The sequence below is a fragment of the Nicotiana tabacum genome, chromosome 16 (assembly GCF_000715075.1).
Source record: "Nicotiana tabacum cultivar K326 chromosome 16, ASM71507v2, whole genome shotgun sequence".
Taxonomy (NCBI): Eukaryota; Viridiplantae; Streptophyta; class Magnoliopsida; order Solanales; family Solanaceae; genus Nicotiana; species Nicotiana tabacum.
In genome coordinates this window covers 71,362,289-71,434,377 of record NC_134095.1, presented here as the reverse complement: position 1 = coordinate 71,434,377, position 72,089 = coordinate 71,362,289, and the positions used below count along the sequence as shown (strand labels likewise).

The 72,089-nt window shown below is 39.0% G+C and overlaps 1 protein-coding gene across 1 annotated transcript; it reads left to right on the top strand.

Annotated features, from left to right (window-relative positions):
* Positions 1-40,650: 40,650 nt before the first annotated feature.
* LOC107796849 (NAD kinase 2, chloroplastic-like) lies at positions 40,651-59,608 on the top strand. The gene is made up of 8 exons (XM_075232936.1): positions 40,651-41,286; positions 42,322-44,277; positions 48,089-48,210; positions 48,331-48,472; positions 48,561-48,785; positions 48,977-49,051; positions 50,525-50,626; positions 58,858-59,608. Exons 1-8 carry the CDS (start codon positions 41,053-41,055, stop codon positions 59,059-59,061), a joined length of 3,060 nt encoding a protein of 1,019 aa, XP_075089037.1. The 5' UTR covers positions 40,651-41,052; the 3' UTR covers positions 59,062-59,608.
* The last annotated feature ends 12,481 nt before the right edge of the window (positions 59,609-72,089 follow it).

Sequence of the window (72,089 nt, the reverse complement as noted above, 5' to 3'; positions counted from 1 at the left end):
TACGACTATTTGATTCATAAGTTACTCTAACTTGTAAAGCAAACACTCACTCCAACTTACTAATTGTTTGGGACACTTTGATTAGAACTCAGTTTCCTAAAACACTTTCACTAGACTGACTCATGAAGAACACAATCATGGTACTCGACTAGAGAGTACAAAATGTAGTTCTTCAGTTGATGTGTAAAAGTATAATCTCAGAAGTGCAAAATAGATAGAATTTAAAACGCTTGAACTTCAAGATCTTCTAGGAGTTTTATCCATAGACAGCTTCTCGTTTGATAGGACTCCTACTATTCTAAGGACTCCACAAGTTTCACGACTCTTGTCTCTTACTGATTTATCTGTATCTTCTTGTGAAACAACCCTTATCACATGTAGCATCCATCTTCCACAAAACTTGGACTTTGGTAACTTTGAGATAAAGTTATTGTCTTGCACAGATGTTCAATCATCAGCCTAAGAGTCGGTCTTTTACCCTAAGGAGCTGGTTTTGAGAACAGTTAAGCAACTACGTTGAGGACCTGGTTCTTCGAACATTGAATCTAAACAAACTTTATAATCATCAAAATCTCAATACTCAACAATTATAGAATGAATTCCCATGAAGCCAATTCTCTAAAGCTTATAGTCTACCAAGAGAAAAGCGGTAACGAATTTCGGTTATCCGAACTCTTCAACTTGAAAAAACCCCCAGATAAAGTCGTGGAGCAAGTTAAATGAGATATGCTAAATTTTTATTTGCATTCTAATTGAAAGATTAAGATCTTGTCATAATCATCTCGTTCACAATGCAGGAATTCAGACATGCTTTCAAATATCACAATTTGAGCCCAACACTGATAAAAATATCTTACTTACCAGCTAGCATGAGGAATAGTACATCATTGTGAATACATGTCAAGTATGCATGCCAAATGAATGATTTCAAGGTGGTATCCCCAGGTGTTCTCACTCTCAACATACTCAAGTTGTCAGTCTCAAATGCTCACTTCATCACACACACTCAAGCACTCAGTACTGTACGGGTGTCTGGCATTAATGTTTCTCACCAAAGCTCGTGTATATATCATTGTGCCTGAGCTCATTGCTGGTATGTCAGATTCCGGAGAGGCACAAGCTCTAATCAAAAGCCAATATGGCTTGCTGCGACGTGCAGCCCGATCCAAATAATAATAATAAATAAGCCAATATGGCATGTTGCGGCATGCATCCCGATCCAAATAACACTCTCAACACGGCTCTAAGGTCCTCCTCAATCATCAACCTCCCAAGTCTCAAGGGCTCAAATCTCATATCACTCAACCCAATAATACCACATATGGAAAAACAATGATAACATGCAATGTAATGATGATGAACAAATACTGATATATGATATGCAAATGAAGAATCTTGACTGAGTGTATAATTACAGTTAAGTCAGATAACCCAAAATAACATAAATAGCCTCATAAAGTCTCAATCAAATAACCACATAGCCTAGATATGATATTTGACATGAATCATAGCTCAGTTAATCTAATAAATAGGAAAGATATGGATAAAACAAGACATGATAGCAACACAATCCAAAAGTTAGCCCGGATCATGATTATCCTGGTACACGCCTACACGTCTCTCACCTAGCATGTGCATCACCCCACCATATCACAAATAACATGGTTCCCAAGTATAATTACCCTCAATTCCAAGTTTAGAAATGTTGCTTACCTCAAAACGCGCAAGTCAATACTCCAAAAAGCCTTTCCCATGCAAATCGGCCTCTGAACGACTCGAATCTAGCCACAAACAACTTAATATCAGCAAATACCACTGTAGAAAACAACTTCAAACAATCAAACTTTGATATTTTATCAAAATCAAAAATTCAACCCTAGACCTGCACCCCATAACCTGGTCAAACTCACAAATTTCAAACACCCATTCAATTACTAGTCCAACCATACCAATTTCATCCAATTTCGATCTCAATTCGACCTCCAAATCCTCAATTCTTGTTTGTTCACTTTAGGTCACCAATTAAAAGCTAAAAACAAAGATAAAATCATTAAATAATAACAAATTTGAGTCAAAAACACTTACCCTATCCAAACCGTGAAAAATCCCCACCAAAATCGCCCAAAATCGAGCTTTCTACCTCAAAATGTGATATAATAACTCTAACCCTCGAAATGGAGTATTAAACAATCTGCCCAGGCATTACCCTTCGCGATCGCAGACATCTCCTCGCGATCGAGAAGAACAAACTTCAAGTTCATCCACAAGACTCTACGGGAACGCAAGAAAAGGGTGGCAAACGCGAATCACAACTCACCCTAACACTGTACGAACGCGGGCACAGCTTCGCGATCGCAAAGACTTATAGCCATCCACCCACAGCCGGCCTCCCTACTAAGCGAACGTGTCGGCCAACATGCGATCACGAAAGCCACAGTACCGCAAAGCATCGCGAATGTGATTACCACTTCGCGAACACGAAGAACAATCCTCTAGCCTTCAACAATACACTACGCAAACACGACTCTTTTTTCGCGATTGCAAAAAAGGAAACCAGAATTGGGAACCAGCAGTTCCAAAACATGGAGAAATGGACTGAAACCCATCTGAAACACACCCGAGGCCTCCGGGACCCTGTCCAATTACATCAACCAATCTCAAAACATAACACAAACCTCCTCAATGCCTCGAATCACACAAAATGACATCAAAACCACAAATCGTACCCCAATTCAAGCCTAATGAATTAATGATCTTCCAACTTTCAAAACATATGCCTAACCATTTCAAATCAACTCCGAATGACCTCAAATTTTGCGTGCAAGTCCCAAATGACACTCAAATCTATTACAACTCTCGGAACCAAAATTCGAACCCAATATCAATAAAGTCAACTCTCGGTCAAACTTTTCAAACCTTCAACTTTCCAACTTTCGCCAAAAAGCCTCAAACCCAAATCAACATCCAAACATATGACTAAGTCCAAAATCACCATACAAAGCTATTGGAGCTATTAAAACTCCATTTTGGAGTTGTCTATAAAAAAGTCAAACTCCAGTTAACTCTTCCATCTTAAGCTTTCAAGCTTGGGACTAAGTGTCCCAATTCATCCCGAAACTTCCCCAAAACCAATCCAACCACCCCTGGCAAGTCACATAATCAATATGAACATAGAAGAGGCAATAAGCAGGGGAACGAGGCTACAATACAAAAAAGCAAGCGGCCGATTCATTGCATTCTCACCCTCTTAAAAAAAATATTTGTTCTCGAACGGGTCTAGAATCATACACAGAGTCTCAAATAGGTGTAGATAACTGATCTGTGTATCTTGTTCGGTCTCCAAAGTAGCCTCCTTAACTGGCTGGCCTCTCTAATGAACCTTCACCGAAGCTATATTCTTTGACCTCAACTTTCGAACCTCCCGGTCTAAAATGGCTACCGGCTCCACATCATAAGCCAGATCCCCATCTAGTTGTACCATGTTGAAGTCCAAAACATGTGACAGATCAACATAATACTTTCGGAGCATAGAAACTTGAAGCACTGAGTGAACAACTAATAGACTAGGTGGCAATACAAGCCCGTAGGCCACCTCTCCAACTCTCTCAAGCACCTCGAAAGGACCAATATACCAAGGGCTCAACTTGCCCTTATTTCCAAACCTCATCACACTTTTCATGGGCGAAAATGTGAGAAAAACCTTTTCACCCACCATATATGCAACACCACGAACCTTCCTATCAGCATAACTCTTCTGCCTAGACTATGTTGCACGAAGCCGCTCCTGGATACACGGAACAAATTAGTGCCCAACAACCTAGCCTCTCCAGGATCAAACCAACCAACTGGACAACGACATATCCTCCCATATAAGGCCTCATAATGATCCATCTAGATACTCGACTGAAAGCTGTTGTTGTAGGCGAACTCTACTAATGGAAGAAACTACTCCCATGAACCCCCGAAATCTATAGCACATGCACGTAACATGTCCTCCAAGATCTGAATGGTGCACTCGGACTTCCTATCCATCTAGGGATGGAATGTTTTACTTAACTCTACCAATGTGCCCAACTCTCGTTGCACACCTCTCCGAAACTGCGATGTGAATTGTGTGTCTTAGTAAGAAATGATGGAAACGGGCATGCCATGCAAGTCGATAATCTCCCGAATGTAAATTTGAGCCAACCTCTCTAAAGAATAGGAAGTCACCACCAAAATGAAGTGTGCGAACTAAGTCAACCGGTCCACAATAACCCAAATTGCATCAAATTTCTTCAAGGTACGTGGTAAGTCTACCACAAAATCCATAGTGATGCGCTCCCACTTCCACTTCGGTATATCCAATCTCTGAGTCAACCCTCCCGATTTTTTATGCTCATACTTCACTTGTTGACAATTCAAACACTGACAGACATAAGCAATAATATCTTTCTTCATTCTCCACACCAATTGTATTATTTCAAGTCACGATTCATCTTCGTGACACTTGGGTGAATGGATAGCGTGAGTTGTGAGCCTCCTTGAAGATCAGACATTTTAACCCATCAATATTTGGAACACAAATCCTGTCGTGAAGCCGCATAACACTATCATCACCAATCACAACCTCCTTAGCACCATCCCGCTAAACCATGTCCCTCAATATCATCAAGTGAGGATCATCAAACTCACGAGACTTGATACGCTCCAACAATGATGACTGAGTCACAATGTATGCAAGAACCCGGCTGGGCTCCAAAACATCTAATCTCATAAACTGATTGGTCAAATCCTGAACATTGGGGCAAGTGTCCTCTATGTTACCCGTAAATAAGGGTGGCATGTGGGCCGGTTAGGCCTGGGACTGGCCCAGGCCCGCGAGACCAAACGGGTAGTGGGCCTAAACAAGCCTAATCGTTTAGGACCAGGACTGGGGGGTGGGCTTCCAGGTGGGCCGGTCTTTTTAATAAGCTCGTGAGACCGGGACCATTTGGGCTCGGGATCGGCTACTAAGTGGGTCGATTCAACCGGTCCTATACGGTTCTAACCGGGCTCAAAAGGGCCCAACGACTATTTTTTTTTAAAAAATTATTCCAAAATTTTTTTTAGCCATTAGAAAAGTTTAAAAAATGGCCATTGGCCTGTAAAAATAGCTATTTTTTATTTCTAAAATAGCCAATTACCCCCCCACCTTTGTTTTAACTACAAACTTTTTATAATTACACTTTTTCCCTACTTTCAACTATAAATACCCCCTTATTCTTTTAATTTTCTCACAAAATCATCAATCTCTCTCTCTACTTTTCTTCTATAATTGCTTACTTTATTGTTGCAATTTGTGAAAAATTGTGAAGTTGGTGAATTGAAATATTCAAATCTTCAAGTCTTCAACGATATATAATTTTCAACAAGTTATTCGTCAATTCGGTAAACTCGTTCCAACTCTTAAGTTTTAATATTATAGTTTTGTTTTGTTTTGTTTTATTTACTTTGTATTGTTTGATTAATTAAGATGGATTTTTTGTTAAAAAAATATTTAGTAAAAATAAGGAAAAATCCAAGAGTGGTGAATCTAGTGGCCAATCTATTCCTCTTCCAATTCCCCGGGCTCTTCTACCCAAACCCTATACCCTCCCTCCACCTGCTCCTATTCTTGACAGTGATAATACTTTATTACAATTTACTGAGAGTAAATAATTGCATAATGTTGGAGGTGGTGAACAATTAGACCATGAATATATGAATGGTCTTTTTGGTAATCCAACTATTAATGAAGATAATGTGCAGGAAATAGATTTGGATGAAACGCAACCGGATGACAATACACACACTAGTCATGTTGCTGAAGTTAACCCAACTAATCTAAATGATGCCCCGTCTAACCCTCTTATTACTACCCCTACTTTTTCTAGAAAACCTTCTAAACAGGCCGAAACATCTCTTGTTTGGCCATTTTCTATTCAAATAAGAGAAAAAAATAAAGCTAACTGTAAAACTTGTGGCAAAGAGTTAGCTTTTAACTATGTTGATCGGGGGGAGGGAAAGTTTGAGGAGACACATAATGCTACACCCTCAAGATAAAGTTAAATATCTTCATATGAAAGCTTCGGCCGAGGGAACAAGTGTACCTAGTCAACCTGACCCTAGTACCGAGTCAAATCAATTTCAACCGGGAATTAACACTGTTACCGGTGGTATTTTATATTATGATCAAAGAAAAGATAGGGAAGAACTGGCAAAAATGGTTACTGTTATGTGCTTACCCTACAGTTTTCCTTCTAACCCTCACTTTGTGCATTATATTAGAAGAGTTTTTAATCCTACTTATAAATGATGGCCTCGCACAACCGTAAAGAGCAACATTTATAAATATAAACATGAATATGAATAATATTTGCGCTATTTATTTACTCATATTAATTGTCGTATTGTTATTACTACTGATATTGGTAGAAGTGGTAATAACTGTGATTATCTTACTGTTACCAGTCATTGGATTGATGAGGATTAGATAATGCAAAAGTGCATTATCGCTTATAGAATAATTAATTCACGTCACACAGGGCAATTTATTTCTAACACGATTACGGATATTTGTAGATATTTTTGCATTAGTGATAAAATAATGTCAATTTCAATGGATAATGCTACTAGTAACACTAATGTTGTAGCCTTGCTTACCACTACACTAAATCCTGCATTTAGTAACATTTTTCATGTTAGATGTATTTGACATATTTACCATTTAATTATGGGTGATGGTATGAGAATTTTAAATGTTGAAATTGAAAAGGTTAAAATGGCTCTTCACTGGCTTTTTTATTCAAACCGAAGAAGTAAACTTAGAGAATATTTTAAAAGATGCGATGAATTTGGCCTAAGAGAAAGAAAGGTTCCTAAACCTTGTTCAACTAGATGGAATTACATGTATGAAAGTTTATTTGTTGCGTATGAATATAGAAACTCCATAAACTCAACGTTTAATGCTCATGTAAGTGATGATGATGAGCACTTTACAAATGCGGATTGGGCTAATGTAAAAATGCTTGTAAATTTTTTAGAAAATTTGTATATTGCTACAAATGAATTTTCTGGGCAATATTATCCTACTATTTCTAACTGTTTAGTTTATCTTGCAGAACTTGCAAATTTGTTTTCTTATTTTTCAGAGGGTGAGAAAATTTATGAACAAGTTATTGATTCTATGAGAAAGAAATTTAAAAAATATTTTTTCCCTATTTCCCCTATTTATGGTGTTGATGCCTTGTTAAATCCTACTATAAAATTAAGAGGTCCTCAATAATGGTATCAATCTATTTATAATGGTTTAGAACTTGAAGATGAGGATTTGTCTACACTTTCGGACGCACAAGCTTCAATTAAAATAAATGCTCAAACTATTTATAGTGCTTATCAAATTTCAATAGATAATGATAGACAAAATATTTCAACTCCTTCTTCTTCTAATTCTCAATCATCTAAAAGAACTGCAGGAGTAAGAGCACTTACTGCTTGGGCCGGGTTCAGGGGTTCTCAAGGTTCTAGTAGTAGTGATTGTTCACAACTAAATGAGCTTGAAGTTTATTTGTCATAGGGAATTGAGGAAGTGAATCCCGACGACTCCTTTAATATTTTGGATTGGTGGATAGACCAATAAAAACACTTTCCAATTCTTTCAAGGATGGCCCAAGATATTTTAACCATTCAAGCTTCAACACTGGTATCGGAGAGCGCTTTCAGTCAAGCAAGGCTCAACTCGGTGATTATAGAGCGTCTATGAGGGAGAGCTTGGAAAAAATCAGTACTTTTTAGAGATTGGATCCGGTCGGAACGAAAAAATTTTGGACTTGCTGAATCACAACCAGAGGTAGACGAAGCTTACGAAGAAATGCTAGCTGAACTTGTGGAGGATGCAACTTCGCCCGGAAGCGGTGACGAACAAGCTTCTTTTCCGCCACCACCAACGGAAGTTCCTCCGAACCTTGAAGGATTTATGAAATTTGTAAGAGATAGCATGTAAAACTAATATGTAACTTGTATTTTGACACATCTTTTCTTTTTTTCTCAATGGTGGTATTAACACCTTGTTGTGCTCATTCCATTGGGGAGAGGAAAACTAAGAAAGATATTGTCATATTTTGTTAATGTCATAATAATAAAAATTATAACACATTCCTTTCAATATCTCTTTACGATATTTTGTGTTTTAATTAAAACATTTAAGCCACAATTATATAATATAATTTACAAAAAATTGCCTTAGATAAAAAAAATTCAAAAAAAATTAGCTCGGAACATATCCCATATATATATATATATATATATATATATATATATATATATATATATATATATATATATATATATATATATAAGAAATTGCCTTAGATAAAAAAATTTAAAAAAAAAATAGGCTAGGCCCACATAGGCCTGGGACCATTTGTTAATGGTCCCGGTCCCGGGCCGGTTACTACCAAACACCCGCGAATTTCGAGCCCATTTAGGATCGGCCCACGAAGCTCGAACCCACTTAGGACCGGCCCACGAGTCCCGTTTAGGCCCGAGCCCGGCCCACATTACACCCTTACCAGCAACTATGCCAAATTGTCCATACTCTCAGCTTTCCTACTCAATGCATCGGCCACTATATTGGCCTTTCCCGGATGATATAATATAGTGATATCATAATCTTATAGCAACTATAACCATCTCCGCTGCCACAAATTAAGGTCCTTCTACTTGAACGGGTGCTGGAGACTCCGATGGTCAGTAAAGACCTCACCTGGAAGGTCGTATAGATAATGCTTCCATATCTTCAATGCATGAATAATGGCTGCCAACTCTAAGTCATGCACATGGTAATTCTTCTCATGAATCTTCAATTGTCGAGGCGTGTAGGCAATCACCCTACCGTCCTACATCAATATCACACCAAGCCCAGTACGCGACACATCACAATACACGGTGTAAAACCCTGAACCTGTAGGCAACACCAATACTGGAGTTGTAGTCAATGCATTCTTGAGCTTTTGAAAGCTTGCCTCACTCTATTGGACCATATTAAAGGAGCACCCTGGGTCAATCTAGTCAAAAGAGCAGCAATGGACGAGAAACCCTCCATAAAACAACAATAATAACCTCCCAAACCCAAAAAGCTCTGAATCTTTGTAGCTGAAGATAGTCTAGGTCAATTTTGAACTACCTCAATCGTCTTCGGATACACCTTGATCCCCTCACTAGACACCACGTGGCCTAAGAACGCCACCAAGTCAAGCCAAAACTCACACTTGGAGAATTTGTCATATACCTTCTTTTCCCTCAAAGTCTAGAGTATGATCCTTAAATATTGCTCATGATCCTCCTAGCTACGTGAGTACACCAATATATCATAAATGAATACAATGACGAAAGAATCCAGGTATGGATGGAACACACTATTTATCAAGTGCATAAAGGTGGTTGGGGCGTTGGTCAGCCCAAAAGACATCACCAGAAACTCATACTAACCATAGCGGGTCCTAAAAGCCGTCTATAGAATATCTGAATCCTGAATCATCAATTGATGATACCCAGATCTGAAATCAATCTTCGAGAACACTCTAGCACCCTGAAGTTGACACATCCTCATAGTAGCATCTTTCTTCTTCACAAATAGAATCAGTGTACCCCAAGGCGACACACTAGGCCTGATGAAGCCCTTATCAAGTAATTCCTGCAACTGTTCCTTCAACTCCTTCAACTCAATAGGTTCCATGTGATACGGTGAAATAGATATGGTCTGAGTGACCGGTACCAAGTCAATATCAAATCAATGTCCCTGTCGGGTGGCATGCCCAGCAGGTCTTCTGGAAATATATCTGGAAAATCTCTCACTATCGGAACTGACTCAATGGCAGAGTATCAACACAAATATCCCTCACGAAGGCTAAATATTCCAAACATCCCTTCTCCACCATCCGTTGAGCCTTCAAATATGAAATTAGTCTACTAGGAACATAATCTAATGAGCCTCTCCACTATAACCTCGGTACCTCCGGCATCACCAACATCACAGTCTTACTGTGACAATCCAAAAATAGTGTGACATGACGGCAATCAATCCATGCTCAATATCATATCAAAATCAACCATGCTGAGTAGTAAAAGATCAACTCTCGTCTCATAACCCTCAATAGTTACAACATACGATAGGTACACACGGTCCACAATAATAAAATCACCCAACAGTGTAGATACATGAACAAGCGTAACTAAAGAATTACGGGGCATATCCAAATAACGAGCCATCGTCCGCTCAAAGTATGATGACACATATGAATAAGTGTAACCATGATCAAATAATATTGAAGCATCCATGTTGGCAGGAGCGGATGCACGTTTGATAAAGCGGTGTCACGCGACGCTGCTTCGTCCAAAAAATTTACTAAATACATGTATTAATAGTGTGAGAAAACAGATAAGAAGGAAAAAATGACACTACTTGACATAAACTGTCTCTTGTCGCATTGGTTGTGTGCTTGATTTTTCTCTAATAGGTCAAAGATTCAAACCTCAACTAGTACATTATTTTTGCAAATATTTGAGAGAGCTTCTCTGGTTAAAAGTTGTGATTAAGTAGAATTAAACTCAGGACCTTTTCAAGACTCAACAAAACCAATAGTCTAAGGTTATTTATTGTCCAAAAGTAAGATAACTAAAGTTATTATTCATGTTCTTATAAATCTCAACACCGCTTACAAAAATTCCTACATACGCCCCTGTTTGTGGCACACTGAAACAATACATGTGATCACAACATCGGAAGCAAATGCCTCTGGCCTGGCGGAAAAGCACGGAATCGAGCCTCACCACTGATCGACCTTCTCCTCTAGGGAGACCTCAAACTACCTGAGTCCCACCCCGAGCTAGCTGAGCAGGTGGTGTAGTAACTGGTGTAGAAGTCATAGCATAATCTTTCTACTGCATGGTACCTCCAATAAAATGGGGGCAAAACACATCACATGCCCCAACTCCCCACATTCATAGCAATCTCGATCTAGGGATAACTGCGGGGTTTGAATCGGACCTCAAGAACTAGAATAACCATTGAAAAAATTAGGTACTGACAAACCATGAACTGATGGAGCATGATACGAACTTTGAGCTAAAAGTGCACTGAAAGATGATTGAACTGAATGAGTACTATATGAACCATGGCTAACTGATGAACCACGATGAACCAGACGAGCCATCTGAGCGGGCCTAAAAGGACGACCTCTATTGGGATATGACTAGCTTCCAAATGAAGAACCACTGAAACCCCCTGCACCACGGGGTCTCTTGTCCTCTCGCTCCTCGCCCTCAAGCCTGTGAACCTTCTCCAAGTGCCTAGAAATATTAACCACCTGGTCAAACCTAACATCCGTCTCGGTCTGTCAAGCCAAATTAAAGTGTAGGCCATTGTTGAGGCAATCAATGAGCCTCATGATCCTCTATCTCTCAGTAGGAACCAACCATACTGCATGACAAGCCAAATCTATGAATCTCATCTCATACTAAGTTACACTCATACCCTCTTGGTGTAGCTGCTCAAACTGCCTACACAACTCCTCTCTGCGAATTTGTGGGACAAACTTCTCTAAGAAGTGAACTGAGAACTCATGCCACGTAAGTGGTGTTGCGAGGACTGGCCTGTTTTACTCATAAGCCTACCACAATCTGTAGGTTGCCTCTATCAGCTAAATTGTAGTAATTGCAACCCCACTGGTGTCCCAAAGACCTGTTGTGCAAAGAATCAGCTAAAACCTATCAAGAAAATCTCGAGGCATCCTTTGATTCTGCTCTACTGAACTCTGGAGGCTTAAGCCTCCCAAACCACTCCAATCTCTTCTTCTTTTCATCACTTATAGGTGGGCCAACCTCGGCCCGAGTAGCAACAATCGGTAACACCCCCGGTGTCTGAAGTTCCTGAGCTAGTTGCTCTAGAGTATGTGCGGCAGGATTCTGGGCATCTCCCCTAACCAGTGAGGTAGCTGGTGCAGCTGGATTCAAAACCACCGAAGCCAGGCTCATGCACACAGTCAAAATTTGGGCCAAGGCCCCCTGAAGGCCAGGAGTAATAATGGGCACTACTGGTGGTTGAGATGGTCCTACCGGCTCAATAATATCCGGTACCTTCTCCTCCGCTGGAGCAACTGGTGGCTCCACAAGTTCTGCTCTGACCATAGTACGAGCCTCACCTCAGCCTCAACCGCGGCCCCGGGCTCTCGTGGCCCTAACTAGTGGTACTGGTGGTCGTCCGCCTAATTCGGTCGCACATGTCCTCACTATCTATGAGAGAATAGAAGAGCCAAGTTTCAAGCTTTGGAAATAACAAATCCGTACAACAAGAATGTAAGAAAGTAAAGTTTCCTAACGGTTTGGTAGTCTCTCAAAGATAAGTACAGACGTCTCTGTACCGATCTGCAAGGCTCTACTAAACTTGCTCATGACTCGTGAGACCTAAGAAATCTAGTGCTCTAATACCAACATGTCATATCCCAACTCCCATCGGAGCCGTAACGGCACCAAATACTACTTGTCAGGCAAGCCAACAGTCACATAATAACTAAGTATTTGAACAAACATGTAACAGACTTAACAACAAAAATATCAAAATTATTCAATAAAAATAATAACAATTGTCACACCTCCTTTTTTACCTACACCGACGGAAGAGGGATGTAAATAAGGGAGTTTTTTCCAATTTAAGTGACAATCGAAACGGGATTATTTTTGTATTAAATTCAGAGTCGCCACTTGGGATAATTTATGGCATCCCAAGTCACCGGTTCAAATCCCGAATCAAGGAAAGGATTGACTCTATTTTACAGTCCGCGAACACAGAAATTCGGGTAAGGAATTTTGCTAACCCGAGAGAAGGTGTTAGGCATTCCCGAGTTCCGTGGTTCTAGCATGGTCGCTCAATCGTTATATTCAGCTTAATTATCTGATTTTAAACAATTATGAACCTATGTGAAAATTTTAACTTTAAACTGCTTTTAATTATTTTTAGGAAGATTTAACGTTATCTAAAACATGTCTTTGAATCACGTCACATGAAATGCACCCGCAGTCCGAGACATATTTTATTTAACGTTGTGAGATTTGGATTTGAGTCACATGAAATGTGCACCCAAATTTAGGAAGATAATGTTATTAAATAACGCGCCTAAAGCAACTACGCATTTTTAACTTTGCAAGGGCCATGGAAATTCGCTAAATGGCACGCCCCGATTTCTATATGTTCTGGTAACGTTGTTATACAAAAAATGGAAACAAAAACTTCTGCGTATAATGGAAATAGGCAAAGCTAGGACCTCTAATGAACCAGGCCGAATAAAGCTGATTCTCGTATGGCCAAAATTTCCCTTTTAATATCAAAATTAATTCCTAAACTCGTTAGCCCATTTGAGTTCAAATCTCATTCTAAATATTAACATCCTTGGCCAGTAACTCGTATAATGCATTATCAGACAAACACTCGTCAAACACAATACCAAAATCCATGAAAGATGACAGCTGACATGCATACGTTCAATTAAAACAAAAATTCTTGCCTATTTGGTGATTGCAAAGTAAGTCAGACACAAGGACATGAGCTCTTTACGGTAAATTGACACCTTCAGCATTTGAATTGAAGACGCACTCTTTAAAATTGTGAGAAAAATAGTTGTAACTAAATTTAGAAGCTGTACACAAACAGGTGGTCTTTCCAATGCAAACGTGATAGATCAACTATCTTGAATGAACACAAGCTTTTCAATCTTACCAATCTCGAAACAACAATCAATTGACATCAACTAGGAGCATTAAAATTGATTTAATACCACAAACTTCTGATTCTAAAAGACCAAGCACCAAAAGCTTACTTAGCTCTCTACTTTTATCATGTCAACTTGATATAACATTATACATCGATATTAAAACCATGCTGAATTCAAATTCAACTTCCAACTAGTTTTAAAGCATAAATCTGAACATTGGCTTCACCAATGGTCAAATTGCCAAAGCGGAAAAGGTCTTCAGTATAAACTAAGCAAAGGTCTACACCCAAAGTATTAAATCCTGTCATAAGCCCCTAACAGATCCCTTTCCCAGCATTCATTCCAAATTCATTAAAAGAAAACTAAATAGATAGAGTCCGCAATCCATTTATCAATACAAATGTATAATACTACTGCAGGTCACTCTCACACACACCATTTCAAAAGAAGAGACCCTAATTAACATCTATAGTTCAAAGTCTATTCACAGGATATGGAAACAGTAAAAGAAACAGGGGGAATCAGCTTCGAATGGATTCTTCATTTAACAGAACTTCACTCATGTTACATGTTCAACAATCGTTCCTCAATCGTAAGCTAAGAAGGTACCTGGAAATTGGAAAGAAAACAGAGGTGAACAACCAACAAATAAGCAGTAGGGATCAGTGACAAAACAGTCAGCAAATCAACTCCAATCCCAGAAATGATGTACAACAGCTCCAAATAACAAATTTCGACCAATCAACATCCCAGCACAACTTTAAACCAGATTTTTGACGACCAAGCTTAAACCATTTCTCATTCAGATGAGTAAAAATGGTTTCAGAAGTTCAAAAGAAATCAAAAATCACTGAAGAAATATCAATAAAACAATAGAAGTCCAGTCGTTTATATTTTTCTTACTTTTATCCCTTGAAATCTCTCAAAATCAAGTCATTTCAACCCTCAGATAAGTTAGAATTCGATTCAGGAGTGGGAAATCTAAGAAATCACCAAGGAAACTCAATGAAACAGTAATTTTGCAGTTGTTTTTATTTTTAAGAATTTTTTATCTCTTAAGCCCCCCCCCCTTTCAATGCAAGAGAGCATGCCTTTATAGGCCAGGAAGTAGGGCAACTTTCAGATTTTAATATTCACTCCCTTAGTCCCTTGCCAATTCTCATCTTTGCTGTTTAATCCCTAAACTTCTGACTTACTAGTCAAGTAAGGTCTTTTTTCAGCTTCTAGGAAGCTTCCTAGACAGTTATCAAAAGATTTCCTACCCCCAATTTCCCAAACTACCCCTTAAACAACTACCATTTACCTTTTAAACCAACTGGGTCAAGTTGACCCAAATTTACTTAGTGGGTCTCGGCTTGTAATCTCTAGGCCAAACCTTTTCTTTTGAGCCCAGCTTGACTCGAGGTCTCACAGAGGAATTCAAAGAAAAGAGGAAGAAGAAGATGGAACAGAAACAACAGGTTTTCGACCCAAAGCTTTAAAAGCCCAAATATCAAGGGCAAACCAATTTAAACTAAAATTCAGACTCAGAAACACTAATTAACTCAAAGTGGAAAAACATGCAAAAAGTTCAAAGAATCAGAAGATCAGAGAAGGAAAGAAAAAATCGAAATTCACACACAAAATACAGAAACAGACAATAAAGGAGCTCATATAAAAAATTCAAACTCAGAAATTAAAGACATCATACCTAAAAACAGCCTAGACTGTAAGAAATGCAGAAGAACTTCGAATCTTCAGAATCTCGGCTCAATCGGAGATTAATCATGTGTTTTTTAACAAAACGCACGAATAAAGTCTGACCGAACCTGAACTCTTCACAAAGGTCTTGAGTGGGAGGAATTGGGGCTTTAGGGTTACGCTTTGCTCTAAGATTCGAGAAGCTCAAGGGATATTCGAGGGAAAATATTTGTAGATTCAGTCTGAGGGAGGCGTTGGGGTTTCGGGGTATCAATTTGGGAGTGATTGGGGCAGGTGCCGCCACCGAAGAGGTTGAGGAGGTGAGGCGGAGGGCGTTAGGGTTCATAGAGACGAGAGAGAAGAAGTGAAGTGTTCGAACGAGGTTGTTTGAGGGGCTTTCGGACAGTTTTGTTTAAGATAGGGTAGGGGTTTTTGGGCCGTTGGATGAATAGGGAGGAAGGGCTTGGATTGATTTGAGTTATAGGAACTCGGGACAACGTCGTTTGGGTTTTAAATGGGGCTTGACCGAGTTTTGGCTGGTCTGGGCCTGGGTTAAGCGGGTATTGGAGGGAAATTATTTGGGCTGTGACAAAATGGCCCAAAATCAATAGCCTTTTTTTTATTCTCTTTCTTTTTCTTTTCAATTTCAATTGTTTTCTTCCCTCTTTTTTTCTTCTTTTTTTCAAATTAATTAACAAACCAAATTAACTCTTAAAAACAAAATAATTCACCAAATTAAACTAATTACTCAACATAATATTCACAGCAATTAATTGATTCCAAATTAAAATAGAGCTACAAAATTCAATGCAAAAATGAGTCATTTTTGTGATCTTTTATATTTTTGTCAAACAAATTAATTTACTAATTAATCTAAAAATGTAAAATTGAGTCCTACATGCAAATGCAATGCATTTTTTCTATTTTCATGAATTAAACAAAATTAAACACGCATGGACAAATGCAAGCAATTAACAAGAAGCTACAAAAATCTACGAAATTGCAAATAATGGGAAAATTGTTTTTTTTTGTGGGAGTAATTCATATAGGGCAAAAATCACGTGCTCACAGCTTCCCTCTTTGCCCGGAAACACGAAGAGCTTTTATGCAAAGATAAAGTGAGCGGATACGAGCGATTTTTGCCCGTTTGAATACTCCGTGGGAAGCATTTTGAAAGATTTGACCGCACCATGCTTCCGAAGTTGCTTACATATCCTTGGCTATAAAGAAATCAGGTCAGTATAGTTCGGGAAGTTTTGGTAGCTGGGACTACTATGAAGCTGTGATTTCACTGTTGTTGTTGCTACTGCTACTACTTACTGCACCCCTTATTACACCACGACAAAATAAAAGAAACTAGCTTAAACTATGATCTATGAAATACTAAATCCTATCTATATCTTCAAACTTGCTCTTGTGGTTCTTGTTGCCTTGTTGACTTGTATTCTCCCGGTGGAATCCCCTTATTGCCACCTAGAATTGTAATTTGAGATGTTTCCCTTTCTCCAGGTGGACGCCTGATTGTTGAAACTTGAATGTATTCCTGTGTTCTCCAGGCGGGCGCCTGATTGCTGAACTTGAAATGTATTCCCTTATTCTCCAGGTGGGCGCCTGATTGCTGAACTTGAAATGTATTCCCTTGTTCTCCAGGTGGGCGCCTGATTGCTGAACTTGAAAAATGTATTCCCTTGTTTTCCAGGTGGGTGCCTGATTGCTGAACTTGAAAAATGTATTCCCTTGTTTTCCAGCTAGGCGCCTGATTGCTGAACTTGAAAAATGTATTCCTTTGTTTTCCAGCTGGGCGCCTGATTGCTGAACTTGAAAAATGTATTCCCTTGTTTTCTAGGTGGGCGCCTGATTGCTGAACTTGAAAAATGTATTCCCTTGTTCTCCAGGTGGGCGTCTGATTACCAAAACTTAAAAAAATGTATTCCCTTAATCTCCAAGTGGGCCCCTTGTTCTTTAGGTGGGCGCCTGATTGCCAAAACTTGAAAATGTATCCCCTTGTTCTTCAGGTGGGTGCTTGATTGCTGAACTTGAAACATATTCCCTTGTTCTTCAGGTGGGCGCCTGATTGCTGAACTTGAAAAATGTATTCCCTTGTTCTCCAGGTGGACGCCTGATTGCTGAACTGGAAAAATGTATTCCCTTGTTTTCCAGGTGGGTGCCTGATTGCTGAACTTGAAAAATGTATTCCCTTATTTTCCAGGTGGGCGCCTGATTGCTGAACTTGAAAAATGTATTCCCTTGTTTTCCAGGTGATCGCCTGATTGCTGAACTTGAAAAATGTATTCCCTTGTTTTCCATGTGGGCGCCTGATTGCTGAACTTGAAAAATGTATTCCTTTGTTTTCCATGTGGGCGCCTGATTGCTGAACTTGAAAAATGTATTCCCTTATTTTCCAGGTGGGCGCCTGATTGCTGAACTTGAAAAATGTATTCCCTTGTTCTCCAGGTGGGCGTCTAATTACCAAAACTTAAAAAAATGTATTCCCTTGATCTCCAAGTGGGCGCCTTGTTCTTCAGGTGGGCGCCTGATTGCCAAAACTTGAAAATGTATCCCCTTGTTCTTCAGGTGGGCGCCTGATTGCTGAACTTGAAACGTATTCCCTTGTTCTTCAGGTGGGCGCCTGATTGCTGAACTTGAAAAATATATTCCCTTGTTCTCCAGGTGGGCGCCTGATTGCTGAACTTGAAAAATGTATTCCCTTGTTTTCCAGGTGGGCGCTTGATTGCTGAACTTGAAAAATGTATTCCCTTGTTTTCCAGGTGGGCGCCTGATTGTTGAACTTGAAAAATGTATTCCCTTGTTTTCCAGGTGGGCGCCTGATTGCTGAACTTGAAAAATGTATTCCCTTGTTTTCTAGGTGGGTGCCTGATTGCTTAACTTGAAAAATGTATTCCCTTGTTTTCCAGGTGGGCTCCTGATTACTGAACTTGAAAAATGTATTCCCTTGTTCTCCAGGTGGGTGTCTGATTACCAAAACTTAAAAAAATAAATTCCCTTGATCTCCAAGTGGTCCCCTTGTTCTTCGGGTGTGCGCCTGATTGCCAAAATTTGAAAATGTATCCCCTTGTTCTTCAGGTGGGCGCCTGATTGCTGAATTTGAAACGTATTCCCTTGTTTTTCAGGTGGGCGCCTGATTGCTGAACTTGAAAAATGTATTCCCTTGTTTTCCAGGTGGGTGCCTGATTGCTGAACTTGAAAAATGTATTCCCTTGTTTTCCAGGTGGGCGCCTGATTTCCACAAAATAGACAAAAACAAAGAAAACTTCTGCCCTAGTTTGGTGTTGGGCGCATCTGTGAGCGTTAACTAAATCATGTTACCAGAAAATCTCAAAGAATTTTAAAAGCTAAATCCCGTTATCCAGGAGGGTTCTGAAAACTCCTAGTTATATGACAGTTTTAAATCTAAGTTATATTTCTTAAAGGTACGACTTCCGCTAAATCTTGTTATCTATGAAGACCTTAAAATTAAATCCCATTATCCAGGAGGGTCCTGAGAATTTAAAAACTAAATCTCATTATCCATGAGGGTCCTGAAAACTTAAAAACTAAATACCATTATCCATGAGGGTCCTGAAGAGTTAAAAACTAAATCCCATTATCCAGGAGGGTCCTGAGAATTTTAAATTAAATCCCATTATCCAGGAGGGTCCTGAGAATTTAAAAACTAAATCCCATTATCCAGGAGGGTCCTGAAAATCAAAAATCAAGTATTATCTTAAAAGTGACATTCTTGCGGCTAAATTATATTACCCTACACTAGAACGTACGCTAAATGTTGTTATCTAATCGAAATCTTAAAGCTAAGTCCCATTATTTAGGAGGGTCCTGACAACTCTTATATCTTAAATATGCAAACTTTGAAACAAACTTACATTCCTTGGGGTACATTTATGCTAGACTTTGCTACTCGTGATTATTTTGAATTTTAACTAGGTCCCATTTTCCAGGTGGGTCCTGAGAATTTCAAATTAAATCCCATTATCCAGGCGGGTCCTGAAAATCAAACATCAAACCTGTCTGGTGCTTGCCTTTCCCCTGCAGCGGATTTCCCCGAAACAACCGAAATTTTCTGCCCCTATTTCAATCAAAGAAAAATCTTGTCAGTTTAAAATGTGATGGTTAGTTGACGGCATTCTTTGTTGAAGACCTCTCCGCTGCCATGTTTTGTTTTGATTGGCCTCCTCTGCACTGGCTAAGAACTGCTTGACTTTCCGACTAACCTTCAAACCCTCATGACTTTGGATGACCCGAGTGTTCTATACCTTAACCGCTGTTTCACACCTCTGACCCCTTTAACTGAACCTCTGCATCTCCCATGAAATTACTACATCATTCTGCCGATGGAACTTTTGCTGGCACTTTATCCCACTTTACATCATGCTATCTTCGGTATACTCTGGCCGCACTGTGCTTTGCAATTTTTGAAGCTGGTAGTGAGCTTTGAAATTCCTTATTATTTGCTTAAACAGAACTGACATTGGGAACATCTTAAAGAAATAAACCCAAAAGAAATGAAATGCAATGATTTTCAGAGTTAAGGATAGGAAAATCCAAAACTGGAAGACTATCTGAAGAGGAAAAGAAAAGAAACTTATCTGAGTGGAGCGGCTGGAACCAATGATCATGACATGCATTTCGGATTAATCAACCCAATCTGTCCAACCGATCAACTTTAAGTTGTCATACTTTGTTGCCCCAGAATTTCCATAACCTAATTTCTTCACCAAAACCTTGACCTTGTTCGGCCTGCGGTGCCCTGAAGGGTTTTCACCAACAAGCCTCTCTCATTTGTTCATCTCTCAACTCACCTTTGCCCTACGGTGCCCGTGAGTGTTTTCACCAATAAGACTCTCTCATTTTGATTTCTCTCAGCTCCTGTCTCCTTATGGTGCCCGTGAGGGTTTTCACCAATAAGATGCTCTCATTTTCAATAGTTTCTGCTTGGACCAGAGTGTTGCCCTTGATATGAATCACTTCCATTTGCCTGACTTGGCATCTCTCGAAGACTGATCGGAAGGTCTTTCTTTGGACCGTAATATGGGCTTTTGGATAGGGTTAGAAAGAAAGGATATCAAAGGCTCAAAACAATTCGAATGGGTTCAAAATTGCAACTTTCGAAATCAGATTTCTTACAACAACCACAACTTCTGCCCCAGTTTCTTTGCTTGGGGACTTTTGAATTTTATTTTGATGGGACCGAAACGTGAGTCTGCCTACGTATCCTTAAAAGGAATCAGGTCAGACGTAGTTCATGTCATAGAAATTACTTTGTTGTTGTGATTTTCTCTTTTCTCTTTCTTCTTTTTTTTTTTTTTTGCTTTCTTTTTCTTTTTTGGTTGTTTTTCTTCTTCTTTTTCTCTTTTCATTCTTTTCTTTCTCTTTTTATTCTTTCCTTTCTCTTTTCCCTTTTCTTTCTATTTTTCTCTTCTTCCTTTACTTATCTTTCACGCTTGTGTTTCCGATGTTTGCTACTAATTCCAAAAGAGGGATATGAAAGAAAATAAATAAGGCTCAAAGGGGGTAACAAAAGATAAAGTGTTTAGATAGCAGAACAAAATGCCTTCGTCATTCCAAATCTTCAAAAGTATGCCAAGTATAAACAAATATAGATTAACCCAAAGAAAATCATACATAGTATCTCTTGACCGCATCGTAATTGATGTCCATCTCTACACACTTGCCTTCTACATCCGTTAAATACAAAGCGCCATTTGACAACACTCTAGTTACGATGAATGGCCCCTGCCAATTTGGGGCGAACTTGCCTTTTGCTTCGGCCTGATGAGGAAGGATACGTTTCAATACTAACTGACCCACTTCCAACTTTCGTGGATGCACCTTCTTGTTATATGCTCTTGCCATTCTCCGTTGATACAACTGGCCATGACAAACTGCTGCCAATCTTTTCTCGTCGATTAAACTCACTTGTTCCAAGCAGGTTTTGACCCACTCATCGTCATCGATTTCTGCCTCCGTGACAATTCGAAGGGATGGGATTTCCACTTCTGCGGGTATCACTGCTTCGGTGTCATACACCAACAAATAAGGAGTCGCCCCTACTGAAGTACGGACAGTAGTGCGATAACCCAGCAATGCAAAAGGTAGCTTTTCATGCCACTACCTAGAACCCTCCACTATTTTTCGAAGTATCTTCTTTATGTTCTTGTTGGCTGCCTCGACTGCTCCATTCGCCTTGGGGCGATATGGGGTGGAATTGCGATGTGTAATCTTGAACTGTTGACACACATCTTTCATCGGATGACTACTGAGATTAGCCCCATTGTCTGTAATGATCACCTTTGGTATCCCAAATTGGCAAATGATATTTGAGTGCACAAAATCAACCACCGCCTTCTTGGTTACAAACTTGAATGTTTTAACCTCTACCCACTTGGTGAAGTAGTTTATGGCCACCAGAATGAACTTGTGTCCGTTTGATGTTGATGGCTCAATTGGCCTAATGACATCCATGCCCCATGCAACAAAATGACATGGTGCAGACATCGTGTGTAATTCCGATGGTGGAGAATGAATCAAATCTCCGTGCACTTGGCACTGATGACATTTACGCACAAAACTGATACAATCTCGCTCCATAGTGAGCCAATAATAACCTGCTTGGAGAATCTTCTTTGCCAACACGTACCCACTCATGTGCGGTCCACAGACTCCAGAATGTACTTCGGTCATAATAGATGTAGCCTGCCTAGCATCTATGCATCTCAGCAGCCCAAGATCTGGAGTCCTTTTGTACAGAACCCCTCCGCTGAAGAAAAACCCGCTTGCCAAATGCCTAATTGTTCTCTTTTGATCACTTGTGGCTTGTACTAGATACACCCTCATCCTGATGTATTCCTTGATATCATGAAACCAAGGCTCCCCATCGAGCTCTTCTTCCACCACATTACAATAAGCATGTTGATCGTGGATCTGAATTTGCAAAGGATCCATATAAGCCTTATCGGGATGGTGCAACATTGACGCCAGATTAGCCAAAGCATCAGCGAACTCATTGTAAATCCTTGGAATATGCATGAACTCTATTTATTGGAACCATTGACAAAGATCCTGCAAGCACTGTCGGTACGATATGAGTTTTAAATCTCGTGTTTCCCATTCTCCCTGAATCTAGTGCACTAGAAGGTCCGAGTTACCCAAGACCAAGACTTCCTGGACACCCATATCCACAGCCATCCTCAAACCCAGAATGCATGCCTCGTACTCGGCCATGTTGTTAGTACAATAGAACCGAAGTTGGGCCGTAACAGGGTAGTGATGCCCTATTTCAGAAACAAGTACCGCTCCTATCCCAACGCTTTTCATGTTAGCATCCCCATCAAAGAAAAGTTTCCATCCTGGCTTTGCAATCTGTTCCAATTCATCAATGTGCATTACCTATTCATCAGGGAAATAAGTCTTCAAAGGTTTGTATTCTTCATCCACAGGATTCTCAGCCAAATGGTCAGCCAATGCTTGTGCTTTCATCGCAGTCTGGGTCACGTAGACAATGTCAAATTCTGTGAGCAAAATCTGCCACTTTGCGAGCCTCCCTGTAGGCATAGGCTTCTGAAAGATATACTTTAACGGATCCAAACGAGATATGAGGTAAGTAATGTAAGATAACAAATAGTGCTTCAACTTCTGTGCCACCCAAGTGAGGGCACAACACGTCCTCTCAAGATGAGTATACTTAACCTCGTAAGATGTGAACTTCTTGCTGAGATAATAGATGGCCTGCTCCTTTCTACCGATAATGTCATGCTAACCAACACACAACCAAATGAATTGTCCAAGACCGTCAAATGCAGAATCAAAGGTCTCCCTGGTTTTGGCGGGACCAACACAGGTGGGTTTGACAAGTAACCCTTTATCTTATCAAATGGTTCCTGACATTCATTTGTCCACTTGACTGCAGCATCTTTCTTTAACAATTTAAAGATAGGCTCACAAGTTGTCGTGAGTTGAGCGATAAACCTGCTGATGTAATTCAATCTCCCCAACAGACTCATCACCTCAGTCTTATTCTTTGGGGGTGGCAATTCCCGGATAGCTTTCATCTTTGACGGGTCTAATTCAATACCTCGGCGGCTGACTATGAATCCCAATAACTTTCCAGACAGAACACTGAACGTGCATTTTGCAGGATTGAGCTTGAGATTGTACCTGCGAAGCCTTTGGAAGAACTTTCTCAGATCTCTGACATGGTCAGACTGCTTTCTAGACTTTACAATCACATCATCCACATAAACCTCGATCTCTCTATGTATCATGTCGTGGAATATGGTCGTCATTGCCCTCATGTAGGTTGCCCCAACATTTTTCAAACCAAATGGCATGACCCGATAGCAGTACGTTCCCCAGGGTGTGATGAATGTCGTCTTTTCTACGTCCTCCTCATCCATTAAGATTTGGTGGTAGCCCGCATAACAATCCACAAAAGAACCAATCTCAGGTTGGCACAATTATCGATCAATATATGGATGATCGGCAATGGGAAGTTATCCTTGGGACTTGCCTTGTTGAGATCTTGATAATCAACATACAACCTGGTCTTACCATCCTTCTTTGGCACAGGCACAACAATGGCTAACCAGGTGGGATACCGGGTGACTCGAATGACCTTGGCCTCAAACTGTTTGGTGACATCTTCCTTAATCTTCACACTCATATCAGTTTTAAATTTCCTCAGCTTCTGCTTGACAGGGGGAATGCCGGGTCGGTGGGCAATTTGTGAACCACCAAGTTAGTGCTTAGACCCGGCATGTCATCATACGACCATGCAAAAACATCGTTATACTCGAATAGCGCTTTAATTATCTCCTCTCTGAGTTGTGGTTCAAGATGGACACTTATTTTAGTTTTCCGGACATTATCTTGGTCCCCTAAATTGATTGCTTCTGTATCACTTAGGTTAGGCTTGGGTTTTTATTCAAAATGGCTTAATTCTTTACTAATATCTTCAAAGGCTTCATCCTCGTCATATTCCGATTCACCATCACACTCTATTTCTTGAATTACTATTTCAGAATTAGATTGGCTTTTAAGACTGGGCCGGAGATTCCTCATGCATGTCATATCATTGAAGCCAGCATAAAAAGAACTGTACAAGGAAGAAAAGAAAAACAAAAATAAAACTATCAGGAAGGAAGAAAAAGGGAAATTGCATTTCATTGAAATTAAAGATAACAAGGTTTATACATCCAAAAGGACGGAACAAAGCATCTGAATTACAACCCTGCAGTAATCCAGATAAAGTGAAAGAAAATCAAAGCAAACTACCAAAACTCCTTCCTGGTGGGGAGAGGAGTAGCTTCCCAATTGTTAATCTTTGCGCTGGGCCCAACAAATTGCACATCCTCCTTACTCGAACCCTCTCCAGCCTCTAACACGTTCACATCGGCGAATAACCTCTCGAACTTTTCAATCAAATCTCCATCCATATCAACCACTGAACTGGGAACCATCGTTACTGGGCGCTTTCTGGTACCAGACCTGACAAATGATCTGGAAAGACGCGGGACCGGCTTTGGAAGGGCCTATGCCTTCTGTTTCATTTTTCTAGCTCTTCTTACGTTTGCGACTGTGGGCTTGAATCCCATACCAAATGTATCCAAGTTTTTAGGAAGAGAAACCGGTTGTACGATACCTTGCAGAGATGCACCCAAACCCTTGCCCGGTACAAAACCATTTTTCAACATTTCGGTAGCTACCATGACTGATGCGGCAGCTACCCTCGTGGTTGGAACGCACTTCCTTTCTGAAATTTTCTCTACCGATATTGTGTCAAAAACCTAATAAACCCATGGCCCCTTGTCATCCTCGAACTCTTTGAACGGAACAATGGCATTGCTAGGAACACTCCAATTATCTTCGCCGTGCATAACGATTTCTTGTATATCCCATTCAAACTTGACCATTTGATGCAGAGTAGACGGGACCGCTTTGGCAGCGTGAATCCAGGGTCGACCTAACAGCAGATTGTAAGAAACAGCCACATCAAGCACCTGGAATTCCATGGTAAACTCAACTGGCCCTATTGTAAGCTCAAGCACTATGTCCCTGACTAAATCTTTCCCTCCACCGTCGAATCCCCGAACGCAGATACTATTCTTGTGAATTCTTTCATCATCCACCTTCAACTTGTTCAGAGTGGAGAGAGGGCAAATGTTTGTGCTAGAACCATTGTCGACCAGCACCCGAGTAACCACTGAGTCTTCGCATTTCACTATCAGATAGAGGGCTCTATTGTGCTCGGTACCCTCCATGGGCAACTCATCATCAGAAAAAGTGACTCTGTTCACTTTAAATATCTTGTTAGCTATTGTTTCCAAGTGGTTTACTGAGATTTTGTTATTCAGGATTTTCATCAAAGCCCGACGGTGCTCGTTTGAATAGATTAATAATGACAATAATGAAATCTGAGCCGGTGTGTTTCTCAACTGCTCCACAATGGAATAATCCTGTGCTTTCATTTTTCTCAAGAACTCCTCTACTTCTTCCTCAGTCACAGCTTTCTTCGCCAATACTGGGTTGTCTTTGGAGCTTTTAGCTTTTCTCAACTCTTAGGGGGCAAAGCATCTCCCCAATCGAGTCAAACCATGGGTCTCACATACTTCTTCTTTAACTTCTTTCCCCTTGTAAGTCACTGTCACTCGTTCATAATTCCACGGGACTGCCCTGTTGTTGACTATTGGTAATTGAGTTACCGGATTGATAATGACCGGGTCTACACGGGAACCTTCCACAATTACAATAGGCTTGTTTGCCACTCCCGGCACAACCACTTTCGCTTTTTCATGTTTCCCTACGACGTCACTTGAGGACCCCTTCTTGACCACCACAGATGGTTCACTATTTGTCCCATTCAACTTGATCGTGGACTTCTCACTTGTTGACTTTTCGAACGGCCTGGCATCACTGGACCGAATCATCATGAAAGTTTGCGAAGGCTTCTTAGGCTCCCCTTCCTTATGCATTATCTCAATCATATTCGTCTCTTGATGAGCTGGCAATGGGTTCTGGTTGATATTAGGTGCCTCCGGAGCTTGGACCTCAATCCGATTAGTATCAATGAGCTCTTGAATAGCTGTTTTCAATTGCCAGCACTTCTCTATGTCGTGCCCTGGGGTGCCATAACAATATTCGCAACTCACAGAGTGATCAAGATTCCTCGGGGAAGGATTTGGCAATTTTGGTTCAATCGGACTCAGCATACCCAATTGTCTCAACCTGCAGAACAAATTGGTATAGGATTTTCCCAATGGAGTGAAAGTCTTCTTCTTCTACAACCTCTCATTCTTGGTGGCCTGATTGGGCCGAAAACCTGTTCCAGGGGGATTTCGGTAGGTTCTTGGGGGTGGATAGGCATTTTGTGGAGCTGGGTATGTATTTTGTGGGGCTGGCGCACACCATTATGCATGTGCGGGAGGTTGAGTGTATGTTTGTGCGCGATGTACAGAAAAATAGGGATCTAGCGGTGGGTAGTAGTGTCGTGGTGGGCTATATGGAGTGTGGTGGTAAATTTGGTGATAGGGTCGAAGATGGGTGTAGTAATGTGAAGGGCCCCTAGATCCAACCCAAGCTCTCGACTTAATTGTCGCAACATCCTCTTTCTTCTTCTTCCCGAGTACACCCCCAGTACCGTTTTGGATGGCCTGGGTGGTTGCTTTAATTGCTGAGTAGCTCATGATTTTATTAGACTTGAGTCCCTCTTCTACCATGCCTCCCATTTTTACAACCTCATTAAAGGACTTGCCCACTGCTGACACCAAATGACCAAAATAAGTGGGCTCCAAGGCCTGCAAGAAATAATCAACCATCTCGCTTTGTTTCATCGGAGGGTCAACCCTCGTTGCTTGTTCCCTCCAACGGAATCCATATTCCCTGAAACTCTTACCAGGCTTTTCTCAATCTTCGTCAATGACAGATGGTCTGGGATAATTTCAAGATTGTACTGAAAATGACAGGCGAAGGCTTGGGCCAAATCGTCCCATGTGTACCACCTATTGTGATCTTGTCTGGTATACCATTCTAATGCCGATCCGCTTAGACTTTGGCTGAAATACGCCATCAATAATTCATCTCTTCTGTCCGCCCCTCTCATCTTGCTGCAAAATCCTCATAAGTGTGCTACTGGGTCACCATGCCCATCGTACAGATCAAACTTAGGCATCATTGAACCCTGCTGGTAACTGAACATCTGGGAACAGACATAAATCCTTATAGGCCACGCTTACTTGACCTTCCAAACCCCTCATATCTCTAAACGATTGTTCCAAGCTTTTGACCTTGCTGATCATCTCCTCATGTTTGGGATTTTTGGGTGGTTTCTCGGTCTCTGCCAGGAGATCAAGATGAGGTGTGTAAGGATACGATTCCGAAACTTTGAAGGTGGGTTCAGGGGGATAATACTGGTTGTCGTGGGTCTGGAACAGAGGTTCACTGGGAGATCGGAGTAATGCAGCAGGTGGAAGCGCCACAAAAACGGGAGTGACTGGTGGGGGAGGGTATGAGACTTGTTTGGGTGGTGGAGCTTGAGAAGTATGGGAAGTGGTGCCATAGCATTGTTGGTAGAGGGGAAAGGCTGGAGATGAGTTCATAGTGGGAGGCTCCTGAGGTTGGGCCGATGGTGGGATATAAGCAGGGTTGGCGGGATAAACCGGTGGTGGATGACCCGTTGCCCAGGCCTGGTACATTTCAACCATTTACTGCTTTAACTTATATATCTCTTCCTTCATTGTATTAACATCCAATTCTTCCACCTTTTTTGACGGATCAACAATACTTGTCTCCGGTTCTTGGTTGGCCATGTTAGCTTGTCTTTCGATCGGGTGTTGTAGGAGTGAGTTGCCAGAATGCCAATCAACTAACCACCTGCCTGGACTCAGTATATCAACAACAACCTTATTAGTGATTAGGGCATTAACAAATTGGTAACCGCACATTTTGAGGAATGAATGCACCTAAGCAGTTAACCGTTTCTATTATGCATTTGATCGGTTGCTTGCGTCATCCCGGCTTTTCCTTATTTCCATTTGCAATTACTCTTTTCCCCCTTTTCTCTCTTTTCATTCTGGCCTTTGCTTTTGTTAGTTTTTATCCTCTCATTTCCCTCTTGTTTTGCCATTGTTTCTTTCTCTTGGTTTTCTTATTTTTCTCTCTTTTCTTTTCTCTTTCTCTCTTGTTTTTCCTCTGTTTTTTTTCTTTTTCTTCTCTCTTGGTTATGGTCGAATCCTATGGAGATTGCCTACGTATCATGACCCTACATGAATCAAACCGAGTGTAGTTCTGGGAGATAAGTGCGAAAGTAAATAATAAAATATTTTGGGATTTTCAATTTTCATAAAAAGCAAATGCTTTGATTACAAAGACTCAAAACCAATAGACTAACAGACTCTGATGCAAGGACGAAATACAAACTTCGAATATAGACTATCATACTCCCACAAAAGAAAATACAGACTCGAAAACAACTGACAAACTCCAGCAGAAAGAAAATACAGACTCAAAACAATTGATAGACTCCCGAAGAAGGAAATACAGACTCAAATGAAAAATCATGCATACATTAATGCTCCTGGTACCCACGGGACATCATTCGGTCTCTACACGGGCCTATATGCAAGATCCCTTTGAAGTCTATCCAAGTCACTCATTATATGTTTAACAAATATCTTTACTACCGCGAAGAAGGTGGTGCGAGTCATATCCTCACAGGATTGGCACTTCACAACAATGTAATCGTCTATGGTTCTAATTCTTTCTCTTATGCCTCCTTTTTCTTGCAACAAACGCCCGATCTGCTGGGCCCTGGCTTCCAAAGTTTGCTCGGCCACATGATTCTGCTCCTGAAGTTATTGCAAATCTATTTCTAATTGTGCCAATGATGTATAACAATGTTCCCTTTCAACCTTGAAATCTTTTGCTTGTTTGGTCATTTTGTTTTCCGTGGCGATGACCCTTTTCTTTAATCCTGCGACCTCATTGTCATACTTTTCTTTCAACTGCTTAACCAGGCGTGCTCGTTCATCTGCGTTTTTAGTCAATTGCTTTTGTGCCCTGGCTAGTCTACTTTCTGCTTTATTCAAATCAAAACTATAGTCACTCACTTTCTGCCTCAGGTTATCTATGAGTTTTTCATCTTTGGCACTTCGGGCGGGGTTTTCTGCCGCTATTTTCATTTTCTGAATTTGGGCTCAAAGGGCCTCATTTTCTTTGGCTAGCTTTTTCTCTTCTCCTTCGTCTGCCGCGGCTTGCAAATTATTCTTGAATTGAAGTTCTCTGACTTCTTTTTCCAATTTGCTTATGGTAACCCTATACTCGTTTTCTTTGGTCAACCAGTCCCATTGCACTTGTGCTCCGTCGGTGAACTGTTGGACATGGAGTCTTTTTGCAGGCCTTTCGGGCTCAGGATGAACTCGGGATCCTTTACCATACCAAGCAGTGTAACTAGGCTCCACCTCGCCTCTGGATAGATCTCGTACTTGCTTGCGTATTATGCCCTAAGAATCTGCACTGATGCCAAATCTGACGCACTTTTTCTTCTAGGAAGGCAGCTTTTGGTTCTAACTCAATGACCTGCTGACTCAAATCTTCATCGTGTGGGATGGTCTGGTATCGGCCTAACTAACGTAGGACTCTATGCGGAGCATAAGGCTGGATACTCCGAAGACCCATCAACAGCAAAAAACACACCTCAGCCGACAAATAGATTACTTCACTGACCGAAAGCCACCCGATCATCCATTCGATCTTGTTTGCAATCAAAGATCTTAAATGAGCATGCCATGCTTCCGTACCATCCAGGAACCCATAACCCTCTACCCGTTTTCATGTTTTTCGATGCATTCAAGGCCAGTCATGCCACAATTCAAGTATTTGGGACGGTGGCAAAGGTGTTCCTCCATCCATAGTTGTAATAGCATATTGCACCCTTCAAAGAACCTCCCTCCTTCTCGACAAAGGGTCAGAGCTCGGTAAATTTCCGCCAAGATCAACGGCACTATAGTCCCATTTGCCTTTTTCATCATGAAGTCAACTATCCCTACAAGCCCTAACTCTATGTTCCCGTCTTTTCTGGGGCAAATCAAAATACCCAGGAACGCCACTATGAAAGCTAATCCTCTCCGAGCTTCCCACTTGTCTTAGTTTCCCGCGTGAGTAAGACCGGTATCTGGCGTTTCGAATCCACGGGGATTCCCGTAACATCGATACAAAAAGTAGAAGGTACAGAAACCTTTGGCCAAATTTCTGTCTCGGATGTCCCGACTGATGTTAACAAGTCCAAAAATTTGTGAGGGGTTACTGTTCTCGGTGCTACCGGGTATTGACTTCTAAGATTCCTCTTGAAACCGGCATAGCCCGCTATCTCTTCCAGTGTAGGAGTTAACTCGAAATCAGCAAAGTGGAATACATTATGTGTTGGGTCCCAAAATGGTATCAAGGTCTCAATCACGTCTTTTCTTGGCTTAACCTGCAAGAGCCCGATAAGATCGCCCAACGCTTTTGTCACAACTTTTCTGTTGTCATCCCCCAAATCATGCCACCACATATGTAACTCCAAAGGGATCTCTTCACGAACTGAGAAAGGTTCATTTTGAATTGTGATCATCCTGTACATTTGTTAAGGTGATTTTAATTAAAAGAAAACTATGACTCATTTTGACTCAAGAAAATGACCATTTTTTTCAAAATTTTCACAAAAATATCCGGCTTTGCCAATACGACCTTTTAGCACTTCTGGATAATAGAACAGTAATGAGGAATATAAAGGAAAGAGAGCCAAGGTCTGCAGACGTCATAGTAGCTACCTCGAAATCTCCAAATAATAGTAGCAATACGGCTCAAGAAATCACCACGTCTAGATATACCTGGATCTGCACATGAAGTGCAGAGTGTAGTATGAGTGTAACCTACCTCATATACTCAATAAGTAATAGAACTAACCTTAGTCTGAAGTAGTGACGAGCGCAGAAGAAAACAGTCAAAAACCAATATTAATGACAACACAAATATAATGATGATAGTAACAATAAGCAACTCAAAGGAATTATCATAATCAGCTCGTTCACATTACATGAATTTAGACATGCTTTTAGATATTACAATTTAATCCCAACACTGATAAAAATATCTTATTTACCAGATAGCATGAGGAATGGTACATATTTGTGCCTACATGTCAAGTATGCATACCAAATGAATGATTTCACAGTGGTATACCTAGGTTCCCTCCCTCTCAACATACTCAAGATGTCTGTCTCAAATGCTCACTTCATCATACACACTCAACCACTCAACACTGTACGGGTGTCTGGCTTCAATGCCCCTCACCAATGAACGTGTATATATCACTATGCATATGCTCATTGTTGGTATGTCAGACTCGAAGGGGCATATCCTGCCCAATCTCTAATCAAAAACCAATATGGCTTGTTGTTGCGTGCAGCCCGATCCAAATAATAATAATAATAATAATAAATAAGCCAATATGGCCTGATGTGGCGTACATCCCAATCCAAATAACACTCTCAACACGGCTCTAAGGCCCACCTCAGTCATCAACCTCCCTAGTCTTAAGGTCTCACAATCTCCTATCACTCAGCCCAACAACACCACATACGGAAAAAAAAATGATAACATGCAATGTAACGATGAATGATGAATAAAGACTGAGATATGATATGCAAATGAAGAATCATGAATGAGTGTATAATTACAGTTAAGTCAGATAACCCAAGAACAACATAAATAGCCTCATCAAGTCTCAATCAAATAACCACATAACCTAAATATGATTTCTAACATGAATCATAGCTCAGTTAATTTAATAAATAGGAAAGACACAGAAAAACAAGATATAATAGCAACACAATCCAAAAGTCAGCTCGGATCATGATTACCCCATTGCACGCCCACACGCCCGTCACCTAGCATGTGCGTCACCCCAACACATCACCAATTACATGATTTCCAGGGATAATTACCCTCAATTCCAAGTTTAGAAATGTTGCTTACCCCAAAACGTGCAAGTCAATACTCCAAAAAGCTCTAATAAGGAGGATGGAACCAGGAAAGGTTACAAAGCCCAATTTTTCTCTAACTCTATTTTCTTTTTTGTAGGAACAATTTATGTTGTCATGCTTAGCCAATTGATATCCTCTCAACGTGTGGTATCAGCATTTATAAAGCTCATTCTACTGAGGGTAAATCAAAGGCTCAAAGCACCCCATAATTCAACTGCCACACTTGAACAATGTCACTTAACAGAGTCCACCTGGAGCATGCCTAGGAAAACTAACCTGCAAAGCTGAGGCGAGAGCTATACCTTCTGGAATTGGAGAAATAATTGCTATAAAGTAAGGAGATGCGAATGAACGATCCCTAAAGCAAATATTTGAAATGCTCCACGATTAAGTATACCCATTCAGACTCACTTTTTGTTCAATTATAAAAAGTAAGCACTTTAATGAAGATTTATAGCACCATTCAATTAATATAGATTAAGATCGTAGAAAATTGAATAGTAAAAAAATCTTTGGGCGAAAGGCAAATAGGGCTCATCCTTGATTTCATGAAATACTTCCTTCGCTTCCATGCCAAATTGAAACTCATCTTTCTTTCTCAACATGAGGCTTGTAGACTCGTGACGCAACATGACTGAACGACTTAATGTTTTAGGTTCACAAGAAGGTTCTGGACAGAAGTATTCAAACTCTTAGGGGTCAAATCATGAAGAAGCAAGCTCACTCTCATTCCAAAAATCGGAGGAAGGCATTCTATCCGGTAATGAAGTTAGAAGTTTTCGGCTTGCTTTCTCTCTTCTTTTGTAGTTGGCAGTCTCACTCAACATTGTTACGGGACTTCTCTTGTACTCTATCTGCTTATTATATTGGTAGGTACAATCTTCTTCTAGGCTTCTGATTGAACTTTAAGGTAATGGGAGCTCGTGAGCTCGGAACGAATGGAGCGGAAGAGATCAAAAGTTCCAGGGAGAAAAGAAAAGACGAGCACTTTGGGCCACGAAGCCAATGTCAAAGACAAGGCTAAAGGAGGCCATACTTGTAGTAAACTCCTCTCGTTATGAAGAGAGTGAGTCTATAGAGCCTACGAGCCGGCCAGTGCAGCAGGCTCAAATACCCTTGGTTCTGTCTTGTACTTCTCTTAATTCAATTCAACTATCAGAACCCACAAGAAACTGAGAGAATAATTAGATAGCAGTGTACAGAGTCGGCATCAGGCCCACATTGACATCACTAATGACAGAGTTCCATACAAGGAATATACACTTTTACTTCTAACTTGTTTGTTGCATTTCGTAGGTATTTTGGACAGGCACATATCACTGATGCACTCTCAGTGTGTGGTATTAGCATATCAGATGCTCAATCTACTGAAAGTGCATTAGTTCTTCTGGACTGGCCACCTTGAACATATCCTTTGGTCTGCTTGTCTTCCAGGGAATAAACTTAGGGGCTAAAACTTGGCGATACATACAACAATCAGTAACTCCCAAAGGAACATAACCACCTGCAGGGAATACAACTGGACACAACCGCGTACAACATAACATGCCTTCCTCAGTGCCAATCTCAATACCAACTTCGGCTTCTGAAAAAATGTAGCAACTCAGCCACAGTGCCTGCACTTCACACTGTTGCAGAAGTCACACACCTATAACGGATCCTGCTGCAATCACTGCTCCATCTCTTTTATCATCCACATAACAAAAAAATAGTCTCCATCTCTCATGACCTCAATTACAACTATCTTCAACCTGGCTTTAACTATTGAGATTGTTAAAGCTAGGTTGAAGATAGTTCTCAGCACTTACTGGACTGCTTCCTCTGATTTTTTGTGCACTTGTTTGTTGTGGAGTTGTTGACTAGGTTGTTTAATATTATTTTTAAGGTGAAAAGGGTACCAGATGAATGGAGGTGGAGTACGGTAGTTCCACTGTATAAGAACAAAGGTGATATCCAGAGTTGCAACAATTATAGGGGTATCAAACTACTGAGTCATACCATGAAAGTATGGGAGATGGTGGTTGAAGCGAGGGTGAGGATGACAGTGTATGTATCCGATAACCAGTTCTGGTTCATGCCGGGTCGTTCCACCACAGAAGCTATACACCTTGTTAGGAGGTTGATGGAACTGTATAGAGAGAGAAAGAAGGATGTGCACATGGTGTTTATTGACCTGGAGAAAGCTTATGACAAGGTTCCCAGAGAAGTTCTCTGGAGATGCTTGGAGGCAAAAGGTGTGTTGATTCCTTATATTAGGGCAATTAAGGACATGTATGATGGGGCTAAGACTCGGGTTAGGACAGTAGGAGGCGGCTCTGAGCATTTTTCGATTGAGATGGGGTTACACCAAGGCTTTGCGCTCAGTCCATTCTTATTCGCCCTGGTGATGGATGCGATAACGAACCATATTCAAGGGGAGGTGCCGTGGTGCATGCTATTCGCCGAGTCTAAGAATTTCAAGCTAAGCAGAACAAAGACAGAATACCTCGAGTGTAAGTTCAACGCCGAGCCGGGGGAAGTGGACGTGGATGTGAGGCTTGAGTCACAGGTTATCCCAAGTAGAGGCAGCTTCAAGTACCTTGGTTCGATTATCCACGGGGGATGGGAGATCGACGAGGATGTCACACACCGTATTAGGGTAGGATAGATGAAGTGGAGGTTAGCATCTGGAGTTTTGTGCGACAAGAGAGTGCCAACGATACTCAAAGGTAAGTTATATAAAGCGGTGGTTAGACTGGCCATAATGTATGGGGCTGAGTGTTGGACTGTTAAGAACTCACATAATCAAAAGATAAAAGTAGCAGAAATGAGTATGTTGAGGTGGATGTGCAGGCACACTAGGATGGATAAGATTAGGAATGATGATATTCGGGAGAAGGTGCACGTGGCTCCCATTGATGAGAAGATGCGGGAAGCGAGGCTTAGATGATTCGGGCATGTACAGAAGAGAAGCCCAGATGCTCCAGTAAGGAGGTGTGAGCGGATGGTTGTGGAAGGCACAAGAAGAGGTAGAGGGCGGCCTAAGAAGTATTGGGGAGAGGTGATCAGGTAGGATATAGCGAGGCTTCAGGTTTTCGAGGACATGATACTTGATAGGAAGTTGTGGAGGTCGAGTATTACAGTTGTAGGCTAGGAGGTAGTTGAGTCTTGTGTTACTTTGTGTCTTTGTGAGTCTAGTCTGGTAGGGTTTTGTCTAAGATAGCTAGGGGTAATATTGTTTCTTACTATTTTCTATTTTCGATGCAGGTTCCACTTACTAGCCATCGTTTTTGCTTTGCAATTTTTTTCTTTTGCATTTTATGTTCCTATTTTTCCTATGATCACCGTGATGAATCTAATATTCTCTCCTTTTGTCTTTTTATTATCTTGAGCCGAGAGTCTTTCGAAAACAGCCTCTCTACCCCTTTGGGATCGGGGTAAGGTCTGCGTACATACTACCCTCCCCAGACCCCACTTGTAGGATTCTACTGGGTTGTTGTTGTTGTTGTTGTTGTTGTTGTTGTTGTTTGTTGTCACATTTCACAGGGGAAATCTACCTACTTGTTACATGGAGGACCTTTTGTATATGGAAAGAGTACTTTCAAACATTTGGCTTAGTAGTTTTAGGTTTACTTTGTATGGTTGACCTAGCTTCATTTCACTATGTTTTTTATACCCAATTGTCTATCATCTATGGATAGATAATTGGCACCTCACTATAGGTCTAACTTCACATAGCTCACTGGATCCAATTAATTGTCATAGTTGGACGATTAATTAATTATCCACCATTGGTTTGGAGGTAAGGTTTATGTCCCCTCATTTGGTGTGCTCTTCTTGATTATATTTATGAAAAATAACCCTAGGCACAATGCCTAGTGTATTTTTATTTAAACAAAAAACTCCAAAAAGCCCTTCCCACGTGAATCGGCCTTCGAACGACTCGAATCTAGCCACAAACAACTTTATATCATCAAATAATGCCGTAGAAAATAACTTCAAACAATAAGGCTTTGATCTTTATCAACCCTAAAATCAACCCCGAGCTCGCACCCCAAAACCCGGTCAAACTCACAAATTTCAAACAGTCATTCAATTACGAGTTCAACCATATCAATTTCATCAAATTCCGACCTCGAGTCGACCTTCAAGTCATTATTTTTCACTTTAGGAAGTTTTCACTAAAATTTCTCATTTCTTCACTTTAATTCACCAATTAAATGCTAAAAACAAAGATGGAATCATGAAATAATAATAAATCCGAGTCAAAACTACTTACGTCGATCCAAATCATGAAAATCCCCTCCAAAATCGAGCTCTTTAACTCAAAATATGATATAATAACTCTAACCCTCGAAATGGAGTTTTAAACAATATGCCCAGGCATTACCCTTAGTGGTCGCATACATCTGCTCGCGTTCGTGAAGAAAAAACTTCCAGCTCATCCAAAAGACTCTACGTGAATGTGAGGCAAGGGCCGCGAAAGCGAATCACAACTCACCTTGACACTGCACAAACACGGGCATAACTTCGCGATCGCGAAGACTTACAGCCATTCGCCTCCAGCCAGCCTCCCTACTACACGAATGCGTCGCGATCACGAAAGAGTCATCACCCTAAAGCATCACGAACGCGATGAACAATCTTCCAGCCATCAACAATAAACTACGCGATCGCGATGCCTTCTTCGCGACATGTAGAAGGAAACCAGAACTGAGAACTAGCAGTTCCAAAACATCGAGAAATGGCTTGAAACGCATCTGAAACACACCCAAGACCTCCGGGATCCCATCCAATCATATCAACCAATCCCAAAATATAACACAAACCTACTCGAAGCATCAAATCACACAAAACAACATCAAAACTACGAATTGCAGCCCAATTCAAGCCTAATGAACTAATGGTTTTTCAACTTCTAAAACTCATGTTGAACCATATCAAATCAACTCCGAATGGCCTCAAATATTGCATGCAAGTTCCAGATGATACAACAGACCTATTCCAATTCTCAGAACCGAAATCCAAATCCGATATCAATAAAGTCAATTCTTGGTCAAACCTCTTAACCTTCCAAACTTTTAACTTTCCAACTTTCGCCAAAAAGCCTCAAACTAACCTACGGACCTCCAAATCAATATTTGGACAGATGCCTAAGTCCAAAATTACCATACGAAACTATTGGAATCATAAAAACTCCATTCCAGCGTCATCTACACAAAAGTCAAACTCCGGTCAAGTCTTTCAACTTTGGGACTAAGTAGGCGTTTGGACATGAATTTCAATTTTTTTTCAAATTTGGAATTTCACTAAAATTTGAATTGAAGATGAAGTTGTGTTTAGTTATAATTTTTGCAACATATTTGAATGTCTTTTTTTCAAAATCACGAAACATGATTTATACCCCACAACTTGTAAAAAATATCAAAACCACCCCAATTTGATTATCCTACTTGAAATAAACAATCAAATGCTATTGTTTAACTGTTATCATATTCTGCTTTACTATAATACACAAAAGATGCAAAATCAATATCACATTTTCTAATTCTACTAACACACAGAGAAGGTGCAAAAGCAGGCATAGCCACATATTTCTCATAACTATTTAATCAAACTTCCAGTAGACAGAGTTCAAGTATCAACTAGGACTGACCATCAGTCGCCAAAGATGTATCTGCCAAAGATGAAAAACTGATTGGGTCATTTAATAAATTTGTAAAATATAGGGTAAATTTGTAAAACTAAAAGCTAGCAAATTCCCATTTTCAAGTGAAAAGGAAAAATTGATAAGAATGGGATAACCAAACATTGTTTTCAAAAAAAAAATTGAAAAAAAGGAAAACATTTGTATGTCCAAACGGGCTCTAAGTGTCCCAATTCATCCTGAAACCAATCCAACCACCCCGACAAGTCACATATGAACATAAAAAAGACAATTATTAAGGGGACAAGACTACAATACACAAAGCGACCTACCGGGTCGTTACAGTTTTAGAAGATATTTTTATGCAGAATGTAAAAACGCATGAAGGAGAAGAAAAAGAAGAACATGAAAAAACTCTGTTTGCATCGTAAAAGAATTGATCACCTTTCTTTTTGCATCCTACATCACCTAATTATGGTAGAATACACAAGCGATGATATATAAAAGGAAGAACAAAGAAAAGTGACACGTGATTGGAACAATACTAATAAGGAAAGGAGGGAAATCCAAACATGACATTATGAAAGACAATGGGGAAAAATTAAAAAATAGCCAGATTTATAACTGGTCGTTAAAAAATAGTTTCAAAAGTAATCGAAATTTAGCCACTTTTCATGTAAAGATAAATCTGAGCGAAAACACTGTTCAAAACCCGAAAAATACGCCAGTATATTATACTGGAGTTCCAGCATAAGTATGCTTGAACTCCAACATATTATACTGGAGTTCCAGGATAAGTATGCTGGAACTCCAGCATAATATGATGGAGTTCCGGCATAAGTACACTAGAACTCCAACATAATATACTAGAGTTCCAGCAAGTATAATTGTCCAGTATAATATACTGGAGTTTGGAGCATCGGTGCTCCAGTCTCTAGTATATTATACTAGAGTCAGTAAAGTATACCGATCCAGCATAATATGCTGGAGTTCATACACAGGTGCACCGAACTCCAGTATATTATGTTGGACCGGTCTCTGTTGCAGCAAAATAGTGGTTATTTTTCATTGACTTTGTAAACGCTGGCTATTTTTGAATGACCAGTCCGAAAACTGGCTATACCGTGCTATTTTTACGATTTTGATGGAATGGTTTTGTTTTTGCCAAAACAATTACTTTTGTCCAAAGGATCATCCTTCTTACTCGTTGTTTGTTTTGAGGAAATAAAGTGATATTCATGAAGGCAAAGTCAATTCCAAAGTGATATATAGAGAAGAGAGTGGCAAAAAATTGAGTTCAACTTTCTTTACTCTATTCATTCTTTAATCATCTATTCTTGTGATTTATGAAATTTAATATCAGAATTATGATAGATGGCCATGATCTTATAGCACACTGTGATATCTAATACGATTCATCAATCATGTGTATCTTTATTTGGTTCGATGATTACATGTTTCTCCTTTGAATCTCTTTTCTTCCTTTTTGCATCATTTTTTTTTTGTATTCGACAATTATAAATAACATAAAAATTAAAGAGAGAAATAATTCTTAGGTTCTATTCCAATAAACATGGTATAAATACTACTCTCATATTTAAGGTGAAAATCAATAAATAATATGGCGTGCAAATAAAGCGTGTACTTAATGAATAAAGGCATAGTGAAAGAGAAGATAAACATTACTACATATCTATCTATCTTAGCTTATTGTCTTTAAACATCATGACATAAATACTGATAGTTTATAAGTCATTTAAAGAAACAAATGAGTTTGTGTTTGAATCCTAACTGTTAAAGTTTTTTGTTATAAATCAGTGGTCTAGAAGGATTTTTGCGTGCCATTTATAAGATAGTATGATGAAGCAAATCTAACTTTTATTATTATCGTATGAAAGATTTTGACCAAGAGTTACCGATCCTTCTTGTTTAAATATCTCATGGTTGTCTCTGAATATTTATATTCAAGGTATATTTTAAATTTTGAAATTCTGTGTTTACATTATGAAAAGACCTCAAATTTAGATAAAAATAGGGTCGAACATGTGTATACCAGTTTAGGATCTCTTAAAGGTCATTAGATCTAAATGTTGCATCTTTGCCGCCCTTGATTTATAAACCAAGATTGATAGAAAAGCTTGTTCCTAATTAAGTTTCCAATCTGAAGCATGTTTAGAAAGTACTAATAGCTGAAACTTTGTCATTCAATTTTTTTTAGTCACGGTAAAGTTTAAAAAGAAAAGATGTTTTAAGAAATTTCAATCATCTTATCTCGTCTAACTTTGTCATTCAATTTTTTTTAGTCACGGTAAAGTTTAAAAAGAAAAGATGTTTTAAGAAATTTCAATCATCTTATTTCGTCTAATAACATCGATCATTTATAAAAAAGCTTAAACTTCATTTTATTATTTTCTTACAAAATGGCAAACTACATGACTCGATAGACAACTTAGCATACACATTCAAGACAAATGTAAAGAAACTAATAATAATAATGAAAAAAAAAAAAATACTTGAACCTATACTCCAAATTTGTTGGAATTTTGATTATCGATTCGCACAAAATTTCATTGTCCTACCTTTCCCTCTCTTTCGATACTATCCCCATCACAGTTTTGGTATTGTTGTTGCACCGACACCCATATATATATATATATATATATATATATATATAAGTAAAATACCATGTAGATAAAACTTATTATCAGCTCCAAAATCCGTTCTTTGCTCTGAACCTTGACAATTGGAATTATGCACATAAGCAGGAACCCAAAATCTCAGAAATCGGAATACAAAGATGATCCTTGGTTATTCACAGAAGCTAGAACATAAGAACTATACCCAGATGCAAGAAACCATTATCTTGGAAAATATATCAATGATTATTGGCTTATTTTAGTTCTTCTGGTAAAGAATTGGAGTATAAAGGTTTTTTTTGAATGGTAGTATGACAGCCTATTGTCCATGCAAGTTTGATATGGGTCGGAAAGTTGCTGGTGGGCCAATCCATTTTCAAGATTGTCAGCTAAGATATGTAAAAATTTCAGGGTTTGGTATTGGGTTTTCATATGGGTATAGGCGTGGGAGGTTGAGATGGGTTCAAAGGAGAAGACAGAAGAAGCTTGTTGTCAGTGCTGAGCTCTCTAATGCTTTCTCCTCTAACGTTGGATTTGATTCTCAGGTTGCTTTAAATTTTTTCATTTTTCCATTTACCTACTAATGTCATTCTCTCAGTTAAGCTTTGATTGAATACTTGCCCTCTTATCTTGTTAATTTGTTGGTTGAAAGGGATGTTATCTGAAGCTTATGTTTGATCTTGTTTGAAATGTACTACTGATGCCAAAATTTGGGTCTTTCTTTATATCCAACCACCTAGCTTAGAAATTATGGGTTCAACTGAACCTAATAGCTTTGACTCAAACCCAGTCCATGTGTTAAAACGTCTACTAAATAAATACAAATAACAGATTTTGAGCCTAATAAGTCAAATGGGTTGTGATAAAATTTCGAACTCGCACCCATAAAGTGCAAATCTTGGCTCCGCCTCTGTGCACTAATGATGACTTTATAGGCCAGTGAGTCTTCAGATAGAGCAGACTTGAGATCGTGTTTCGGAGCATTTGATTCATGTAAGATATGCCAAGGTTGAACCTTGATATGCCCTGGTATAGGAAGTAAAAGTCAGATAGATGAATTCTAACCAGAAGTCCAAGCGATCAGATCCGATTCTAGCTATTTTGTTTTTGCCCCAATGTGGTGGCATAGAGTATCTGATAGCCTGTTTCACAGTTTTGGTGTCTCTTGTATAGACTGATACGAAAAACAGAGTGGTTCTTGCTTGAAACTCGACGCGAGAAAACATCTTAGTTGATTAATTTAAATTTTAAGCAAACAAACATTTGCACACAATTCTTTCAACTATGTTATGTTCTCATTACCTTTTTTAGTTGTTTCTAATTAGTTCTTAATTTGAAAGTTTTGCGTTTTGTTTTCTTATGGTTTGTTTACTTGATCCGGGATGGTTTCTAGTCAAAATTTATGTTTTTATTTTCTGATATAAGTAACTCAATTAACAAAAAATGGGACTACCCAGCATACTAGAGGTATTATGAAGTTCTAGATAAATAGTTTCCAACTATTAATCTCTGCCTGAAAGTTGTTGGTTTGAATTTTTTGTTATTAGCTGACAGCTTTCCTGAAATTTTGAATTCTCCAGCCCCGTGATATACTGAAGTTACCCTGGATTGGCCCTCTACCTGGCGATATTGCTGAGATAGAGGCTTATTGTAGAATCCTTCGAGCTGCCGAACAACTTCATAACACATTAATGGAGACACTATGCAATCCAGTGACTGGAGAATGTAGTATCTCATATGATGTACCCTCAGAAGATAAACATTTACTGGAGGATAGAATAGTTTCTGTTCTAGGATGTATGGTATGTCTTCTAAACAAAGGGAGGGAGGATGTTCTATCTGGGAGATCCTTTATCATCAACTCATTCAGTGATTTTGATGTGCATGTAATGGATGATAAGCTTCCTCCACTAGCTTTTTTCAGAGGTGAAATGAAGAGGTATTGTGAGAGCTTGCATGTTGCTCTTGAAAACTTTATAACACCTGATGATCCTACGAGCATTAATGTATGGAGAAAGCTGCAAAGACTGAAGAATGTATGTTACGATTCTGGATTTCCCCGTGGAGATGACCATCCCTACCATACATTGTTTGCTAATTGGAATCCTGTTTATTTTTCATCAGAAGAAGAGACAGAATCTGCAAGTTCTGAGGTTGCTTTTTGGACAGGTGGACAGGTAACTGAAGAAGGTCTTAGATGGCTGTTGGAGAGAGGATTCAAAACTATTATAGATCTCAGAGCTGAGACTATAAAGGACAACTTCTATGAAAAATTGCTAGATGAAGCCATTTCCTCTGGAGATATTGAAGTACTGAAACTCCCTGTTGAAGTTGGCACAACACCTTCAGTGCAGCAGGTTGAGAAGTTTGCAGCACTGGTCTCTGATGTATACAAAAGACCCATATTTCTCCACAGTAAGGAAGGAGTTTGGAGGACATCAGCTATGGTCTCCAGATGGAGACAATACATGACTCGCTACACATCACACTTTGTGCCGAATGCTAGTAAGGATGTGACCTCCAGTGTGAACTCATTTTGTGGTAGTAGAGGAACACAGGAGGCAGGCACGCCAGTTAACTCAGAAGAAAATAAAACTTCTACTTGTGAAGGTGTGTCTGCATCTGATCACAAAAATGGGACACTACCTACAAGATCAAACAGCATAAATTCTGCTGGGAAACTTTTCAAACAAATTCCTGAAGCTATAGAAAACAAAGACCTAAGTAAGAATGAAGCTGATGATACTGTTGAATTCACTTGGAAAGGCACATTGCTTACTGCTGATGGTGGGGTAGTATCCTATAATAAAACAAACCCTCTTAAGTCGCAACTGCCTCCCCCTAAATTTTTCTCCCGGACTGAGATGTCTACATATTTCAGGAGTAGAAAGGTTTCACCAGAGACATATTTCACTCATGGAAAGAAAAGATTGGAGGGGCTCCATGCTTCGAGGTATTACTACAAGAGAGTACCTAAAGGGAATGAAATCATAGACAGTTACACTGAGGACAGAGCTATGGATTCTAGAAATCCAAATGGGCCATCTAGTAATATGCGCTTATCAACGAAACCTTCGAATTCCTCTGCGAATATGGAAAAGTATGAGGGTCATAATGGCTCTGCAGTGCCAATTTTGAACAGATTCAACAATGGTGAAGTACATACCTCTGTTAAAAGCAGTGGTCTTATTGATGCAAGTAACGAGTTGGATGCTAATGCTGTGTCCTCAGCCACTGCCATTGAGAGGAGGAACGTTGAGGCCCCCAGGCCTTCAGTTGATGATAACATGGAGCTAATTGAAGGAAATATGTGCGCTTCTGCAACTGGTGTGGTAAGATTGCAGTCCAGAAGGAAGGCAGAGATGTTCTTGGTTCGCACAGACGGGTTTTTGTGCAACAGAGAAAAGGTAACAGAAACTTCCTTGGCCTTCACTCATCCTAACACCCAGCAGCAGATGCTTTTATGGAAATCCACGCCAAAGACCGTACTACTTTTAAAGAAGCTGGGACAAGAACTCATGGAAGAAGCCAAAGAGGTGCTTACACAGATCACTTATCGATCTTGGACTCTGATATATGACTACTCTGTTAATGCTGGACTGTCCCTGTTGTTTTTCATGAAGATGCATACAGTTACCAATACTTTTAATAGGGCTGTTAATTTACTATAGCAACGCTCACATTTGTGTTTTTTACAATTGAAAGGAAGACCCGCAAAGGACCTTCCTTGAGAGCAAGAGATTTATTTTGGCTCATTTGTAATTTCTGTGCTACACGATAATCATCTTATCTGCTCTGTGAAATCAATGTATACACTTTGAAACTCCAGATTGCGTGATCAAGTAGGCCTGCTTGCTCCCATTTTTTCTTTATCAACAAAAAGAAAAACAGAATATGCTCGACATATGTTCCTGCATCATACTAGCGCGACCTCTCAGCATATTCAAACAAATTACAAAAGCTGCACTTCGTTTGTGAGTGGACATTTAGTTATTGTCAATCATCTGTAATATGAATTCCATCTACTTTCTGTCCAATTTTGTATCCACCAACCAACTTGAGAAAGGAATATATGACCATTAGTTTTCTCTACTCATTTCTTCTTTGCCATTGACTTCCATCCCTCTTACATCATGAATTTCAGTGTCATGCAAGTCTCTACCTAATTTTGCTGAAGTGAATCTTGGTTAGTGTTGACATACAAGTTGTCTAGCACATGTATACACATGTACTACATCATAGCTAGCACATGTATATGAGTTGTATAGTAGGTGTAATACAAGTTGTGTAGCACATGTATACACATGTACTACATCATAGCTAGCACATGTATATGAGTTGTATAGTAGGTGTATGGCAACTAATAGATTAGGTGAATTAGTATTATAAATAGGCCTTGTAATCTTCTCTTCTAGATATGAAATATAGAACTTCTTTGGTTTCTAACATGGTATCAGAGCATTGAAGTTTTTTCATCAGTTTGTTGTTGGAATTTTTTTTTTTCCCCGTTCGAATTATTTTTGTTCAGAACAGTTTTTCGCTACTTTGATTCTATTTCACTATTTCCGGCCATTTTTTCCTGACAACTTTCATTTTCCAAGATCACTGTTCACTGCACTGTTCACTGTTCAAATATTACTATTCACTGTACTTCATGGTAATATTCCTTACAACATTCTTTTTTCCTCTAAGCCATTATTTCCTATTGAATCCAAAATATTGGGTTGTACTTGTTTTGTTCGTGATGTTCGTCCACAGGTAACTAAATTAGATCCAAAGGCCCTTAAGTGTGTGTTCTTAGGGTACTCACGTCTTCAGAAAGGTTATCGGTGTTATTCTCCAGATCTCAAAAGGTACTTAGTGTCTGCCGATGTCACATTCCATGAAAATTATCCGTTCTTTTCTTCATATGTTTATAACAGTTCTGAGGAAGAAGATGATACTTTGGTCTACACTGTCACACATCCAGTTAGTTCTCCAACACCTCTTCCTCAGTCACCCGTTTCCCTCGATCGACCATCCGAGCAGCCACCTGTTCTTCGTGTGTATACCAGGCGACAACAAACCTCAGAACCCGATCCTTTACCTACTTCTGCTTCGTCGGTAGATCCAACCTCCTGTGTTTCAGATCCTAGTTTGGATCTTCCTATTGCCATTCGCAAAGGTACACGACAATGTACTTATCCTATTTCTTCTTTTGTGTCTTATGATCATTTGTCTACTTCTTCTAGCTCGTTTATTGCATCATTAGATTCTGCTAGGATACCTAAAACTGTTCGTGAAGCATTGTCCCACCCAGGTTGGCATGATGCAATGATAGAAGAGATGATGGCTTTAGATGAGAATGGTACTTGGGAGTTGGCCGATCTGCCCACTAACAAAAAGGCTATTGGGTGCAAGTGGGTATTTGCTGTTAAGTTTAACTCCGATGGGACAGTAGCTCGCCTTAAGGCACGCCTTGTTGCAAAAGGGTATGCACAGACCTATGGAGTCGACTATTTGGATACTTTTTCCCCGGTCGCCAAGTTAGCTTCTGTTCGATTATTCATTTCCATGGCAGCTACTTATGATTGGCCTCTGCATCAGCTTGATATAAAGAATGTTTTTTTACATGGAGATCTTCAGGAAGAAGTATATATGGAGCAACCACCTGGGTTTGTTGCTCAGGGGGAGTGTGGAAAGTTATGTCGTCTTCGAAAATCTCTTTATGGGCTGAAACAGAGTCCCCGTGCTTGGTTTGGCAGATTTAGTGAGGCTGTTCTAGAATATGGGATGAAGAAAAGCAATTGCGATCATACGGTGTTTTATAAAAAGTCTGATGATGGTATTCTTTTATTGGTAGTATATGTTGATGACATCGTTATTACTGGAAGTGATATTACAGGAATTTCAACTCTAAAGTCTTTCCTTCACACTCAATTTCAGACGAAAGATTTAAGGTAACTAAAGTATTTTTTGGGAGTTGAAGTTACACGGAGCAAGAAAGGCATCTTCTTGTCCCAAAGGAAATATACTCTTGACTTGTTAGCTGAAACTGGAAAGTTGGGATCTAAACCATGCAGCATGTCAATGGTTCCTAACACACAACTCGTGAAAGAAGACGGTGAGTTATTCGAAGATCCATAGAAATATAGGAGATTGGTTGGGAAACTGAACTATCTTACAGTAACTCGTCCCGATATCGCATACTCTGTCAGCATTGTGAGTCAGTTTATGTCTTCCCCAACAGTCAGGCATTGGGCGGCTCTGGAGCAGATTCTTTGTTATCTAAAGGGATCTCCAGGACGGGGTCTAGTATATAAGAATAATGAACACACTAACATTGAGTGTTTCACAGATGCAGATTGGGCAGGGTCAAAAGCCGATAGGAGATCCACGACAGGATATTGCATTTTTGTTGGTGGAAACTTGATTTCGTGGAAGAGTAAGAAACAAAATGTCGTATCTCGATCTAGTGCGGAAGCAGAATACAGAGCTATGGCACAATCTGTGTGTGAGGTTGTATGGGTACATCAACTATTAAGTGAAGTTGGCTTCCAAACTACATTGCCAGCAAAGTTGTGGTGTGATAATCAAGCTGCTCTTCATATCTCCTCTAATCCTGTATTTCACGAAAGGACTAAGCACATTGAAATAGATTGTCACTTTGTTCGTGAAAAGATTCAACAAAAGCTCATCTCTACAGGTCATGTTAGAACTGGAGATCAATTGGGAGACATTTTTACAAAAGCTTTGAATGGAGCTCGAGTTGAATATATCTGTAACAAGTTGGGCATGATCAATATATATGCTTCAACTTGAGGGGGAGTGTTGACATACAAGTTGTCTAGCACATGTATACACATGTACTACATCATAGCTAGCACATGTATATGAGTTGTATAGTAGGTGTAATACAAGTTGTGTAGCACATGTATACACATGTACTACATCATAGCTAGCACATGTATATGAGTTGTATAGTAGGTGTAATTAGGTGTATGACAACTAATAGATTAGGTGAATTAGTATTATAAATAGGCCTTGTAATCTTCTCTTCTAGATATGAAATATAGAACTTCTTTGGTTTCTAACATGGTATCAGAGCATTGAAGTTTTTTCATCAGTTTGTTGTTGGGAATTTTTTTTTCCCCGTTCGAATTATATTTGTTCAGAACAGTCTTTCGCTGCTTTGATTTTAAGAAAATATGTAGTTCTGGAAAATTCGCTATTTTCTTTTGCAACATGCTTATGCAGTCGAAAACTATGTCCTTTTCGTTCTTTAGATAAGTATCTCTAGCAAATAGTTTACTATCTCATAGTTTTAACTCTTTTGCTTTTTTCTTTCTTTCTAATTCTTCTTTGAAGGTTGCTTCTTTCTTGTATTACCAAGAGAAAATGAAAGTTCTTGTTGAACCTGAGGTGCATGATATATTTGCACGAACTCCAGGCTTCGGATTTGTTCAGACCTTTTATTGTCAAGATACCAGGTGAAATGACCCACAAACTTTACACTCAGATAGCACTCTTCATATATTTGTTTGTTTGTCTCGGTTCACTTCTTTTACTTCACTAAGATATGCTGACCTTGCCTGTTGTACCTAATGCAGTGATCTTCATGAAAGTGTTGATTTTGTTGCCTGCCTAGGCGGAGATGGAGTTATACTCCATGCTTCTAAATTATTTCGAGGTGCTATCCCGCCCGTTGTGTCATTTAATTTAGGATCCCTTGGATTTCTCACTTCCCATACAGTATGCTTCTTGACTGAAAACATTATGATTTGGTTCTTAATTCACTTAGGAAGTCTCTCCTCTGACTTTTTCTTATTAATCCGTAAAGTTTGAAGATTATAAGAAGGATCTAAGACAAGTCATTCACGGGAATAGCACTCTGGATGGTGTTTATATAACTCTGAGAATGCGTCTTCGATGTGAGATATTCAGAAATGGAAAGGCAATGCCTGGAAAGGTGTTCGATGTCCTAAATGAAGTTGTAGTTGATCGTGGTTCTAATCCATATCTCTCCAAAATTGAGTGTTATGAACATGATCGCCTCATTACCAAGGTGCACTTTTTGTAAACCTAACTGCCAACCACCCCGCTGCCCCTGCAGAAGAACCAAAAATTATCCCATTTTTCATATTTCAGACTTCGTAGACCTTCCTAGCCAACTTTTTTATTTCAACAAGCATCCACTTGATTAAGGAGCTATAGGACATGGAGATACCTGTGACACCATTTTATGTTATTTGGCAGGTGCAAGCCGATGGGATCATAGTAGCCACACCAACTGGAAGTACTGCTTATTCTACGGCTGCTGGAGGTTCCATGGTACCTATTATCCCTAAGAGATATGAACCTTTTAACTTACATGAGTAATTGAACATATGTGTCCTGAAATACCACAGGCAATGAATTGTATCCAAAGCAAATATTCCCTCCGTTTCAATTTATGTGACATAGTTTGACTTTGGCACAGAGATACGAAAAAAAAGAGAAAAAGAAAAAGAAGACTTTTTAAATAGTGGTCTTAAAAGCTTAAAGGGTAAAAGCTTTGTGGGGCCATAACATTTGTGTCGTTATAAAAGATTCTCATTAAGGCTAAACTGGGTAAAATGAAAAGTTTAAAGTTAAATTGTTTCCAAATATATAAACATGCCATTCTTTTTGAAACGGACTAATAAGGAAAGTGTGTCACATAAATTGAAACCGAGGTAGTAATAAGTTAAAGCTGAATTACAGAAATAGTGCAAGATGGTGAGGTTTATAGCTTTAACAGTTTGTTGTGGCATTGGTGAACAGCTAAAAAACGAGCCACAGAGAAGTGGCTGACTACCCCCTCCCCTCTCATTAAGAAATAAGAGAAGAAGAGACAGGAAAAGAAAGTAGACTGCATTGTGCACTTAATAGTAAAGATATAGACGTTTCCTGACATATTTTACGAGTTATTGGTAGAAGCTAGTTGATTCCTCCTGTCATATCGTTATTATTGATGTGGAAATGGGGTGATGCAACAGACACTTGAATTGAAATAGATGGAAAGGTTACTTTCGAAGATATTGGGGAAAACTGCTAAGCTAGTCAAATTTGGACTCCTGATTGAAAACCTACTATCGGGGTTTTTCTTTAAAGGTTGAAAGCCTAATATTTAGCATTAAACAAAACTGATAGCAAGACTTCTTTGCATGGTTCTGTATTCAGTGGTGATTATGTTTATGATCCTTAGCTGTGTTACATAATCTGATACTGAACAATTGATTTATTTTTTTCCACTTCCTATTTGTTATTTACTGAAAGTAATAAATGCATAATCTTGTTTCCATTTCCTATTTATTGTATGACTGAGAATAGTGGAGATCGTAAAATTGCTTCATAAAATGTCACTCTAAGTGTAGATGTGTGCAACAAAGCAATAACTTGCAGTAATCAATCAGGTTATCAGCAAGTATGAACCAATTTTTGGCATCGAAAGCAAATTGACGGAACTCAATATTAAACAAATTAGTTTCAGTGTACTACGAAGCAGTTTTAGCTAGTTGTGTGAAGATTTCTTTCTGATTTCTTTCGTTCTACTTAGTTGCAATCTTGAAGTTACATCTTGCAATAAGATGGTTTTGTTATTTGATTTTCATACACAGTTCTTGATCTATATTTTTACTTTTGAAAGTTATGTTGGTTGTTATTGTTCATTTAATTGATGCTGAAACTTTAGCTGTGCTCCTTCTGGTCAATAATTGTTGATTGATTCGCCTTTACCAAGTGGATGCTAGAATAGTATATCACAAGGAAATTTATGTCATGCAGGTGCACCCAAATGTTCCTTGCATGCTCTTCACACCAATCTGCCCACACTCGCTCTCATTCAGACCTGTCATTCTTCCGGACTCTGCAAAGCTGGAGCTAAAGGTGACTTTCTCCATGAATATTTAAATAGTAATGGTATATATTTACTTTTAACTACTAGTGCTAGTACCTTGGTACAGTGTGTTAATACTCTTGGGGGCTTCTTTAGTAAATTTTGAAAGATCATCTTAGACAATGGAATAAGTTATTGTCCGGAAGGGTCGCACCCAAGGGTGTGGCCTAACGGTCAGTTAAGATATTGTCTGGAAGGATAGCACCCAAAGGTGTGGCCTAGTGGTCAATGACGTAGGTTGAGAACCATGAGGTCTCAGTTTCAAATCCTAGCAGAGGCAAAAACACTAGGTGATTTCTTCTCATGTGTTCAAGTGTTGTCCATGGACAAAGTTGCCCGATACATGTGGCTGGTGGGAGGTAGCAGGTACGCTGTGAAACTAGTCAAGGTGCACGCAAGCTCGGCTGGATACCTCGATTCTCAAGAAAAAGTTAGTGTCTGGAAGGGTAGTTAATTGATTTACTTTCAAGGTTTTGCACCTCTCAAGCACAAAGAAGAGAGAAAAACAAAAGCACCCCGCTAATGTTTTTCACAAAACTAGCGAAAGCGTTCTTCAAGCTCACGTTAGAATGTAAGATGAAAAAAAACCTCACCCACACGTTCTTCAATCCCGCAAGATTGCAAGAAGCGTTGAATAAAGGAAGAACAATGAAATAAAAAGTAAATCACGTTTTTGAAGCAAGAACTTAGAAAAACTAATCACTAATGTTCAGCATATTAAGTCCTTTAAATAGGCCTTACAATGAGCAAAATTGATAAAGTTAAGTAAAATTAATCTTAATTAAACTAGAATAAAAATAAGGCAAAGAGAACCTATCCTAACTAAAATAGGAAAAAGAATTCTAGTTGGAATGGACTACCAACTAACAATCCTAGTTTGACTAGAACTATAAATATATATAATCCTACTATTGTAATCTTCAAGGAAAAGAAATCCTAATCTTGAATGGATTCTTGGACTTCTTCAATTTCTTGAAATTCTTGGGCCTCATTGGATTAAGTCTAATTAGTGTAAGCATTTTAAATTCGTGGCCTAATTCTCCAAATTCATTGGCACCTTCATGAGCCCAATAAGCCTCCAATGTTGTAGAAAACATGGCCTCCATAGGTTCATCATTCTCCCTTGGTTGAAAAGGACTCGCCCTCGAGTCATCGAAATAGTAGGTGATGCTTCAAAAAGTCATTGGGAAGCTCCAAGCGATAAGCATTATCACCAATCTTTTGCAGTACCTTAAAAGGTCAATTAGCTCGCGTTTGTAATGTAGAGAAGTAGTGGGGATGCAAACACTACGTGGTCGACGACGGCGGACTGTATAAGGAGGGCGGCGAGAGAGGTGTTAGGGATATCTTTGGGCCGCACCGGTGGCCACATAGGATACTGGTGGTGGAATGCAGTTGTCCAAGGTAAAGTGGAAGCAAAGAAGGCGGCTTACCTGCGGTTAGTAGGGAGCACTGGCGAGGAGGAGAAGAGAGCGAACATGGAGAGGTATAAGGTAGCTAGGAAGGAGGCGAAGATGGCAGTAACGGAGGCTAAGACGGCATCTTTTGCTCGTCTGTATGAGGAATTAGGGAACAAAAGCGGGGAGAAGAAGTTATTTCGACTCGCTAAGGTGAGAGAGAAGACGACTCGAGATCTGGACCAAGTGAGGTGCATAAAAAATGATGGCAGCAAAGTTTTGATGGGGGATGACCAGATTAAGAGGAGGTGGCAGACCTACTTTGCTATTGTACTAGGTGAATTGAGGAATGCCGATAGTCCCTATGAATTAAGTTATTGTAGGGACATTGAGGTCATGGAGGCAATGCGTAAGATGAGAAGAGGCAGAGCTAGACGAAATTTCGGTTGAACTTTGGAGGTGTGTAGGTAGAGCAGGTGTGGAATGGCTTACTGGGTTGTTTAATGTTATATTCAAGATTAATAGGTTGCCTGAAGAGTGGAGGTGGAGTACAATGGTTCCGTTGTATAAGAACAAAGGCGATATCCAGAGCTGTAACAACTATAGGGTTATCAAATTACTGAGTCATACCATGAAAGTCTGGGAGAGAGTGGTAGAAATGAGAGTGCGAAGGACGGTGTCTATTTCAGACAAGCAGTTCGGGTTCATGCCGGGGCGATCTACCACAGAAGCTATCCACCTTATTAGGAGGATGGTGGAACAATATAGGGATAAGAAGAAGGATCTCCACATGGTGTTTATTGATCTAGAGAAAGCGTACGACAGGGTTCTTAGGGAGGTCTTATGGAGTCCCTTAGAGGTTAAAGGGGTCCCGGTTGCCTACATTAGGGTGATTAAAGACATGTATGATGGAGCTAAGACTCAGGTTAGGATAGTAGGAGGCAACTTCGAACATTTTCCTGTTGTTACGGGGTTGCACCAAGGGTCTGCGTTCAGCCCTTTCCTATTTGCCCCGGTGATGGATGCACTAACTCATCATATTCAAGGGGAGGTGCCATGGTGCATGCTATTTGCTGATAACATAGTTCTAATTGACGAGACACAAGGCGGCGTCAACGAGAGGCTAGAGGTTTGGAGACATGCCCTTGAGTCTAAAGGTTTCAGGTTGAGCACGACGAAGACGGAATACCTCGAGTGCAAATTTGGGGCCGAGCCGACGGAAGCGGGAGTGGAAGTGAGGCTTGACTCTCAAGTCATTCCTAAGAGGGGTAGTTTCAAGTACCTTGGGTCAGTTATTCAGGGTATCGGAGAGATCGACGAGGATGTCACACACCGTATAGGGGTGGGGTGGATGAAGTGGAGGTTAGCGTCGGGAGTCCTGTGTGACAAGAAAGTGCCACTGTTACTAAAGGTACTCCCTCTGTTCCAATTTATGTGAACCTGTTTGACTGGGCACGGAGTTTATGAAAAAATGAAAACTTTTAGAATTTGTGGTCCTAAACAAATCAAAAAGGGGTCCAGGGTATTTGTGTGGTTATAAAAGCTTCTCATTAAGGGTAGAATTGTAAGTTTAAGCTAAATTGCTTCCAAATTTAGAAAGGGGTCATTCTGTTTGGAACGGACCAAAAAGAAATAGGTTCACATAAATTGGAACGGAGGGAGTAAGTTTTATAGAGCAGTGGTTAGGTCGGCCATGTTGTATGGGATCGAGTGTTGGCCGATTAAGAACTCACACATCCAGAAGATGAAAGTAGCAGAAATGAGGATGTTGAGGTGGATGTGCGGGCATACAAGTATGGATAAGATTAGGAATGAAGATATTCGAGAGAAGGTGGGCGTGGCCCCCATGGAGGACAAGATGCGGGAAGCAAGACTCAGATGGTTCGGGCACATTCAGAGGAAGAGCACTGATGCACCGGTGAGGAGGTGTGAGCGACTGGCTGTGGTGGGCACGAGGAGAGATAGAGGGAGACCTAAGAAGTATTGGGGAGAGATGATCAGGCAGGACATGACGCGACTTAGGATTACTGAGGACATGACCCTTGACAGGGAATTGTGGAGGTCGAGCATTAAGGTTGTAGGTTAAGGGAAAGTTGTGAATATTTCTACAGCGCACTAGAGTGAGACTAGCCAGTTAGGAGTTAGTCTTAGGATGCTACTGGTCAGCTACTGATGCAGGGCTTTATCTGCTGGATATTATTATACCTTCCATCTTTTTCGTATTTCCTATATTTCTTATATTGTTGATATTTTGTTATTTTATGTTATTTTATTATGAGTCTATTGATAGTACTAATATATCGGCTCTTGTTGCTTTCTTGAGCCGAGGATCTCCTGGAAACAGCTTCTCTGCCCCTCGGGGTAGGGGTAAGGTCTGCGTACATATTACCCTCCCCAGACCCCACTTGTGGGATTATACTGGGTTGTTGTTGTTGTTGTTGTAATGTAAAAAACTTGCGGTTTGGAAATCTCTCCTTACTTAAATGAACCCAAACCAGGTCGCCTTCCTTAAACACCACATGTTTCCTACGTATATCAGCCTTTTCTTTATATCTAGCATTTTGCTTCTTGATATGTGACCGAACTTTCTCATGTAGTTTCTTGAGTTGCTTCACTCGATCAGCAACATCTCGGCTAAAAAAATGAGTGGCTAGAAGAGGAGAAAGATCAAGTGGTTCAAGAGGATTCTTACCATAGACAACTTCGAATGGACTCTTTTCCGTAGTGTGGTTGGTTGACTTGTTGAAGGCAAACTCATCAGTAGGAAGTAACGATTCCCACTCTTTGAGATTCTTCTTTATTAACCCACGAAGCAAAGCACCTAAACTTCGATTGACAACTTCGGTTTGCCCATGATGAGAAGTGCTAGGTGTTAGCGTAGTACCAAGTTTAGCCCATAAAGTCCTCCAAATATGCCCTAGGAACCTTGAATCCCTATCTGAAACAATAGTTCTTGGAATTCCATGCAATTTCACAATATGATTAAAAAAAAAAAGATCAGCAATTCTTATCGCAAGGAATAAAGTGAGCCATCTTTGAAATTCGATCGACAACCACGAAGATGGAATCCTTGCCTCTTTGATTCCTTGGAAGGCCCAACAAAAAGTCCATGCTAATGTCTTCCTAAAGTTGAGTAGGAATTGGCAAAGTAGTGTACAGACCCGAATTGCCTTTGTGCACTTTTGCCTTTATACAAGTTTCACATCTTGCAACCAGCTTATTGACATCCCGAACCATCTTAGGCCAATAGAAGTTTTCATGAACTAGGCGTAGAGTGTTTGTTTGCCCAAAGTAGCCAGCTAACCCTCCCTCATGGGACTCACGGATTATAAATTCACGCTAACTTCCTTGTGGAACACAAAGCTGCTAACCATGATAAAGTTAGCCATCCCTAAGCACAAACATACGCTGAGGACCCTCCCAGCATTGACCCCAAATAGCTCCAAAGTCTGGATCTGTTGCATATAATTCCTTTGTGTTCAAAGCCCACAATAGTGTTTTGCATGACAGAAACAAATCAAGGCTTGCGACTTAATGCATTAGCTACTTGATTGACTATCCTAGCCTTGTGTTTAATAGCAAAGTGAAAGGCTTGCAAAAATTCTACCCACTTGGCATGCCTAATGTTGAGTTTATGTTGGCTATTCACATACTTCAAGACCTCATGATCAGAATAAAGCACAAATTCTCGAGGTAAAAGATAATGACTCCAATGAGAAAAAGCTCTGATAATGGTGTAGAACTCTTTGTCATAAGTAGAATACTTGGAACTTTGCATCATTCAGCTTCTCACTAAAATAAGCAATGGGTCTACCTTCTTGACTAAGAACAACTCTCATCCCAACTACGGAAGCATCACATTCAACTTCAACGATTACATCAAAGTTGGGCAAAGCAAGCGCATGTGCTTGAGTCATCTTTGTCTTAATCAATTCAAAACTCTTTTGGGCAGCATCCGTCCATTTAAATGAGTTTCCCTTCAAACACTCGGTAATATGAGCAACAAGAGAGCTAAAATTCTTTATAAAACGCCGATAAAAGACACCATACCATGGAAGGTGCGAATCTCTATTAAGCTTTTTGGAATAGGCCAGCTAGCAATAGCTTCAATCTTTTCCGAGTCGACCTGAATTTCCTCAATAGAGACAATATAACCGAGAAAGAGACTTGCTCAGAAAAGAACTTGCACTTCTTCAAGTTGGCATAAAGGGTTTGCTCTCTTAAAACTTCAAAAATCTTTCTCAAGTGCTTCAAATGTTGTTGATCATCCTTGCTATAAATAAGTACATCATCAAAATAAACAACGACAAATTTTCCTATATATGGCTGACAGATTTGGGTCATGAGTCTCATAAATGTGCTAGGAGCGTTAGAGAGCCCAAATGACATAACAAGCCATTCGTACAATCCCTTGCCTGTCTTGAATGCAGTCTTCCATTCATCTCCCTTCTTCATTCGAATTTGGGGATAGCCACTTTTCAAATCAATTTTAGAAAATATCTTGCCCTCATGTAATTGGTCAAAAAGATCATCAAACCTAGGAATAAGAAATCTATACTTGATGGTGATCTTGTTAATAGCACGACTATCAACACACATGCGCCAAAATCCATATTTCTTAGGAACGAGCAAGGCAGGTACAACACAAGGACTTAAACTTTCCCTTATTACTCCACTCCTTTATAAGTAATTCTTCCTCTTGTTATGCATATTTTTATGGACTTTAGGATTAACGCATTATGCTGACTTATTTGGAATGATAGAGTCAACAATCAAGTCAATATCGTGTTGAGCTTCTATGAAAGGAGGAAGGTCAATGACACACATTGTTGGATACTCCAATGGATCATCATAAAACTTTGGTGGTAAATTCTCATCTTGTAGATCCAATGCATGTTCCTCGTCTCTTTGGTAAATCCTCATCTTGTGGATCCAATATCATTAATGTTGGATGTTAATGAACATGTTGGGAGATATAGAGACGAGAGAGGGAGAGGTGAGCCAGATGAGGGTGAAAAAATGAGGAAGATGAAAGTGAAACGAGAATTAGCTATGATGGCTATGATACAAAATCTAGTTGAAGAAGAAATCTAGGGTATTCGGTTGAGAGAGGGGAATTGTTATTCAAAATTCTTCCATTGACAAGCTATAGTGAATAAGAAGAGAAACTTATAGAGGCAATAGAAGTTAAGGAATAATAATGTACAAGGAGAAGTAGTGCATGAGGCGATTGTGGATTTATACATACAATTATACAGGGAAGGGAGTGCTTTAGGGGTCGTTTGGTATCATGGATAAAGAAAATAATCCCATGATAAAATGTGGGATTATTTAGTCTTGTGTTTTTTTAAAAATCTTCATCAAAAAGAAAACGAAAATGAAAGAGAAAAAAAGAGGACAATACATGGCATAGTCCATGTTCTCTTTGTTGTTATCGTCTTGAGTCTATGACACCCCTTTATTTAGTACCTTTCTTTCTTTATGATAACAACAATACCACCTCAATTCCAAACAAGTTGGGGTCGCTATATGAATCCTCACTGACCATGTTCTCCATTTAAATTCATCTCAGGCCAATATTGTACAAAATAAAAATAAAAATGAGAAGTACTAGAAGTTCTCGATATTTCCTACTAGCATAAGAATCTGTAGTAAGACTAGAAAACTCCTAGAAAACATAGGCCTAAAGTAAACGTAATAACGTGATATTCCAGTGAATGGTAAGTGAAGGTGATAAAAGGAGACGAGATAGGCCTAAAACACATGAAAGAAGTTGTCTCAAAAAACTTACAATCTCTTGGAATCAATGCAACTTACTTCCATGTGATTTTAGGTCTACCTCGTCTCTTTTTAACACCTTCACTCTCCATGGTTTAACACCCACAGTGTACATACGAGTGCATGTGGAGGTCAACACAAGACATGACCAAACCATGTAAAGTGACATTCTCTGATTTTATCCTCATGCTACTTGTTTCATCCGGCGAATGTAGTTATTTTTAATCTTGTCTAATCTTATTTGAATGCACATCCATCTTAGGTTTCGGATCTTTGAGACACTCATCTTGTGGATGTGTTGGACTTAGCAGCCCAATATTCACATAAATATAACATTGCTGGTCTAATAACTGTTCAATAGAACTTACTTTCACTTTGATATGTATCCTCCTATACATAACACCTCAGTAGCACAAAATGTTCGTCGACAACAGGATTGGAACCTGCACAGGAAAATCCCAACAGATTTCAAGTCTTCTCCTTAACTGCTCGAACATATAGGCAGCTTCTTTATAAGTTCTTATCTTTCCTCATTAAACAACGATGTTTTCTATTTGTAGAATGTGAGTCCTTTTATTCTGCTACTTCTGATTTTGGACTTCTCTTCTACTCGTCATGAAGTTACTAAAACAATTAAATTTGAAGTTGTGCCTGATTTTGATAGGTCATCTTAGTATATGTTCTTGTCAGTATTCTTAAAAGTAGACATGATTCCTCAATGAATTTAGGTTTCTTAGGATGCTTTAAGTTTTTCCCTAAAAGAGTAATGTCGGTGCAAAAGCCTTAATTTCAACTATCGTGTTTTATGATTGGCACCTTGATGACTGCACGTATCCAATTTCTTGATATTACACCATTATTGTTCGACTATTGGCACCTTGATGAATGCATATCCATTTCTTGTTGTCAAATCATGAAATCTCTCATGATTTCATGGCATGTGTCTAGCAGTCAGCCAAGGCACAACTGCGTCTTTCTAAACGTTTTGCTCTTTTGTGGATTCATTTCGTACCATTCAGTTAGAAAGTTAAGTTATTTGCAAACAGATTCCAGAGGATGCACGCAACAATGCTTGGGTCTCCTTTGATGGGAAGAGACGGCAACAACTGTCTAGAGGAGATTCTATTCGGATATGTATGAGTCAGCATCCACTTCCTACAGTCAATAAATGTGACCAAACAGGTGATTGGTTTGGTAGCTTGATCCGTTGCCTGAATTGGAATGAAAGACTAGACCAGAAAGCACTCTGAAGAAACTTGGAACTATCCTGTCCCACATTTATGTAGATTCTTGTACAGTCATATAAGATCAGCAGAATTACAGAAGATCCACTTTACACGGTATAAAATTCGTTTCCCATGGCTCTCATAGGTGCAATTAGTGTTCCCCACCTTTCATCCTCTCTTAGCAATGTCGCATTTCAACATGGGCACTTTCTATATCGTTACTCTACAATAGACGCTTATAAAATTGCAATCTTTACTCATCTGCCTGAGATAGAGAGTTCTGTTCGTGGTATCTCTCGGCTATCATACTTCTTGATACCTCTTTTATAGGTATCAAGTCTCTCCAGCCGCCGCCCACTCCAGAAGTTATGTTCTGGTAATAGCAAACATTAAGAGTGTGTTGAACTGTTCCATCTTGTTTGATAAAAGTGTGGCAGCCTCCTGTTATTAAACCCTGATCACTTATTTTGTGTTTAAGCAGAGTCAGCAGACAATACCTTTACTGCAGCATGAAATAATTCATTGAGAATAAAGTTTTTTTTTTTTTCAAGATTGAGAATTATTTGTTACTTCATACTTTTTGTTGAAGCTTTTCTATTAAATAAGATAGTTGTTAACCTTTTCAAAAGGGGGCATTTGCATCTATACCTGTCTTTTGTGTCACGTTTTAACGTGTGCCCGCTTTGCAAAAAAATTGCAAGCATACCCGCTTTTTCGCATAACTTCAGCATACGAGGCTGAAGTAGCAAAGGCAATCACGTAAAACTTCAACATTCTAGTAGTCAGGTCTGAAGTTCAGCTCTAGAGCTAAAGTTTTTTGTTTTTTAACTGGCGAAGTTTTTGTAGATGTATATACATAAGGTCAATATAGTATGATTTTGTCTCAGAAGAAAAATATTTTTAAGGACCTCATATTTTGGAGGCAGATCTAGAATTTAAAGTGTAGGTTTATAATTTTAGCTCTTTTAAGTTATTGGGTTCTAAATTAATAATTTGTACATATTAAATGAATTTCTTAAGATAAATGCAGGGTTTAGACCACAACTACTGGTTCGGTCGATCCCCTGGTCCAAACTCTACTTCCCGCCCCTTATAATACATGTTTGGTTATAAATACATAACGAACATATAATTATGTCCTTGATGATACTACATTCTTGGACAAATTATAGTTTATGCAACCATTTTGTGGTTGAAGATGACCTCCATATAGCTCTAATTAAATGGCATTACGATCAAGCTAAGGGTGAACTTTTGGTTTCTAAGTTAACAAATTGGTCACAAGTCTGACTTTTAACTGTACGTTTCCTATTGGAGCTGACCTCCACATCAATGGAACTATATTTGCTAGTTAACTAGTTGATTCTCTTCACAATGTATCCGAGTTTCCAAGTGATTAAATATATACTTGCACATATCAAATAAAATTTTTTGGGGGCTTTTCCAAACGCATAAAAAGTGCTTAGATTAGTAAAATTGTGTCTTCTTTCTCGCTTGCCTTTTTCTCATTCGTTTTCACAAGTGGGGTGTGAGGAAGGTAGACAGTACGCAGACCTTATTCATGCCTTTAAAATGAGAAATGAAAAATACAATCCTCGGTGCCAACGATGATGGGCAATCTCTACTAAACTTGGATATTGTTAATATGCCTCAAGATGAAATGATATTCGGAGTCTGCACAAGCTGATTCGAATACTATCGTAATTCAAAAGAGCGTGTGTGTTGAGGTGACAAGTTTGATCTACATGAGTGTGACAACTTTCTTTTTAGGTACGTAAAAATTAGAGTCTTGACGGAGTACAAATGAAGTAAGTTGGGAAAAATAACAAAAAGCAAAAATAAAATGTAGAAAGATATGATTTGTGAATCAAAATGGTATCATGTAGATCACATTACGGAAGAATAATAACCTGAAAATCTGAAATCAGATTTATGTATCAGAATACATAAGCGAATCATGTATAATATCATCTTAACCTAATATTATCATACAATATATTTCAATTGGTTTCTGAGGCTATTATCTATATATGGACAAATTAATGGTCTCATGGCCATCAACTTGATCTTAATATAATTCATGTTTTTTTAGCAGAGTATCAACCTTATTATTTTCTCATCTCTATTATTACAAAATGATATATCATAGTAGGTATAATTGCCCTTGTATAATGAGTCCGTGAATCATATATATGACATGGCATTATGTTCATATCTTTATATGTTTGTTAGCACCAAAAATCGGACATGAACTGAGAACAATATCGACATCTTCTTCAACTGCTTAATTTGGACAATGGTCCCATTGAATTGGACCACTACTTTAGACAAAGAGGCACATAGAGGAAACCAATTGGGGTTTTGTATCATTTGTTGCAATCTGGCCTGAATGGGATAGGTTTGTGTTTGTTTATATTTGATGGAGGTTTGAGTTTGAATTATTCATATCTTGGTTCATTAAGTGTATTTGTTTTTTTTCTTTCTTTTATAATTATATTCTTTGCTCTTGTTATGTTTGAATCATTCAAGATTATATACGGAGTATTACATCATTAACCAGAGGCGGATCCAGAATTTTAAGTTTATGAGTTTCTGTCGCAATTTCAAATTAATATACAATAATAACTGGGTTCACAAATAGATATTTATAGATATTTAATAAAAATTTTAACAAAAATACAGGGTTTACGCAAAAGTTACTGGGTTCCCGGGAACCCGTATACTACACGCTAGATCCGCCCCTGTCATTAACATGAATTCATCAAAAAAAAATCCAGTTATTTTGATGTTTCTACCACTACACTACTCTATTCATTACAACATACATTCACCACCATCAGCCTTCAGCACGCAATTACCATCCAACCATTATACCATATGCCGTCACTGAAATTTTAGCAGATCAAGATAAATCTTAAATTCAAGATAATTCTTGAAAAATTAGGAGTTTATTAAGGTTACTTGGTGGCTACTTCACCCAAACCCTAATTCATAACTATATATGTCCTTCAAAGACGATCTCAATAATTCCATAAACTCTCGGAATATGCACAAAGAGATCAAATATACAATCTCCAAAATTCCATAAAACTCTTGGAATATTCATTAAGAGATCAAAAATATGTCAAATATGTCTTGCTCAAATTTCTAGCAAAATTCAAGATCCAACCGGAGTGCTGCTACATGCTTCTTGATCATCAAATACATCAAGGAGATGCATATCATTCTACGTTCGAGAAATACACCGCTAAGGCTCTCGAATTATGGATAATAAATCAGAGAAGAATCAAGGAATAAACATAGTTGAAACCCTCAATGTTTGTTAATAAAATCCTTTTTTCCTTTATAATTGTTTGTGATTGCAGTTTTATTTTTCTGCACAAATTTATTGCAAACAAATTGGCACGCCTAGCGGGACCAATTCTACCCTTCATCTCTTCTCCTGCAAATCAAAAACTACAAGTTTCAAGATTATCTGTTGTGATGGTCGGGTACTTCAAGTCTCGTCTTCAAGTTTCAGCAAGCTTACACCTCGACAAACCTTGAAGTAGGAGGGCATTTGTAGACACTGAAATTTTAGCAGATTAAGATAAATTCTAAATTCAATACGATACTTGAAATATCAGGAGTCTATTAGGGTTACTTGGTGTCTACTCCACCCAAACTCTAATTCATGGCTATAAATAAGTCTACATATATCCTTCAAAGACGATCTCAACAATTTCATAACCTCTCGAAATATGCATAAAGAGATCAAATATACGATCTCCGAAATTCCATAAAACTCTTGAAATATTCATTAAGAAATCAAAGACATGTCAAATATGTCTTGCTCAAATTTCTAGCAACATTCAAGATCCAAACGGAGTGCTGCTACATGCTTCTTGATCATCAAATACATCAAGGAGATGCATATCATTCTACGTTCGAGAAATACGTTGTTAATGCCTTCGAATTATGGATAATAAATCGGAGAGAAGAATCAAGGGATAAACAGAGTTGTAACCCGCAATGTTTATCAATAAAATCTTTTTTTCTTTATAATTGTTTGTGATTATAGTTTTATTTTTTCTACATAAATTTATTGCAAATAAATTGGCACGCCCAGTGGAACCAATTCTGCCCTTCATCTCTTCTCCTGCAAATCAAAAACTACAAGTTTCAAGATTATCTATTGTGATGGTCGGGTACTTCAAGTCCCGTCTTCAAGTTTCAGCAAGCCTACACATCGACAAACCTTGAAGTATGGGGCATTTGTAGACACTGAAATTTTAGTAGATCAAGATAAATCCTAAATTCAAGATGACCCTTGAAATATTAAGAGTCTATTAGGGTTACTTGGTGGCTACTCCACCCAAAACCTAATTCATGGCTTTAAATAAGGTTACATATGTCCTTCAAAGACGATCTCAATAACTCCATAAACTCTCGAAATATGCCCAAAGAGATCTAATATACAATCTTCGAAATTTCATAAAACTTTTGTAATATTCATTAAGAGATCAAAGACATGTCAAATATGTCTTGCTCAAATTTCTAGCAACATTCAAGATCCAAAATGAGTGTTGCTACATGCTTCTTGATCATCAAATACATTAAGGAGATGCATATCATTCTACGTTCGAGAAATACGTCGCTAAGGCCCTCGAATTATGGATAATAAATCGGAGGAAAGAATCAAAGGATAAACAGAGTTATAACCCGCAATGTTTATCAATAAAATTCTTTCTTCCCGCAATGTTTATCAATAAAATTCTTTCTTTCTTTATAGTTGTTGTGATTACAGTTTTATTTTTCTGCATAAATTTATTGCAAACACCATCAACCACCTCCACGACCAACTACCACTACCAACCATCTTCACCATGTAACCACCACTATCGTCAGCTACCAACCACCTTCACCACCACCACCAATCATCTTCATTATCATTCTCAGCCATCACGATCAACCACCTTCACTACGAGGTGCACACTCCAACATCAACCCACCACCACCACTATCAATCTCCCATCACCAGCCACCTGCACTTCTAACCACTTTACCTGCTCATCTCCACCGCCACCCACCATGATATAACCACCAACCATCATGCACAACCACCACGGCTAGGTGCCTCCACCAACTATAATCATCACCTCACAATCATCATCGCCATGACCCACCACCATCATTATTATCTTGTAGAATCTAATTCATCAAAGAAATAGTTTTTACATCACCGTATTGTTGATAAAATATATAGGCAGAATACATCGGCAGGCCATTAAACTTGTCCTCACATTTCACTATGACACTTAATCTTGAGTCTGTTCCACTTGAACCCTATAACAAAATTATTATTGTGTTACTTAGACATAAAAAACACACGGTCTTTTATAAGTCAAGCGCGTGTATATAAGCGTGACTAACGTGTAATAGTCGACGAATAAGTTTCTTCCATATGGAATTATTATCCACGTAAGATCCATGTGTACCGGGTAAATCCTAGTCAAACAAATCAGCTTCAAGATTAAAATGCCCAACCCATATAATTACCTTTAATCTTTACAACCCTCAGTAAAAAAATCCTAACCTCACTCCCGTCTCCGTCTATCCTCTTCCCCTTCCAAAATCGATTGCTCCATTAGCAAGAGTGTTGCCTCGAGTTACTCCTTTACTGGTATGTCTCGAGTTACTCTTTTATTGAGATTTTAGTTTTTTTATTAGGTTTTTTGTGTTAGTAATGGTGTTTTGGGAATTTTAGATATAAAAACAGGCTTTTTCATTTTTTTCTTCGAATCTTGCTGATTGTGCTCACGTGTTGCTTTCTTTTCACTTTAGGTTAAAATCATGTTAGTGGACGAATACATTCTTGTCCGCTTTTACCATAGTGGAACATTTAGCGAATCTCCAGGTGCGAAATATGTCACTAATATAGAGAGAAATTAGTTTTCTATTGACAAAGACCATTTCTCCTTGTTTGAACTTCAATATTACACAAGAGGGTTCGGTTATGCAACTGTTGGGGTTTTTTATATCTTTAACCCTAATTTCAAAGAATTTGTCTTGGTGGAAAACGATGAACAACTATATAATATTGCTTGTTACTATAAGGAAGGTATTTTAGACTTGTACATTTCACATGTTGTTGAGATAATTCCTGATAGTGTGGTTCCAATTGGATATTTATGTTAGCCAGAAGTTGTTGAAGAAAGTAACAACACAATAAATAATCCATCTAGGGCAACATTAGAAGATGGTCCAGACAGTATAAATAGACCACAACCTGTTGAAGAGCCTCCACTTGAAGAGTTTGAGACTGTTATTGGTGGGGAATAGGATGCTGCTGGTGAAGAAGATTTTTCTGGTAATGTAAAAGAGGAAGTTGTTAGTGTAGAGAATCTGAATGGTGGAGAAGGGGCTGTTGAAGAAGAGGTTACTTCAAAGGTAGCTAGTAGTGAGTCAGATCTTGCTGAACTTCCTGATGAGGATGATAGTAAAGTTGATGAAGAGGCTAGGACATTCAGAAATGAAAGGAGAACCAAAAAGAATGCTACTAGAAGGAAGAAAGAACCTGAAACTGCTAGTGTGCCTGTAGGAGAAGTTGGAATTGATACAGGTTTTGAAGATATAGGATTTAACAGAAAAGGGAAATATGTTGGCAGATTAGGAGGTGATGAGGAATTCATTGACAATTCCGATATTGTCAATGATGATACTGATGAAGAGGTAGAGGTGGATTTTCAACCTGGTGTTGACCTTCCAAGTATAAGAAAGAGCACAAAGGTTATATATGACACTGACTGTGAAGTGGCAATTTTTGAGTTGGGCATAATATTTAAGAATGTTGGAGAATTTAGGAAGGCAGTGGCTGAGTATGCAATAGAGTAAAAAGTTTAGTTAAAGCTTAAACCAAATGAGAAGGGTAGGGTAAGGGTGAAGTGTAAATAAAAAAAATGCAACTAGGAGTTGTATGTTTCAGTTGACAGAGATTCTGGTGACTTTATGATAAAAAAAATACCATCATGTTCATAAATGTAAACTACTGAACACCAACAATATGTGTAATTCAAAATACATTGCCAACAATTCAAGAAAGAACTTACTGCTGCTTCTTATATGAGAATCTGGGAAATTAAAGAACTAGTTAGAGAGAGGTTGGGATTGTATATTGGATGAACAATAGCTTATAGAGCCAAACAGATTGTTCTAAGAAAGTTTATGGGGGATTGGAAGCTAGAGTTTGCCAAATTGTGTGACTATGCTGATAGTATTAAGGAAACCAATCCTGGCAGATTCTATTAATCATTTAAGCTGAAATTAACTGTATGTATTCATTTTAAAGTTCACTTGGAGGGTCATCAACTAGACAAGAATCATAAGGAAGTCAATCAAGTCAACCAACTCAAAGGAGTTCAATTTGTGATGAAGCAACAATAACTGTTAATAGAGGAAGGGGCAGGAGAAGAGGAAAGGCACTTAGTGCAGCTATTTGACCTACAAAAGGTGCATTTCCAGATGTACTTCCTCAAACTGCTCCCAAGGGAAGAGCACTAAAACCAAAGGCAGCAAGAGGGTCTTCATCTGCTGGAAAAGGGGACAGGGGAAGTGGACTTGCAACTGCAGAATCATCTGCAACTTCTGGGGAAAAAAGGCCAAGAGTTGTTGGCTTTGGATGTTACACTAATACAAAGACTGGAAGGACAATACTTAATGTAAGAATCTTGATGTCTAGTTTGGTTTCTGGTTTTTGCAGCCTGGTTTCTAGTTATTTTTGCAACCTGGTTATTTTTACTTACTTAAGTTTCTGATTTTATACAATTGCAGCCTGATTTGTCAAGTGAAAGGGTTGTCAACCATAGGACTAGAGTAAAGAGCACCAATGATGTGAATTTGAATGATGGAATTAGGCTTCCAGGACTTAGATGGAATAGGAGAGATGTCATTACTATTTTGCAACTTCAACAAATGAGTGCAAGTAAAAGAAACAAAGTTGGAACACAAGCACTGATCATGCCCAACTATGCCTTATAAAAAGGACTAAGCAGTCGTTGCAAATATAATCCGGTTTACAAGTCCGAAGTCGAATCCCATAGAGAATTAAGGATTAGCTACAGTTGTTGCCTATTACTAAGAAGACAAGCTCGAACAATTCCTAAGTTATAAATATTAAGATTATTGTATCTAATTAACTAACGAATTAAATAGTAGATTAACAACTAAAGATATAACGGGTCGGAAAAAAGATTAAGGAGGTCTAGAGTTTTGATTTCCCCAATTGGCGGAATCCTTCCCGCTACGTCTTCTATAATTTTGCCTAAGTATTCTCCACCGATCATGAGCGCTCTGAGTGTTGTAATTCTCTCCCGGGTAACTACCACAATTTACTAGACATATTATCCCTAATTACGCTAGCTAGCATTAAGTACGGCTCACTCGAATCGCACCAAGGTTTCGTTATCCCTAATTCCACCTTTAAACCCTTCGTACTGATCCCTCATATATGTTAGGAGTGATGTTGTTCAACAACTACCTAAATATGCACTCTCTCCCGAGTAATACACACTAAATAGGAACAGTTAATTGAGAGCTCTTCAACCAACCACAATAAATACGTAGTTGAACAAATAGAGACAATACTACGACAAAACTATATTAACATAATAGGAAAATCATCCTCCAATAGGTTCCATCAAAACCCTAGATAACAAATTGGCTATTCATAATAGTATGCATAACTACAATACTAGAATTTATAACCAATAATGAAAATAGGAAGAAGGAAGTGAAAAACTCGTAGAAGAATTCTCCGCCTTACTTCTAGTGTGTTCTTGCTTCCTTAGGTCGAATCCCTGGTCTCCACGGCGTCTTTGTGCTCTCCCTAGGTCTAAATTATGTCTCCCTCCTTAAAATAGCATTTTTACATGTATTTATACCAAGTAAGGTCGGGTCCAGACAAAACACCTTTTCCTACACGAAATAGGACTCTGGCTCTGTAAAATTTGTACAGGCGCGCTGCATAGGGCGCCGCGCCACGCAATGTGCTTGTGGAGAAGTTTAGAGAGCTGATTCTGATAGGCTGCAGGAAATTTCCACGGATGCGGTGCGCCCCGTGCCGCTCCATGCACCGCAGTAGTGGGAATTCAAAAAAATGCAAAACATGAAATTTGTAACCCTTTCAAATAGCTTTCCAATGATATATTGAGGAGCTCGAATGGAGTTCTGAGCGAAACGTTATGTGCATTTTACTAGACAATGCGCCTTATGTCCGCTCGATTCTTCGTTACGTTCTTAACTATCATCCGTTAAACCCCGAACACAATCCTGGCTTAATTCCTTAGGATTTAACTCAGACTTCAAAGCTCCAAATCACTTGAATTCATTCTATAACATCTACATAGCTCGAAATCACTCCTACAAGGCATAAAACATACCATTAGTGCAAAACACTAGCGATTAAAACTCAAGCTCAATTAAAGTGCAGTAAATTAGAGTGTAATAAGCGACTAAAATACGCAATTATAGCGTATAAGCAACACCCCAGACGCAAACCATTGCTCATCCTCGAGCAATCAAACTACACTTTATATAGACACGACCTTTTTAAACAATTCCCCTAACTCATCACACCAAGAATATTTAAAATAGACCAAGCACAAAAGCGTAACATCTTCACCTCAAGATTTTACTCACAAGTACCATGCATTATTCACAACTCACCCATTTACTCTAACATAGAGGTCACTGACATGACCTTTCCTTCATGAATCAAGTGCCCTTATACAATAAAAGAGAGTAGTTCCACACAATATAAAAGTTAAGAACAATTAGGAACTCAAGATAGAAAGAATTCACTCACTCTCAGAAACGATATTCATATGCCACAAAAGATACACCATAGGCTTGCCCGTAATGTACTATTCTACTAATCGATCTAATTTAGTTTAGGATCAAGTAGGACTTTTAACTGGTTGTAATGTAGGCTGCGGGATGAGTAGGATACATTTGGATATCAGAGTGACTACACCTCCCTAAGCACTTTAAAACATACACTTTAACATTTAATATCACACACTTATGTCTAACCATAACTCCACATTCACATCAATATATATTAACTTCATACTTCTTTAAGTACAATTACATCAAGAGTCACCTCTTATCCATGAATTTTTTTTCTTCACAACAATACTACTATTTTTTCTTTTCTTTCTTTTTCAATTCAAGTGGATTCTATTTTTTTTTCAAAATATGCACATTTCTCCTTATTTCATTAGTTTCACTTAAAAGCCAAACCAACCACCCCACGCTTTAACTTTTACAAAGTTCATAACAATTCAAGTGCTCATGAGAAGTGAAAGGGTTTAAATAAATGGTTAATTTAAACAATTGGGTAAGGCTTGTAACGTGGTTGCCAAAGAAAAAAGATTACAGGCTCAAAGGGGTTAACTACGATTCATAACAATTAGACGGGTAAAATATACATATTTGGCTCAACAATGAAACGCTTATATCACTTCCAAGATTGAACAAAAGGACTATTTCGCTTTGCAAATACACGGGGCAAGTTCTAGACATCAACTGCAATGCACAGAATACAACAAACCTCACACAGATATGGAACATAACTCACTCAGGATTAGTTCATCAAGACACTCTAGTCAAAGCAGTTAAGCAAATTTAAGATCATACGATTTAAGGTACTTATACAGAGTCAAAAACTAAGCCTAAGCGTCACAACCAAAGTACTCATTATTCTCAAGGTATAACAAAGTCAAGAGATATCGATGCAATTCAATTCATCTCACACTAGCTCCTACTCTTACAAAAATTAAAACTAACTCCACCCGGTTCAAATAAAACCGTTGAAAAAGAACCGCGGCACAAAGCAAAATCAAGGGGAAATTACTACACTACCTACAAAGAAAAAAAATTGTCCTTTTTTTCTTTAGATTTAAATCCCTCAAGAAAATTGTCTAATAGATCCATCGTCGGGAAAGTCCAATCTTTTTAAAAGAATAGTATTCAATTAAACTAACACAACTAAAGTAGTATAGAAAGTCACCCAGACAATCTCCTCACCCCACACTTAAAATTGTGCATTGTCCCCAATGTACATCATAACTAATAAGAGGGTCAAAGAAACTCCCTGGTAGGCCAAAGGCCGAAGCACTAGTAGCTCATGGGATACTCAGACTTCTCCTAGGCTTGGTTCTTCGTGCGGGTACCTCACACTTAGTTCCAGCTATCTGGTTTGTTGTTGCATCCTTCCAATAGCTTTGCTTTCCATGCTTCTAGAAAATCAACAATTGACACTACAAAAATAATACAATTAAAAAAAAAGCAATAAAGCTAGGTTGCCTCCCAACAAGCGCTTGATTTAACGTCGCGGCACGACGCGAATCACTTTCTGCCTCCACTTTGAACTTATGAATTTGACCCCAAGTTTTGATTCTGCTCTATGATCATACTCTTGGGGCGATACAAATTATTGCGAGCCAAAAATTAAATGATACTTTATGAACTTTTTGGCGTTCAATCGAAGAGTGTCATTTTGCTTAGACGGCCTTGAAAATTTCAGAATATAGAGCTCATCTACCTCTTCTTTTAACTCTTGCGTTGGCTCATGTAGATCAATTTCTATTTCACCATCTTAACATAATGTAGAGAAGTATTTGAAATGAGGTCCAACGCGCTCAAATACATGAACTTCAAAAATTTTAACCTCCTCAACACCAGTCACACTAGAGTCAACTAAATTTGTATCTTCAATGTCCCTGGTTGACTATAGTATTACTTCTTCAACATCGGCATCCTCAAATTCTAGCTGGATAGATTGTTGGTGTTCTACTCTGACCTCATCCACTAGTATTACTTCTTCAACATCAGCATCCTCAACTTTTAGTTGGATAGATTGTTGGTGTTCTACTCTGACCTCCTCCACTAGCACCTCCTCGTATTTTTTTAAATCCTCCATTATAATGGAAATTTTTGCAGCCAATTCATGCTCACATTGGCTACTATCCACAATGTCAACTTGTTACGCTTTACAAGGTTCAATTAATTTATTCACTTGAGCCTCCAAGTTGTGAATAGTTACCTCTTGCATTTGTATCTGCAGTGGTTTCTTATCATATAGTTCCATGAAACACTTTAACTTATCTTTGATCTCCTTCAGGACAGCTTCCCAAGGTTCTTTGTTCCTATTAACTTCACCAGAAAAAGTAGAACCATCATAGTAAGGGTTGGGGGACGATAAGAAATATAAACACAACCATGAAAGTGACCATCTTGACTGCCACACATATCGCACACATTCCACACATAAGATTGAGTTGGTGCACATAACTCGCTCTCGGGAATATTTTGATAATTTTGCCATGGGTGATTTTCTTCACAATATGCATAAGGAGAACTAAAAGTAGAATTACCAACATCAAAACTCTCATAATTCCAAGATGCCATGTTTTTAAAATCAACAAGTAAAACACAAAAAAATAAAAAATAAAAATAAAAATTCAAACTTGAAACCTAGCAATATGTACACCTACAGCTACGCCGTTAGTTCCCCGGCAACGGCGCCAAAGTTTGATCACGCCTAACTATGCCTTATAAAAAGGACTAAGCGGTCGTTGCAAATATAATTCGGTTTACAAGTCCGAAGTCGAATCCCACAGAGAACTAAGGCTTAGCTACAGTTGTTGCCTATTACTAAGAAGACAAGCTCGAACAATTCCTAAGTTATAAATATTAAGATTATTGTATCTAATTAACTAACGAATTAAATAGTAGATTAACAACTAAAGATATAACGGGTCGGAAAAAAGATTAAGGAGGTCTAGAGTTTTGATTTCCCCAATTGGCGGAATCCTTCCCGCTACGTCTTCTATAATTTTGCCTAAGTATTCTCTACCGATCATGAGCGCTCTGAGTGTTGTAATTCTCTCCCGAGTAAGTACCACAATTTACTAGACATATTCTTCCGAATTACGCTAGCTGGCATTAAGTACGGCTCACTCAGATCGCACCAAGGTTTCGTTATCCCTGATCCCACCTTTAAACCCTCTGTA

Bases quoted from the DNA above. Each gene is read 5' to 3' on its own strand.
- LOC107796849 (XM_075232936.1), top strand. From the start codon at position 41,053: ATGACAGCCTATTGTCCATGCAAGTTTGATATGGGTCGGAAAGTTGCT. The intron at 48,211-48,330 runs GTGAAATGACCC...TACCTAATGCAG, and splicing joins TTTTATTGTCAAGATACCAG to TGATCTTCATGAAAGTGTTG. The intron at 48,786-48,976 runs GTGCACTTTTTG...GTTATTTGGCAG, and splicing joins ATGATCGCCTCATTACCAAG to GTGCAAGCCGATGGGATCAT.